The sequence below is a fragment of the Musca autumnalis genome, unplaced genomic scaffold, assembly GCF_047663935.1.
Source record: "Musca autumnalis isolate F117 unplaced genomic scaffold, ASM4766393v1 scaffold_3, whole genome shotgun sequence".
Taxonomy (NCBI): Eukaryota; Metazoa; Arthropoda; class Insecta; order Diptera; family Muscidae; genus Musca; species Musca autumnalis.
The window spans coordinates 27,885,832-27,950,993 of NW_027411866.1; the positions used below are offsets into that span (position 1 = coordinate 27,885,832).

General features: G+C 39.6%; 2 protein-coding genes across 3 annotated transcripts in view; one reads left to right on the top strand and one right to left on the bottom strand.

The window, feature by feature from the left end:
* The window catches only part of LOC141396378 (uncharacterized), a 17,517-nt gene extending 16,114 nt beyond the window's left edge, over positions 1 to 1,403 (top strand). Inside the window, exon 3 of the mRNA XM_073971784.1 lies at positions 1,020 to 1,403. Within this exon, the coding sequence (XP_073827885.1) occupies positions 1,020 to 1,194 (175 nt within the window). The 3' untranslated portion in view covers positions 1,195 to 1,403. The remainder of the gene's footprint in view (positions 1 to 1,019) is intronic.
* A 14,335-nt stretch (positions 1,404 to 15,738) lies between these two features.
* LOC141397802 (uncharacterized protein CG1552) lies at positions 15,739 to 38,159 on the bottom strand. Of its 2 annotated transcripts, none has more exons than XM_073974538.1 (3): positions 37,883 to 38,159; positions 37,680 to 37,794; positions 15,739 to 16,282 (listed from the first exon to the last, which is right to left on the bottom strand). In XM_073974538.1, the coding sequence occupies exons 1-3, from the start codon at positions 38,004 to 38,006 to the stop codon at positions 16,060 to 16,062; spliced, it is 462 nt and encodes a 153-aa protein (XP_073830639.1). In that variant the 5' UTR covers positions 38,007 to 38,159; the 3' UTR covers positions 15,739 to 16,059. The 2 variants fall into 2 exon arrangements, with proteins under 2 accessions (XP_073830639.1, XP_073830638.1); XM_073974537.1 differs by having other exon boundaries at positions 37,641 to 37,794.
* Between the last annotated feature and the right edge of the window lie 27,003 nt (positions 38,160 to 65,162).

Sequence of the window (65,162 nt, forward strand, 5' to 3'; positions counted from 1 at the left end):
CGATATAGTCCATATTCTAACCTGATACATTACTGGATAAAATAACACGATGTGCAAAGTCTGTACCAATCTGAAGCTCCCTGCGAGAATTACCTTGCGGATTTGCCATTTTGGTTGGTGCCGTCAGGGTTTCATGGAGCTTTTAGGCTAATATCTCAGCAAGTATGGACTTGCGCAAGAAGAAAATTGTACCGTAGTAAGGGGATCCTACTGAACAACTTTTCAAACCCGTCCGAGAGGAGCTCTTAAAATTCACTTTATCCGAATTTGGTGCGGTAGGTACTCGAAGAAGTGGACCGATATAGTTCATATTCGAGTCCGATATATATCTGTAAGGGATAATACGATGTGCAAAGTTTGGACCAAATCAAATGCTCCCTTCGAGAGTTATCGTTCACATCATTTTATAGAAAAATGTTCAACTTATGTGAGGGAGGTACCGGAAGGAGGAGTCCGATATGGCCCATCTTCAAACTTAAACTAAATTTGTACAAAATATACCGATACTCAAAATTTGATTCGAATCGGTTGATCCGTTCGAGGGTTATGGTTCAGGCGCACCGTGACATATACGTGTGTTTTCCTTTATAGTGTTGGTTTGCTTATAAAGAAGTACGTTTATCTTCCATGCCACAAAATTTTGCAACAATAATAGAAAGGTATTCCACTTTTTTTAATAGATATAATATACGATGCTGTACGGGGGGTCACCAAAATCTATTTCTAAATAAGTTTGGTATTTTTTACTTTGTTAATACAAATTGCAAAGTGGTCCATCTGTCCATTACGAAATAATGAAAATAGCATATAACGGGTCGCAGTATAGTAGTATATCCCACAACATTCCCGAAGAAACAAGGGAGACTTGGCAATCATATAAATAAAGTTCGCAGACAACTAGTAGTACCCAGGGGAAGTGGTGGCCCCATCCTACTACAGCTTTCTTTTACTTATTCCTTTTTTTCTATCCAAATTTGTTGTTATACTCTTCTAATCTTATTTATTTTTCTTCCTTTTAGTTGCGGTAAACTTTGGATACAAAACTGTAATCGTGGTGAACGTATCAATGCCGACAAACCCTATCCCGAGTGTTGTAAATTGGTGTATAAATGCAAAAATCCCGATGGTTCATCGTATTACATTGAAAAGGATGCCCTGGAGAATAACAGCGTGAAGAGTGAAAATTCAACATAGTTTGAGTAATCGCATTTACTTACATATTACATACGTATACTCACATAGTAGAAACTCCATTAGTTTGTAATTAATGTATTTAAAAAAAACTGTTTATGCTTTGTTATTTATTATAAAATAATTGTATATTTTCAAAATAAATTTTCAATGTAATTTAAGGGGATATAAATTAAATAACAATAATAATAATATTGTTAAAATAGTACGATGAATAATTTAGTTAATTGTGGGGTAAAAGTTATGTCAATATGTATACGTTACCTTGCCTAGAGGTACTACGGTGGCATATACAAAGTTTCAGAAATTATACGACAAATGGAATTTAGCGAACATAGAAAATAATTCTTAAGGGCTTCAAATGCCGAACTTTTTATACCCTCCGCCATAAAATATTCTTAATCAAAACGGAATAATTTTTCATGGAGAACTTTCATGACCTCTTAAATGTAAAACTACAGTTCGTTCGGATAATAATTGTAGCTAAAACCATTAAAATATCGACAATTGGGAGGTACCGTTATATGGGGACTATACCTAAATATGGGCCTATGTTGACAGCTTTTGGTGGAATAGTTCTGTGACCCCTAAGAACCCTATATGTCAAGTTACAGCTAGCTTTGGTTAACAATTGTCACAAAAAAATCTCAAAATACCGACAATGAGGGAGGTACTGTTATATGGGGCTATACCTAAACATGGACCTATGTTGACAGTTTTTGCTGGAGTAGTGTTGTGGCCGCTAATAAATATCAAATTACAGCTAGTTCGGTTAAATCTAAGTGATAAAACCCTCATAATACCGAAAATCGGGAGGTACCGTTATATGAGGGCTATACCTAAACATGGATCTATGTTGACAGTTTTTGGTGGAGTAGTGTGGCGTTCCCACAACAACAACATCTAATATGCCTGATGATGTTAGCCTAACCAGCTAACGAAACAATCGTCGCATAGTGGTTGATGTGTGTGTGTAGGACTTCGTTAGATATCAATTTGTCAATGTAATCTCCTTAGGGCATAAAAAGCTCGATTAATTAAATTAATTAAAACTCACAAATAATGGCCTTCGCCCCTAAAAAGGCAAAATCTTAAAAATAAAACATTCAGCTGAGCCCGGCTGGGATTCGAACCTGGGTCGTCGCCAACTAACAGACAATGTTGCTGACGTCTTAGCGTTCTAAACCACAATCCACTTAAAAAATCTTTCGATGTGAAAGACATATATACAGTCTACGATGGAAAAAAGCCATCGACTGTAATATGAATGCAACATTGAAAAAAATTGATTTCTGGAATAGAAGGGGGACAAATGAGTCGTCTTTGGAAATAAAAAGCTTCAATTTGAACTTCACAAATGCAAAATTGCAATCTTGGATGTATAAATAGGAGCTCCAAATGGCGAAAATTGTCTAGCAACAACAACAATATCTAATATGCCTGATGATGTTAGCCTAACCAGCTAACGAAACGATCGTCGCATAGTGGTTGATGTGTGTAGGTAGGACTTCGCTAGATATCAATTTTTCAATGTAATGTCCTTAGGTCATAAGAAGCTCGATTAATTAAAGTCCCCTGAGAAATTTTAATGTCAAATTACAGCTTGTTCGGTTAAAAAGTGTAGCTAAAACTCTCATAATTCCGGAATTCGGGAGGTACCATTATATGGGAGTTGTACCAAAACATTGGCCGATATTGCATATCTTCGAACTATACCTACATATAGAAAAAGGGTCCTCGGGCCCAAAAATCGAGCGTTCTAGCTCATTTTTTGCGGACGCTTGAATGATTAAAACAGACGGACATGGCTAGATCGACTCAGAATTTGGTGGTGGAGGGTAAAATAATACTAATACTTGACTACGAGCGTGTTAGAGTCCCAATAGTTGATGCAGGAGTCTATAGATGTTCGAATTGCTGATGGGGCTCTCTTAAGGTCCGAGTAACTATTGAAACACTTTACTGAGGTCTGGATAGTTCATGAGAAGTTCTATGAATGTAAGCAAAATTCTTCAGAGGATTCTCACAGGTTTGGAAAATTAACGAGAAGCTCTACATAGTGTGAATAATTGTTTAAATAAACGGAGAACAATGAAGAGCACATATAAGTTCCTATAACTGATGACGAGGCCTTTACTTACTTACTTACTTAGTGGGCCGTTACAGAACATTTGTTCCATAGACCGAACTAAGAAAAGATCTCCATTCCTCTGTGTTTCGCTTGACTTTTTGGCGCCTTTTCATTTCTTCATCCACTTGTATGTTCCATCTAAGCTTAGGCCTGCCGATTCTGCGTGCACCGCTATGTGGCATGTATCCATACGAATTTTTAGCGGGTTCATCATCTCTCATTCTCATGATATGGTCTAGCCAACGCAATCGTTGCATCTCGATACGTTTAACTATATTCATGGCTTTGTATAGCTGATATAGCTCGTGATTCATACGACGTCGACATTCACCGTCAACGCAAATCGGCCCGTAGATCTTTAGAAGAATTTTTCTCTCATACACACCAAGCACTGCCTTATCTGCTTGCGCTAGTACCCATGCTTCGGAGCCATACATTAGCACGGGTAGTATCAGCCTTTTGTATAGTGTTATTTTTGTTTGACGAGATGTGGCTTTGTTTTTAAATTGCTTACTTAAATCATAGTAGCATCTGTTGGCCAATACAATTCTTCTTCTTATTTCACAACTGATGTTGTTTGTTGTGTTTATGGCAGTGCCGAGTTAGACGAAGTCTTTAACTACCTCAAAATTGTAGGTACCAACTTCCACAGTTGGTCCGAGCTCTATGGACGGTTTGCGCGTCGACACCATCAATTTGGTATTTTCGCCGTTTACCGCCAGATCGCAGATTCTGCTTCGACCTTCCTAAATGTATCAGTTACTTCCTTTACTGATCGTCCCATGATGTCTGTGTCATCAGCATAGGCAAGTAACATGTGGCTATTGGTGTAAATTGTGCCATTTCTTTTGACATTTGCATCTCGTATTATCTTTTCCAGCAAAATGTTGAATAGGTCACACGAAAGGCTGTCTGCTTGTCTGAAACCTCTTTTGGTACAAAATTCTTCGGAGAGGTTCTATCCAATTTTAACTGAGGACCTATTATCAGTTAAATATAAATATCTGGTCAATGATGAAATTGCCAGGTCTAAAGCCGCATTGGTATGGTCCAATTATCTCGTTGACCATAGGCTTTAGTCGTTCGCACAATATCCCTGACACTATCTTTTAGGCAATAGGGAGAAGACTTATGCCCCTATACTCGTAGTTGGAGCATACAGTCTTATCTCCTTTCTTGTGGACGGGACATAGGATGCTCAGGTTCCAATCGTCGGGTACGCGTTCTTCCTGCCAGATTGTGCTAACTAGCTGATGCATACACCATATCAGCGCATCGCCTCCGGTTTTAAGCCATCGGCTTCTGCTGCTTTATTATTCTTCAGCCGGTTGATTGCTGTTTTTACCTCATCTTGGCGGGGCGGTATACATTCTATACCATCTTCTGGGATTGGATCTGTGGCATCATCGTCTTCGCTACTATTGGATACCAGCAGATTGGAGAAATGTTCCTTCCATATCCTGAGCACGCTATCTATATCTGTTACCAGATTACCTTGCTGGTCTCTACAGGAGGATGTGCCTGTACCAAACCAAAGCCTTCGGACTTCATTCCGGCTCCTGTACATCTCGATTTTTTCACACTCCCGCTTTTCCATTTCTCTCTTTTTCTTGCGGAAAAGACGTTTCTCTTCTCTCTTTTTCTCCCGATATCTCTTTCGTGCGCTACGCGTTGCTATTGATTGTAAAGTAGCTCTATATCGCGCATTTTTCTCTTCGGTAGCAGCACGACACTCCCGGTCATACCATGAATTCCTTTGTGGAGGTCTTTGGAATCCAAGTATGGATTTTGCGGCTGTTTGCATGGAATGGGCAATATTTTGCCATTGTGTTGTTATGTTATCGGGACAAGGAGTCCTCGCGTTAAGCAATTGGGCTAGTTGAGTGGAATATGCTGTGGCTATCTGTTGTGTTTGCAGCCTATCGATGTCCAACTTCCGCGTTGTGTCTGTTCGTGCTTTATTTGCAACGTTTAGACGGGTACGTACCTTTGCTGCAACAAGGTAGTGGTCCGAATCAATGTTTGCGCCTCGGAACGATCGTACATCCAACACGCTTGATGAATGTCTTCCATCTATCACAACATGCCCTTATGAATATCGAGATGATTAAATCTGGTACTGCTAACTACCATGTTTTTTGCCATTTCGGAGTAATATTGAGGCCACAACCTTCAAAATACCGAAAATCAAGAGGTACCGTTCTATTGGGGCTATATGAAAGCGTGGACCTATACCGACAAAATTCTGCTATGCTAATTTCAGCTATTTCGGTTTGATAATAAAGCTAAAACCTTCAAAATATCCAAAATCATGTGGTACCGTTCTATCAAAACGTAGACCGAGATAGCCCATTTGCAATACCAAACATCCTAGGAGTAATAGAGACTTCTATACCAAATTACAAAGCTCTATATTAAAAATTGCGAGCTCTATCTTGATTTCAACTGACGGACGAACGACAGACGGACATGGTTATATCGACTTAGAATTTTACTTTGATCAAGAATATATATATATATATATATATATATATATATATATATATATATATATATATATATATATATATATATATATACTTTATAGGGTCTCCGATGAATATTACGAGGTGTTACAAACGGAATGACGAATTTAATTATACCCTTCAGATTATGGTGGAGGGTGTAGTAAGTGACTAGAATAATATGACTAGAATAGGGAACTCTCTACAGGTCCGAATAAGGTAGACTTAGAATTAGCATAACCTTCCGAAATAAATCCAAAACAAATTGTAAGAAGATCAGGAATGCCTTTGTAATAAGGCCAAACGTAAAAAAGCAGCTGTATTCTGGAACAACTACCAGGCGCAATTAAAGGAATACAACAAAATAACATGAAACGCCAAACGAAACTCCTGGAAGCTATTTTGCGAACAGACGTAAATGACGTTTCGAAAATTAAAAAGTTTCTATCTAAAACCCATACACAGCCCGAGCAAATGGTCGATGGAAATGGAAAAATGATGGAAACGACAGAAGAAAGTCTAGGTCTTCTGATGAAAACGCACTTCCCGCCGAATACCATGGCTAACACTGAGGCATCGATGGAATGTGTTTACTCAAAATTTACAGTTTAATGGTCAAACGAGCCATCTTCCTTAGACGAGTTTCAGGTAGACAGGGCCCTAAGGAACTGGATAAACCACATGCTAAGGAGCAGATGGATAAGCTGCGGGCTATATGACGTTAAAATAAGAGACAAAGTTGGGCAGGGAACGCCACAGGGAGGGATCTTATCACCTCTGTTGTGGGTTACTACCATAAATAGTCTCTTAAGGACCCTAACCGAAGAAGGATTTGACCCAGTCTGCTACGCCGACGACGTTATAATACTTCTAAGGGGAAAGAATCCAAATCTACTTTGTCGAAGAGCAGAAACGGCTCTAAAAATCGCTTTTAACTGGGCCAGACCGAGAGGCCGAGATGTCTATTCACTAGGAAAACGAAAGTGGGAAACTTCGAGGAACCAGTTCTCCTATTTAAGACAATAAATATTTCTCGTACAGTTAAATATCTAGGAGTAATCCTGGATAGGAAACTTAAATGGAAAGACCACATTCAAAAAGGGCCAACAAGGCCCAAATATGTTGGTCAACTTGCAGAAGGGCGATAGGTTCAAAATGGTGTATCAAGATGATACACTGGCTATACAGAAGCGTAATTAGACCGACTCTAACGTATGCGTCTGTGATATGGTAGACAGCTATGGACAATAAATGCAATGTGAAAATATTGCATTATCGGAACAATGAGGACCACACCAACTAGGGCTTTAGAAACAATTTTGTTTGTACACCCAATAGAGATTCAGGTAAGGTATGAGGCAGCCATCTCAGCTATAAGGCTGAAGTCGATGAGCGAGTGAATTGAAAAGAACCACCAAACATACCACCAAAACATATTAAAGGTCACAACGGGTGAATCTATAAATCATAAAGAGTCGGACCGTATACCTGAAACTAGTGAAGTAGCATTGTGTGAAGTATCAATACCTGACAGAGACATGTGGATCGGTGGATCTCTGGCACAGATTCCCCCTGGAAGCTGCGGGTTTACGGATGGGGCAGTGCTAGGGGGAGAACGGGACTGGGTTTTTATATAATGGAACCGGAAACCATTATATGGGTACCAGGACATACCGGGATTAGGGGTAATGAAATAGCAAACTCCTTGGCAAAACAAGCAGAGAGCAACCTATAGTAAATCTAGAAAGCGCCAGGCCTTTTAAAGCTACGCGCCTGGAGCTAAAGTCATGGGCAAAAAATTCACATATATCCCTCTGGAGTAGTGAAGAGACGGGGAAAACACGAAAATCCTATGGGAAAACCCAGACGAGGACAAAACAAAAGAACTACTTTCACTAATTAAAAAATACATCAGTAGACTGACAGTCATCCTTACAGGTCACCTGGGACTACAAGCGCACCTGCATAAAATAGGTTGTGCAGAAAACAGTGAATTAAGAGCGTGCGGAGAGAACCCAGTTACTAGGGGACGACATTATACAAGGACTCGACCAAATTAGGACAATCGAGTACAAAAAGATAAGAGACTATGTAAATAGGACAGAGATCCTAGACTAGGTCAAAACCAAATCAGGAACTTAACTAATAATTTCAAATACCTTAAGAAAACCTTTTCCATAAACCAAATTAGAGCGCACAACAGGCCTACTTAAGGCATAAGTGTATGTCCACTCGGACATGTGGTGATCTTGAATCATCCCTCTTTTCAACCTAACCTAAACTAGAATAAGCCTTAGATTTAATAGAAAAGGGGCCTAATTCCTTTAGAGTTGCCTTGCTATTCACGTACACTGTGACTACCCTACCTGCAAATTTTGTCAATCTCACTAGTGGAGCTCAAGGGGTTTCAGTACTGTAAAGTCTTCTTCCTGAAAAAAACATCAATTGCCCTTAAACATTACACAAGCCCCTGATGTTAAGTTCTTCAAAATACACACGAGCCCCCATGCCTTTATTCATCTTCGACCCATCAGTGAAAGGAATAAACTATCAGAAAATCCTGAGCTTACTCATTCTTTATTCCTGGGATTATTACATATGTCAGCTATCCAAAGTTGGCGAAATGGATACCTATATGTTGTAGAACGTTGGCATGTAAAAGTCGTGATCAAGGTCTATGTTAGGCTCCCTGAACATTAAAGCTCGTTTGGATGCTCGATACTGAACTAGAATATTCAAGGGTTGGACATTCGGTATACTAAAAATGCAACTCGTTGCACACAACAAATTCGAAGTATTACTTGGGCATGCCACTTTCTACTATTAACCAATGATCTCCACTGAAACGGTCATTAGGATAAGACTTATCAATTATTGCTACCAGAAGGTCATCTGGGGCGATTTACCGTGCTGGATTAGATGGCTCATGTGTCCTTTCACTAGGTGGTGGTGGGAGCTTTTGACCTTGGCTGCCTTAGCCGGCCGTTCAAAGCTGGGTCCGCTTCGCGTATGAATCCGAGTGATTGCACGACTGACATTCCTTCATCCTCGTTGCATCTGGCTGTGCATGCGCATGCCTGCCGCGAAGATATCTTCGGTTTTTCACTAGTCTTTCTTATGGTTGATGGTCCTTCAGTCGCTGGATTATTCTCTGTGTGGCTGGTTCGTATGCGCCTGACCCTTCAGCTTCTCTAAAATCGAGAAGGGGGACCTTGGGATGTGTCTGCCGTAACTTTGTCTTCGGCTTAGATGGAGTCAGGTTGCCCGACCAAGCCGCATGCGCCTCTGCTGTCCGCAATGGACTCGAGCAGCCTAGCATCATCGGATTTCTATTGCATTTACATGAAACCTGAATAGTCATCGCAGCTGTTGGGCTGGAGTTGGATCGGAGTTTCAAGCCGATCATCTAGAATTCCACTTGGGTGATATCGCTCGGTTTCTTGCCAACAAACTTGCTGTCTTACCTTACTGCTCTTAGTGGTTGGGGATGGGGGACCATTCTCTCCTCCACAGCTTCATTCATCATGGTGAGAAGGGTAGGCCATCGGTTGCAGCCGACGTCTTATCCCCGACTAGTTAAACTCTCGTCGCCTTGGTTTGTGCACCCATGGACAGCTGAGGAAGCCAGCTCTATGGACGATTAATATGACATAATTTTAGTATCCATCTCATCATCTGACTGAGGGATGTCCTCAATCCCTAAATTGTCTCCTACCATTCACTTGAACTACTTTTCCACCTCCTTTTGCGTGATGGCAATAAGTATAAGCCTGATTACATCTAACTTGCGTATAAATAACGTCAAAGTATACGCTTTACCATTCATCCCCTTAATTATATTTGGATCATAATAAAAGCACTTGATGTTATTATTTTTCACCCCGTGCTCGCCCATTAAGCTTGTTTGTAATCATGCTTAAGAGAAGCAAAATTGAAGTTAATATCCTTTTATACTATACGAATATTTAAATCGATTATTATATCCTGTCCCACCAACAACACAACAGAACAGAACAACGTAAAACCGACAGATGACAGTTTTACCTTTTCACCTCTTAAAACTATTTTGTTTCCATTTAGTTGCCGTGGTAACTGTACGAAAGTGCTGCGAACACAACTTGCATTCCACTTAAATAACAATCAAAAGATGAGTGTGTAAATGTTATTATCCTGCATTACAAAGTTGTTGTTGTTGTTGTTGATATTATTAATATGTCATAAAAATGAGCGTGTCATTTGGAGGGGGAAGTAATAACGGTTCTGGAAATTATCTTCCACCAATAAAGCACCAAAAATATCTACAAATAAGTGGCCCTTCAGGTAGACATTTTGTCTCTAGAAGATTTCACAAATCTTCAGCAAAATGTTCGTTGCCAAAGAATGAATTCAATGCTCGGTATGGAATGACACTTCCATTAGTTCCCTGGAAAGACAAGAACAGGTAGCTGGATATGCGATCGTAAATGTGCTAAGTAGTGGTACTTTGGTAAGATCTTAGGAAGCTGACAACTGGTTAAGATAGGGGATCGAACAAAGATCATGTTTCTACTCGGCTAGGGTGGCTCCAGATGTGTCAGGATTAACGTGGATACCAACCTTCGGGCTAACAACGCGGTGCTATCAACACCGAACGGAAACAATGCGTCCATCAGCGCCCCCAAGACCGAAGTGTGAGCACCAATTTTTTACTGCGCATTTGGTGGTATTCAACCCTTGGTTTTAGGCGGTGCCTATCTAACACTCCTGCCTCTCTGTGGGTCAGGCACCCGATTGATAACGCAACTCCACATTCGAGCCGAAACTCTACGATGCTCAAACTAGATCTAACGAGAATAGGGGATCCTGACACCCTGACACCCCCCGGTATAGCCTCCGGTCAGGCTTCGTAGTATAAAAACTACTACTCTAAAAAGTTCGGGACTGGTAACCCAAAGGTGGCTCCAGTCGGTTTTGTAGTTCTCGGCTGCCTTCTGCGTACTCGACTATTAATAATAATTGTTCCACAAACATCCCAGAAGGAACAAGGGGACTTCTTTAATATCAATGAGTGCACCCCGATTCATAATAGCTCAATCATATGGGACCTTCTGTCCGAGTCCGAACTGCGTGTCTTAAGACACTCAGGAAATGTCACCAACATTACTGAGGGGTATTTTGCCACCGTTGAAAAGTTTTGATGTTACCTGGCCGGGGGATCAAACCCACGACCTTAAGCGTGCAAGGCGGGTGTGTATACCATTGCACTACGGCTATTATCAATGCTAATAGCTAGGAGCAACATGTTGCCTATAATTGGGTGGATGAGAAGAGCGAGTTTAAAGTCAGCAGATAATTTGGAGTGTTATAATAGGTGAGAGCGCGTTAGACTATGTTGAACCGCAGGGACCTTCTTTAGAACAGAAACAGATGATGGAGATCGTATAAAGGACAGAGGAAACTGACTTAAGGCTACTCTACAAAATGCAGAAAGGCCTTAGAGGGTCTTCTATGAGACAGAAGGCTTCCTTGAAGTAGGGTACCTCCGTAGGGATCTCCTGTGGTATAGAAGACATTCATATAGGTCTTCTAACGACACCGGAAGGGTTTTTTATGCACTATAATCCATGCTTCGCTATTTTCTAGGGAATCAAAAGCCTCCGTCCGGGTATTTTGTGGAATAGAATCCCTTCTATGGTGGATCTATATTTTCTGTGGAAACGAAGGTCTCCGTGGGGTCTCGTCTGGAAAAGAAGACATCCATAGGGACTTTCTACAGAATAGTAGGCCTCCGTACCTGTCATTTGTGAAATAAAATGCCTCTGAGAGGATGTTCTGTGAAATATAATGCATCGGTACGGGTATCTTGCAGAATAGAAGGCCTAAGTAGGGCTCTTATATGGGATTTAAGGCCTCCGTAAGAGACCTCTACGGGTATTTTGTGGAATAGAATGCCTTCTATGGTGGATCTATGCAATAAAAGGGGTCCGTAGGCATATTCTGTGAAAATGAAGGCCTCCGTTGGGTTCTCCGGTGGAAAAGAGAACATCAATATAGACTTTGTAAATAATAGAAAGCTTCCGTACCTGTCATTTGTGAAATAAAATGCCTCTGTGAAATAGAAATCCTCGGTACGGGTCGCATGTGGAATAGAAGACCTAAGTAGAGCTCTTCTATGGAATACAATGCTACCGTAGAACTCTCATATGGAATTGAAGGCCTCCGTAAGAGACCTCTATGGAGTAGAAGTCCTCCGCAAGTGTCTCCTGTGAATTGGAAGTCCTGGAATAGAATATGTCCTTAGGACTCATCTAAAAGAAGGCCTGCGTAGGGGTCTCCTGCGGAATAGAAGGCCTGCATAGGGGTCTTCTATGGGATAGAGGCTTTCAATTCGTAGTTGTCTTTTGTTGAAAAATGGCCTCCGACGTTATCTTCTATGAAATAGAAAGGTTCCACAGTCCTTGTATTCTCTGTGCAATACAAACCTTCTTTAGGGCTTTCCAATGGAAAAGAAGGCCTCTGTAAGCGATATTTATGGTGTAGAAGACCTCCGAAGGAGGCTTTTTGGGAATATAAGGACTACCTAGGTGTATTCTATGGAATAATATTCTTCCGTTGAACTTTTAAATGGAATATAAGTTCTACGTAAGATACTTCTATGGAGTGGAAGGGCTTCTTAGGGGTATCCTTTGGAATAGAAGACCTACGTTGGGGTATCCTATGGAATAGAATATTTCCGTAGGACTATTCTATGGAAAAGAAGGCCTCCGCATTAGATCAGTATGGAATAAAAAGCCTCCGTAAGTGTCTCCTACTCCATGGAGGTATTTAGTGGAGGCCTTCTATTCCATTGAAGAGTCCTAAGGAAGCATTCAATTCCATAGAACATACATACCTACGTATACCGTAAGAGACCTGTTTGGGGTAGAAGGGCTCCGTAAGGGTTCCCCTGGGGAATATAAAGCCTACGTAGTTATATATGTATATAACCTCCCATAGCACTCTTCTCTAGAATGGTCAGAGGTCAGGTCTATGGAGTCAGAGGTCTACGTTGGGTTCTTCTATGAGAGAGAATGCTTCCCTAAGTGCCTTTTGTAGAATAAAAAACCTTAGAAGATGTCTTCTATGGAATAGAAGAGCACCACAGGTGACCCCTGTGAAATACTAGCCTTCTTTTGCGTTTTCCAGAGCGATAGAAAGTACCGATAATAGATTTGTATGGAGTTGAAGGACTCCGTAAAGGTCTCTTGTGGAATATAAGGCCTACGTAGGTATATTATATGGAATATAATGCTCCCATAGGGGGTATCCAGTAGAATATAAGGTTTTCACTCTTCTATAGAATATAAACCCTCCGTAGTAGACCTGTTGGAGTAGAAGGCCTCGGTAGTGGTCTCCTGTAAAATAGGTGGACTAAATGACGGTCTTCTATGGCATAAAATGCCTCCGTAAGTGCCTTTTGTTGAATTAAAAGTTCCCGAAGTTGTCCTCTATGGACTTCACAGTTCTTATATTTGCTGTGGAATATAAGCCTCCTGTAGGGCTTTTCAATGGAAAAGAGGGTCTCTGTAAAATACCTCTCCGTAAGGATCTGCTGTGGAATAAAAGCCTTCGTAGCTATATTCCATGGAATAAAGTGCTTCCGTAAGACTCTTCGATGGAATAGAAGGTCTCCGTAAGTCGCCACTATGTAGTAGAAGGCCTACGTAGGGGTCTCCTGTAGAGTAGAAAGCTTACGTTGTTGTTGTAACAGTGTTTATTATTGTGTATTTGTGTGTTCGTCCTTCTGTTCAATCTGCTTCTGGATCTATCTCCAGTTCCAAAAAAGTTGCTGCTTCGATGGGATGTAACCACAGCTCCACTGGAGTTAGATGAGTAGGTTTGGCAGGGCAGTCGAAAAGGTGCAGAGTGTCGTGCGGGCCCATGCCGCCTGCAGGGCAGATGTTTGGAACAGAAGGACTCTTCTACGGAATAGAAGGCCTCCGTATGATATGAAGTTGTCTTTTATGGAATAGGAGGACCCCACAGGAGACCCCTGTGGAATACAAGCCTTCTGTAGCGTTTTTCTATGGAGTAGAAGGTCTCCGTAAGACACCTCTATGGAGTAGAAGGACTCTCTGTGGGTATCCTGTGGAATATAAGGCCTAAGTAAGTTTATTTTATGGATTATAATGTTTCCATAGGACTCTTCTCTAGAATATAAACCCTCCGTAGTAGACATCTATGGGGTAGAAACCCTCCGTAGTGGTCTCCTGTAGAATAGCAGGACTGTGAAGCGGCCTTCTATCGTGTAGAAGGCCTCTTTAAGTACCTTTTTTGAATAAAAAGCCTCCGACGTTGTCTTTTATTGAATAGAAGGACTCCGCAGATATATTTTAAGGTACAGAAGGACTCCGTAGGAGTTTCCTGTAGAATAGAAGGTCTTAATAGTGGTATTCTATATATCATAATGAAAAGCCTCCGAAGTTGTCTCCTATGAAATAGTAGGTCTACATAAGTGTATGCTATAGAATAGAGGACCTTAACCTCTATTAAAGATAATTTGAGCTAGAACGCCTTCGCAAATGACTTCTATGGAATACAACGCCTCTGTTGGTGTCTTCTGCGGAATATAATTCTCCCGTAAGACTCTTTCATGGAATATAAAGCCTTCGTATGGGTCTTCTATAAAATAGAATGCTTCCGTAATGGTTTTCTGTGGAATATAAAGCCTCCGTAGGGGTCATCGGTGGAACAGAAAGCCTTCATTAGTGTATTCTATAGAATAGAAGGCTTCCGAAGTTGTCGTTTATAGAATAGGAGGCATCTATAGAGAGTTTTCGTAGGAGTCTTGTGTGGAATAGAAGTTTTTATTTTGACAAGAATACTTCCGTAAGTGTCCTCTGTGGAAGAGAAGACCTTGATGGGGGTTTTCAATACAATAGAATGCCCCAGTAAGTGAAGGAATTCTGTGAGTGTCTTCTATGGAAGGCGTCGAAGGCGTCTTCTATAGAATTCAAGGCCCCATACAAAGCCTCTATGAAGAGTGGAATAAAAGTTGGCGTAGGTGTTTCCTTTTGAATGCAAGGCCTACTTATGTGCCTTATATGGAAAGGAAGACCTTCGTTGGGGTCTATTATGGATCAGAAGTCAACCATAGGAACCTTATGAAGACTAGAAGACCTATGTTTGAGTCAACTATTGCACAGGCAACCTCCGCAGAGCTGTTTTAACTGATCTGTGGAGTTGACTAAGAGCGTGTACTAGTGGTTGCCTGTAGGTTATTCAATGCTCAAAATGGCATGTTGAGATCGGATCTTTAGTGTTTGAGAGCAGTGATGGCACTTTTTAAAAGTTGGTTTAAAGCAAAGCATGGAAAAGTATAGGAAACGTTTCGGTAATGGGCTGCAGTCGGCCTTTTTGTATCAGGCGTCAGCGATCTGCGCGATGTTTTTAGAGTATGTGACTCGGTCTACTCGAAGCTAAAGGAGTTGCATTATGCTATGAAGGCTGAAGGCATCGGCTCAGTGAAGCGAGCAAAGCATACATCAAACATCTGGGGCCTTCTGTGATAGGAGACCATTTTAATGAAGCCATTTATTGGCTTCAATCTATTAAATATATTGACGACCAGTTTTTTTATTGAAAAAAGACCTCTAATTTACCAGTCCCTTTGAGTTCCTCTAAAACACAAGTTCTTCTAATCATCTGCCGTCTGAGTAAACCTTAGTATGTCTCTCCCTATTATCCTCCCCTACGACACGCCTATTGCTTGCTACCCTATAAATGTAGAAAACTTAACGATAAATGCAAAAACTCAAGTGTTTGTTTGTGTGTATGTGTGTGCAGTTATAGCTGCATGCAAAAGGATATGAGAAAAGTAAAAGAACACACATCTTACCTTTAACCCGGCACTTAATATTTTCCTCGTTTTTCCTTTTTTGAATGAAACACGCATTTAATAGCAATCAGTGTAAATACAACAAAAGCAACATGAAAAAGTTTATTTAAAGAAAACTGTTAAAGAGGAAAATATGAAAAGGATAAAAAGCAAGTAGAAGAGTTATGTAGCATTCATGTTAATCGAACGTAAATAATATAAGGATAATAAGGATGTTGCTTTGGTAAATTGTTTAAACTTAACAAAATTGTTACATTTTTTTCAGCAATCATAGTCAGAAAAAGGGCTATAAGGACCTGTAATTTTTTGACAATCAATTCAAATGATAGAACCTTATAACCCTTTTCTCCTACTTAATGGAATATAATAGTTATCTTCTATATACTATCTAAACCATATTCATTGAGCAATAGATTAGTTCCTCCAGCCGCCTGTTGACGCTGCATATCCAATAAGAGGCGATGACGATAATGCATGGTCTTCAAACGTTGCATACGCCGCTTTAAATTACAATAGACGGGACAACAATCCGGGAATGGTTTATACATCAGTTCCTCTTCATCACCCTGTTCACATTGGTCCGGTAGAATATCTAAGCAGCTGTGATGCATGTTAGGTTTTTTTTTTTTTTGTTTTTGAAAGGAGAAAAAAATTGAAAATTATTTATTATTAAAGTTATCTTTTATGAAAACTCAATATAATTTTATCGGTTTAAAACCGATCAAGAAATATTGCATACCGAAGTTGCAAATTTATTACTATAGAATATGGTGTTGTGTACGTGGTGACAATACTCATACGCACCGGAGTGTACGTTTATTATTTTAAAGGACTTCAGGACAAGTAAAAACGTGTCAGTCGGCTTTGCCGACAGAGATATACCCTCAGCCTATGTGAATTTAAACTTTCATCTACGGACAGATTGTACAAATGTATTTAGGGTTTTTTCAGAATTTTGTAGCCCTTTTTGGACATTTGAACTTGCAGACAAAAATGTGGAATAGGATTAAAGTTCAAAAGTGTTGCGGAGGAGGTAATTAAAGGAATGGACCGACTTGGTCCATTGTGGAAGTAGATCTTATTTTGGGATTCATATGTTTTCGATAGATATCGCGCCCACTAGTCACTTCAGTGGGTCATCCAACGTATAAATTTTGGAGCAGTATGCAAGGAAGCATGGAATTGTCCACAATAAATATAATATCACTTTAAACAGGACCACAACGAACAGCATGTATACATTTCCAAAGGATAGTCGAACAGACCTTAAACTGCACTCCATAAGGAGAGGACCCATATGGACCATTTTAGAAGTTAAAATAAATTTGGACATACTATTAAGAGATCTAAAGTTTGGACCAAATTGGTTGCCCCGTTCAAGAGATACCGTGCACACTATTTAAGTGAGATTTTTATACCCTCCACCATAGTATGGAGGGTATATTAAGTTTGTCATTCTGTTTGTAACACATCGAACTAATCATTTGCGACCATATAATGTATATATATTCTTGATCAGGATAAAATTCTAAGACGATCTAGCCATGTCCGTCTGTTGTAATCATTCTAGCGTCCGCAATAATTGAGATAGAGTGCTGAAATTTTGCACCCGAGGGTCTTTTTTCCATAGGCAGGTCAAGTTCGAAGATGGGCTATATCGGTCCACTTTTTGGTATAGCCCCCATATAACGGTACCTCCGGATTTAAGGTATTTTGACGTTCTTCGCCACATTTGCGGACCGAATTAGCTATAATTTGGCACTTAGGGTTCCTAGTGATCAACAAACTTATATCTCAAAGGATATGGGCGTAGGTCAATGTTTTGGTATAGTCCCCATATAACGGTACCTCCCGATTTTCGCTATTTTGAGAATTTTAGCCACAATTTTTAACCAAACTATCTGCAATTTGACATTTGAGGTTCTCAGTGGTCATGAAACATCTCCACAAAACATCGTCAACATAGGTCCATGTTTTGTTATAGCCCCCATATAACGGTTCCTCCCGATTTTCGGTATTTGGAGAATTTTAGCTACAATTTTTAACCGAAATATCTGCAATTTGACATTTGAGATTCTCAGTGGTCATGAAACATCTCCACCAAACATCGTCAACATAGGTCCATGTTTTGGTATAGCCCCCATATAACGGTACGTCCCGATTTTCGGTATTTTGAGAATTTTAGCCACAATTTGTAACCGAACTAGCTGTAATTTGCCATTTGAGGTTCTCAGTGGTCATGAAACATCTCCACCAAACATCGTCAACATAGGTCCATGTTTTGGTATAGCCCCCATATAACGGTACCTCCCAATTTCCGTATTTTGAGAATTTTAGCTACAGTTTTTAACCGAAATAGCTGTAATTTGACATTTGAAGTTCTCAGTGGTCATAAAACATCTCCAACGAAACATCGTCAACATAGGTCCATGTTTTGGTATAGCCCCCATATAACGGTAACTCCCGATTTTCGGTATTTGGAGAATTTTAGCTACAATTTTTAACCGAAATATCTGCAATTTGACATTTGAGATTCTCAGTGGTCATGAAACATCTCCACCAAACATCGTCAACATAGGTCCATGTTTTGGTATATCCCCCCATATAACTGTACCTCCCGATTTTCGGGAATTTTCATTGGTCACGAAATTTCTTCACTAAAATTCGTCAACATGGGTCCATTTTTGAGGGTCTACATTGTTTTGATGAAACTACCCTCAATTTGACTCTTGAAGTTCCCTGCAGCTATGAAACTTTTCCGCCAAAAAATTTAAAGATAGGTTGACTCTTTGATATAGCCCCGTAGGTGGTACCTTTCACCTAGCTGAACACATTTTTTTAGATTAGATCAGATAACACTGTGCAACAAAATGGAGGTGAAAGTCTGGGGCACGGAAAATTCCTCTTGGGGAAGAAAGGCCTTGGTGCCGTGAGTGAGTCGAACTTCCGCGTTATGGCGTGATGAAATTTTTGTTAGAGACCCTGTGGGCCATCAGGAATTAGCGTTATATCTTTGTTCACTGTTGCTTAAGTGCTCTACAAAAACAACAAACAAAGATATAATGCTAATTCATTATGGCTTACAGGGTCTCTTGCAAAAATTTCCTCACGCCATAACGCGGAAGTTCGATTCACGGCGCATCTGTCCTTCGGGGTTTTTAATATACACACACCAAGGGCTTTCATCTCCAAAAGGAATTATCTCTGTCTCAACATTTGTGTTCACAAAGTAATTTAAGCAATAGTGGGAGGCAGTAGGAGTCTAACCATTGTCGAAAAGTTGTTCCACCTAAAATTGTAAAAGGACCCTAATTATTCCATTTTAATTAAGACTATTTTATGGTGGAGGGTATAAAAAGTTCGGCCCGACCGAACTTTACGACTTTTTACTTGTTTTTTCTAATAGTGGGAGGAAGTAGCCCATCTTCGACAAAGTACAGGTCCAATGACTTTAAACTGTAACTTTCGGCTGTGTAGTAGATCTTCTCTAGGTGGAAGCACACAAAACTCATTCTGATATTTTAGGGATGTAAGATATTTTCCAGAATCATCAATAATTAATAATCTCAATTTAATTGAGAACTTCCGAAAAGAAGCCCAATTAAGGCCTTCAACAGACTGAAGACATTTCGATTTTCTGTAGACAGGAGAACATTTGAAGTAATTTATGGTCAGAATAAAAATTTATAATATCTCATATCTATTTGTTAAGGTTATTCTATCTATATTTTGTAATTTTCTGGTTAGAAGATTTTTGAGTTCTGTTATTGACAGACGGGTTCTTAAAATCGTATCACTCAATATTGCTAAAACAAAATGAGAAATAAATCACTTCTCGATCACGGTGTCGTATAAATGGTGACCACAGTCATACTCATTAATAGCACTGTGCGACAACAAAAAAAAAATGACAAGGAAAATCGAGTTGATTATGAAAGTAGAGCTATGAAAATACGAGACACGTGTATCGGCGTTTTTAAAGTTTACGTCGGAAAGTAACCAAAATAGGAGGGGCAAGTTCCGCCCATTTTTAAATTTATCGAAATATTCGAGTTTTGATATCTTGGAATTCTTGCATTTCAGGTATATAGTGTCTTTGGCATCTTTACTAAGGAAGGTTTGGGAAATATTTTTGTTAAAAATTTTAAACCTCATGCGGTTCATCAAAGGGGTCTTTTTTGTGCTTTTTTGGAAAATCTTTCGAAAACTCATTAAAAATGTGATGGTATCAAATCCGAATATTCTACAAAATTATTCGCCATAAAATTTTACTATTGGTCTCAGAATGAACCAAATCTGTAACTCTTGTCTAATCGCCAGGATTCTCTAAAACTTAAAAACACGTTTTAGGGTTAAAGCGGACTTCATCTGAGTTTATTCAAAATTGTCCCACAAAACATAATTTTAGAGAGATGATGTCAGAGACAAAAATATTCTTCGTCAAATTTCACTATAGGTTACCAAAGAAATGAAATGTCTATTTACATTCTATAGCATGAAAATATCAGTATCAATGTTGCTGAAAAAACATGAAAATATTTCCCAATTTTTTTGATGAAAATTTTTTCCTTCTTTTTTCTAGTTGATACATGGAAGTAATATAAAACTTGGTTATAGGTGAAAAGTGCCAAAGGATGAAAAATTCTACACAAAATTCCACTATAAGTTTCAAAATAAACCATAAATCTAAGTGCACTATTTCGTTTAAAAAAATTAGATTACAAATTTATATACATTAGGATGAAATTATATGTTTTAATTTTGGACTGTTCATTTTACATAATTCCATACTGGATCAAAATCTAGCAAAATCCTTTACTTTTTGGGAATATTGTTAAAGAAAGAAATGTTCCAAATGAAATTTCATTATGAGTCTCTGAATAAAAGAAATCTGTAACCAAAACATATAACATTTTTAGCAGCACTTGTTTTTGATATATAGGTTTTAAGGCCATATTTTCCAATTTTCATACAGATTGTCGTTGTGATTGAAAAATATAAATATCTTATTGGTGGTTTTTCGTTATAAATTCATACAGAAGATATTGTGCGTTCAATTTAAACAGCTATAAAAACATTTGTGGTGAAAATATATTTGAAAAATATAAAAAACCCAGATCGGACCTGCCAAAATTGCGTATTTTTAATACTTTCAACTTAAATTCCGTAGTTAGGATAAGCCATTGGTTACTTATATTGCATGCGAAAATACATTAGAGGTCTACGGCTATGGTCCAATGAAAATATAGGTGACATATGGGCTCTCACAATTTGGTGTGGTCCAAAAAACTACAATGCTGGGACTCACTACTACTTTGGTGGCATTTACTGAATTAACCTTAGCAATTGACATAAATAGCTGTATCATGAATGGCCATAACGAACCCAGTTAGGATATAGTCATTTGTGTTTTGAATAAACTCAGATGAAGTCCGACTTTAACCCTAAAACGTGTTTTTCAGTTTTAGAGAATCCTGGCGATTAGACAAGAGTTATAGATTTGGTGTATTCTGAGACCTATAGTAAAATTTTGTTGTTTTTTCTAGGGGAGGGTTACTAACCCGACGCCCGAACCCAAGTTTTTAACGTTCTTATAAGAGAACGCGCGGCACATGTTAGCCCACTACCTTTAACAGGTGTTAAAGGCAGTTCCCCAGGTGACACCACGTGGAGGTCAGTGTCCACTTGAGATGAAAGGGGGAACAAGATAAATCCTGGGCTTTGCCATGTTAAAGCCGGTCAAGACCGTTGCTTGGTATCATTCATCCCCTACGTCACCCGAAAGAAAAGAAAAACAAACCCCTCTAAAGTTGACGAACCCCGAAAACGTTTTAAGGACCGTGATCTGCGAATCTGCACCTGGAATGTTCGCACTCTTTATAGAGAAGGTGCAGTCTTCGCATTGGCAGACGTACTTGAAAAGTAAAAGGCCGATATTACTGCCATACAGGAAATACGATGGATTGGGAAAGGCGTCACAACAACACCTAAAGGTGACGCACTGTATTATAGCTGCCATGACGTAAAGCATGAGTTTGGTTGCGGATTCGTAGTTAGTCGGAGACTAAAACATCTGGCATCCAGCTTCACGCCAGTGAATGTAAGACTTGCTGCAATTCGAATAAAATCTAAATTCTTCAACATCAGCTTTATTTGTGCTCATGCTCCCACTGAAGAAAAGGACGAACAGACCAAAGATATATTTTACGAGCGCTTAGAAGAAACATATGACCGTTGCCCTGCCCATGATATTAAAATCATTCTAGACGATTTTAATGCCAAAATATCTTTGGCCCAACAGTCGGGAAATTCAGTCTCCACAGTGAAACATCTGACAATGGTATGAGGCTGATAGACTTTGCAGCTGCAAAAAACATGGTAGTTAGCAGTACCAGATTTAATCATCTCGATATTCATAAGGGCACCTGGCTGTCTCCAGATCAAAGAACAAGTAATCAAATTGATCATGTTGTAATAGATGGAAGACATTCATCCAGCGTGTTGGATGTACAATCGTTCCGAGGCGCAAACATTGATTCGGACCACTACCTTGTTGCAGCAAAGGTACGTACCCGTCTAAACGTTGCAAATAAAGCACGAACAGACTCAACGCGGAAGTTGGACATCGATAGGCTGCAAACACAACAGATAGCCACAGCATATTCCACTTAACTAGCCCAATTGCTTAACGCGAACACTCCTTGTCCCGATAATATAACAACACAATGGCAACATATTGCCCACTCCATGCAAACAGCCGCAAAATCCATACTTGGATTCCAGAGACCTCCGCAAAGGAATACATGGTATGATGAGGAGTGTCGTGCTGCTACCGAAGAGAAAAATGCGGCATATAGAGCTACTTTGCAATCAGTAGCAACGCGTAGCGCGCGAGAGAGATATCGGGAGAAAAGGAGAGAAGAGAAACGAATGAAGTCCGAAAATTCTACCAAAGAGTGAAACATCAAACAGATGGCTTTGGTACAGGCACATCCTCCTGTAGAGACCAGCAAGGTAATCTGGTAACAGATACAGATAGCGTGCTCAGGATATGGAAGGAACATTTCTCCAATCTGCTGGTATCCAATAGTAGCGAAGACGATGATACCACAAATCCAATCCCAGAAGATGTTATAGAATGTATACCGCCCGGCCAAGATGAAGTAAAAACAGCAATCAACCGGCTGAAGAATAATAAAGCAGCAGGAGCCGATGGCTTACCAGCCGAGCTGTTTAAAACCGGAGGCGACGCGCTGATAAGGTGTATGCATCAGCTAGTTAGCACCATCTGGCAGGAAGAACGCGTACCCGACGATTGGAACCTGAGCATCCTATGTCCCGTCCACAAGAAAGGAGATAAGACTGTATGCTCAAACTATAGGGGCATAAGTCTTCTCCCTATTGCCTATAAGATAGTGTCAGGGATATTGTGCGAACGACTAAAGCCAATGGTCAACGAAATAATTGGACCATACCAATGTGGCTTTAGACCCGGCAAGTCCACCATTGACCAGATATTTACCCTGCGGCAAATCCTAGAGAAGACCCAAGAGATGCAGATCGACATATTTCACCTTTTTGTCGATTATAAAGCAGCATTCGACAGTCCCCTCCGATCAAAGGTATTCCACGCAATGTCTGAATTTGGTATCCCCGCAAAGCTCATCCGGCTTTGTAAGATGACTTTAACTGATACTAGGTCCTCAGTTAAAATTGGAAAGAACCTCTCCGAAGAATTTTGTACCAAAAGAGGTTTCAGACAAGGAGACAGCCTTTTGTGTGACCTATTCAACATTTTGCTGGAAAAGGTAATACGAGATGCAAATGTCAAAAGAAATTACACAATTTACACCAATAGCCACATGTTACTTGCCTATGCTCATGACATAGACATCATGGGACGATCAGTAAAGGCAGTAACTGATACCTTTAGGAAGGTCGAAACAGAATCAGCGAAAGTGGGTCTGGCGGTAAACGGCGAAAAGACCAAATTGATGGTGTCGACGCGCAAAGCGTCCATAGAGCTCGGACCAACTGTGGAAGTTGGTACCTACAATTTTGAGGTAGTTAAAGACATCGTCTACCTCGGCACTGCCATAAACACAACAAACAACATCAGTTGTGAAATAAGAAGAAGAATTGTATTGGCCAACAGATGCTACTATGGTCTAAGTAAGCAATTTAAAAACAAAGCCACATCTCGTCAAACAAAAATAACACTATACAAAACGCTGATACTACCCGTGCTAATGAATGGCTCCGAAGCATGGGTACTTGCGCAAGCAGATAAGGCAGTGCTTGGTGTGTTTGAGAGGAAAATTCTTCGAAAGATCTACGGGCCGATTTGCGTTGACGGTGAATATCGACGTCGTATGAACCACGATCTATATAAGCTATACAAAGACATGAATATAGTTAAACGTATCGAGATGCAACGATTGCGTTGGCTAGGCCATATTATGAGAATGAGCGATGATGAACCCGCTAAAAAGGCGTATGAATACATGCCACATGGCGGTGCACGCAGAATCGGCAGGCCTAAGCTTCGATGGAGCAAACAAGTGGATGAAGAAATGGAAAGGCGCGGTATTCCAAAAAGTCAAGCGAAAAAATGTTCTGTAATGGCCCAACTAAGTAAGTAAGTAAGACGTCTACGAGTAGAAGAGTTTTCTGAATTTCTCTATAGATAGAAGATCTTCTCTACTCAGAAGGTTTCTTTAAAGCTTTTAGAAATGCACATTTTTTTCAGGTCTTGTACAGATGACACAGTAACATAAACTTAGATCTCCTATATTCAGAGGCCTTTCTCAAATCATTTATAAACAGAAGCTCTTTCTGTAGTCTTCTATAACCGGAAGATGTTATAAAGGTTTTCTGTAAATAGATGATCTTTCTTAGCTCTGAATCTTCTTCAAATGGAAGACCATTCTGAAGTCTGCTCTAGATTAATATCATCAACGTATAGAAAATCTTTCTGAGGTCTGCTGTGAATAGAAGAGCACAATACTATGGATGGAGAAATTTATGTATTTTTGTGGTCTTCTAGATATACATAGAAGTCTGGATTATCTCTATGCAGTCTTCTTTAAATATCAGATTATTCTAAAGACTTTTTGAAGTCTTCTTAGGTCTGTTATAGGTAGAGGACCAATCTGGAGTTGACAACCATACTTAGGTCTTCCTAATGTTTAAGGCCTTCCAGAGCTCTTCTTCAGACGGAAGAAATGTTTGAAGTATTCTACACATAAGAGGTTTCATAGATAGAAGGTCTAGCAGGTCTGAGGTCTTCCCAAGGAGGAAGAAGAATATCTTCTTAAAATCTTCTATACACAGAATTTCATTCTACGGTCTTCCTTAAATGGGAAACCATATTGAGATCCTCTCCAGTTTCTAAATCTTAATGATCATTTCCATTACCTATGGATGTTTCAACCCAATAACTTGCCGATCATTTTATGCGAATGTCTTAAAAAATATTCTCTAAAATGACCATTTGTAGCTGCCTGTAAGTCTCTGTGCATATCCAACAGTTACTGGTGAAAATATCTCGAACAAATTCTAATAAGGATTTAGTTTACATTTCTCGAAATATGTGATCCGAAGGGCGTATGAATGCTGACGTTTTGTATACGGCTCATACAAGTTATTCTTATTTCCTAGGCAATTCGTTTTTAACCAACATCGGTTAAGTTTTCGAGCTTAGTCCACGGGATGCACTCCTTTCTAAAACGAATAGGGAAGGGATCAAAGTTGGGTGGGGCCGTCTATATGATACCCTACATTACCACAATTTTAATATAAATTGACCAAATTTTTCTAGACCGAATTTGGTCACATTTTCCATATTTCATCAAAATGTCTGTCCAATTTTGTGTTTGGTGGGTGAAAAAAATATAATTCGGCGAATTTATTTCTAGAGCAAATACCGTCACATATTCAAAATTTCATTGAAATAGGACATACATAGGGAGATTGCTGCAAAAATATCTAAAATCGAGCGAAATATATATGGGAGCTATATCCAATTCTGAACCGATTCTTAACAAAATAAATAGCGTTCCTTCTTTGGCCGAAAAAAGATATTTCCCAATTTTTTATTTGAATCCGTTTTATTTGAATACGTGAAGATCGTCAAAAGGAACCGTGTTTCGTTTGCTTTTGTATGTTACATCGCACAGTCTGGTGTAGGGCATAAATACAAATCTGCAAAGGTATTCGCAATAATTACACTTTTTTTTTTCAAAATGATGGGAAAGTTTTTAAAGTTTACGTCGGAAAGTAACCAAAGGAGGTATTTTCTTTTTTTATACCCTCCACCATAGTATGGAGGGTATATTAAGTTTGTCATTCTGTTTGTAACACATCGAACTAATCATTTGCGACCCTATAAAGTATATATTCTTGATCAGGATAAAATTCTAAGACGATCTAGCCATGTCCGTCTGTCCGTCTGTCTGTCCGTCTGTCCGTCTGTCCGTCTGTTGTAATCACTCTAGCGTCCGCAATAATTGAGATAGAGTGCTGAAATTTTGCACCCGAGGGTCTTTTTTCCATAGGCAGGTTCGAAGATGGGCTATATCGGTCCACTTTTTGGTATAGCCCCCATATAACGGTACCTCCGGATTTAAGGTATTTTGACGTTCTTCGCCACATTTGCAGACCGAATTAGCTAGCACTTAGGGTTCCTAGTGACCAACAAACTTATATCCCAAAGGATATGGGCATAGGTCAATATTTTGGTATAGCCCCCATATAACGGTACCTCCCGATTTTCGGTATTTTGAGAATTTTAGCCACAATTTGTAACCGAAATATCTGCAATTTGACATTTTAGGTTCTCAGTGGTCATGAAACTTCTCCACCATACATCGTCAACATAGGTCCATGTTTGGCTATAGCCCCAATATAACGGTACCTCCCAATTTCCGTATTTTGAGAATTTTTGCTACAATTTTTAACCGAACTAGCTGTAATTTGCCATTTGAGGTTCTCAGTGGTCATGAAATATCTCCACCAAGCATCGTCAACATAGGTCCATGTTTTGGTATAGCCCCCATATAACGGTACCTCCCGATTTTCGGTATTTTGAGAATTTTAGCCACAATTTGTAACCGAAATATCTGCAATTTGACATTTTAGGTTCTCAGTGGTCATGAAACATCTCCACCAAACATCGTCAACATAGGTCCATGTTTTGGTATAGCCCCCATATAACGGTACCTCCCAATTTCCGTATTTTGAAAATTTTAGCTACAATTTTTAACCGAACTAGCTGTAATTTGCCATTTAAAGTTCTTAGTGGTCATAAAACATCTCCAACGAAGCATCGTCAATATAGGTCCATGTTTTGATATAGCCCCCATATAACGGTATCTTCCGATTTACGGTATTTTGAGAATTTTAGCTGCAATTTTTAACCGAACTAGCTGTAATGATCGGTATTTTGAGAATTTTAGCTACAATATTGTATATTCAAAAATAATCGTCAATATAGGTCCATGTTTTGGTATATCCCCCCATATAACTGTACCTCCCTATTTTCGGGAATTTTCAGTGGTCACGAAATTTCCTCACTAAAATTCGTCAACATGGGTCCATTTTTGAGGGTCTACATTGTTTTGATGAAACTACCCTCAATTTAACTCTTCCCTGCAGCTATAAAACTTTTCCGCCAAAAGATTTAAAGATAGGTTGACTCTTTGATATAGCCCATTTTCCCATTTTTTTTAGATTAGATTAGATAACACTGTGCAACAAAATGGAGGTGAAAATCTGGGGCACGGAAAATTTCTCTTGGAGAAGAAAGGCCTTGGTGAGTATATTATGAACCCTGAAGGGCAGATCCGCCGTGAGTTGAACTTCCGCGTTAAGGCGTGATGAAATTTTTGTTAGAGACCCTGTGGGCCATCAGGAATTAGCGTTATATCTTTGTTCACTGTTGCTTAAGTGCTCTACAAAAACAACAAACAAAAATATAATGCTAATTCATGATGACTTACAGGGTCTCTGGCAAAAACTTCATCACGCCATAACGCGGAAGTTCGACTCACGGCGCATCTGTCCTTCGGGGTTTTTAATATACACACACCAACGGCTTTCACCTCCAAAAGGAATTGTCTCTGCACCAACATTTGTGTTCACAGTGTAATATAAGCAATAGTGGGAGGCAGTAGGAGTCTATCCATTGTCGAAAAGTTGTTCCACCTAAAATTGTGAAAGGACCCTAATTATTCCATTTTAATTAAGACTTTTTTATGGTGGAGGGTATAAAAAGTTCGGCCCGGCCGAACTTTACGACTTTTTACTTGTTAGCTCTACTTTCATCATCTACTCAGTTGTCCTTGTAATTTTTTGATTGTCGCACAGTATTATTGGTGTTATCATGGGGCTATAATAGCCCCATATCGTATCGAATTAAATAAAGTGTCTGAGAGAAGAAGAGAAGACAGTGATTCTCGATTATCATTCAACATCGACAAATCCGACTATCTGATGGTTGTCGGAGGTGTAAATCTCCACGATCATATCCATCCTATAACCTGCTGATCTATATGGTTTATGATTTATGCCAAAGCCTTCAAACAAATATTCTGTAAAATACATCTTCGTAAATATGATAAGCCATTAAAATTGTTCGTAATTTCCTTCTTTGACAAAGGGAGACACTTTTTCTATACTATACATACTTTATGTAATTCCGCAGGGGCATTACTATATTTTCAGCAATGTCGTGGGGTGTATGATTACTGAAAGTTTTGTATACGAGAGAAGTCTCCCTTGTTGTGGAACAATGTTTTATGTTGTTTTGTTGTATACGACATACAATTAAATGAAATGTCTGGGAGAAATAGAGGAGGCAGTGAGTGACCCTCGACTATTGTCAATGGTCCGATGCGGGGAAGAAACACTCTTCAAATGTTCTAATTTTGCACCACTGGAAATTGTACGTATCATGCCTACGACTGTCGCAATTTTAAAGATCCCCTAAACATTTTTGAAGCTATCAGTGGTCCTCATCTTATCCGAGATATCTATTAAATCCGTCCAAAATACTAAAAAATTAAGTTTCTAACTTTTTGAGAAAATATTCCTTACAGTAAGTCAACTTTCCTTAAGGACATTAGCCCGCTTTTGGAATGTCATAATCCTGGGGGACTTTAATGCGCATCATGAGATGTGGCATACGGCCCTCGGAAATGACCAGAGGGGTACATCGCTGGCTGAGCACATTGATAGGTCTACGTTTTGCGCCGTCAAAGAGGACGCCCCTACCAGAATTAGAGAAGGGTGTCACAGTTCGCCAGACATAACCATCGTGTCATCTGGTCTGACAAATGACATTACCTGGCAACCTGTCAATTCCCTTGGATCCGAGCATCTCCCCATAATTGTCTCCATTAGCAGACCACCCGATTTCATCACCTCTGAACGCCGCACGTTCGTCAATCATTAGCAGACCGAGTTTCAGAGATATATTGACCGAGTTTCAGAGAGTTCACCAATCACAGCTTCAGAGAACTACCCAATTCTTCTGATGTTCGGGTAGCGGAAAGGACGTTCCGAGACATCATCACTGATGCAGCCGCTCGCCATATCCCTGCTGGTCGAATAACCGAAGTAAGACCAAACTTCCCAACAGAGGCGACGGGATTAGCAAATGAGGGTGATGAGCTTCGTCGAGCCAACCCCAATGACCCCAGAGTTAGGGAGCTGACACTGGAAGTTAACAGGCTGGTCGCCGAGCATAAGTGGAACAAGTGGTTAAATCATTTGAAGAGTTGCAACATTGGAGCCGGAATAAGTGAATTGTGGGCAACGGTTAAGTCACTCTCTAACCCTGGAAGGATGGAAGATAGGACCTCAGTCACGTTTGGCGACGTTACGTTGACTGACCGGAAGAGGTGCGCAAGTTATTTCAATCGACAGTTTGTCGAGCACCCCGAGTGTGACAGGGCAAAGAGGAGAGTATTACGTCGCATCAGGTCTGTTCCTGCCGAGAATGAACCACCACAGTTTACAATGGATAATGTTGCGAATGTAATCAGGAACGCTAAATCATCCACATGGAATCTCCATGGTAATGCTGAAGCAGCTGGATGAGCCGGGAGTGGAATATATTACTAAAGTTCTCAACTTGTCGCTAGCCATCCTCATTGTTCCCGAAGACTGGAAAATGGGCAGGGTGGTCCCGCTACTGAAGCTAGACGAGGATACCAGCAAAAGTGAATCGTACAGGCCGATTTCGCTTTTGTCGCCCGTAGCAAAGACCGTTGAGGCCTTAGTCCTCCCCAGTATCAAGAATAGCTATCAAGTTGCCGATCATCAGCAGGGATTCCGTAAGCAGCACAGCATGACAACAGCGCTGCACGCCACATATGTATATTTGTCAAGGACTCAACCAGAGACCGCCGTGTGATAGAACAGTGATGGCGGCGCTTGACTTGTCAAAAGCCTTTAATACAGTCAGGCACTCCACGCTGTTTGAGGACATTGAGAAGACAACACTCCGGCCAAGCTTGAAACGTTGGATAGTCAACTATATGTGTGGACGCCAGTCGTACGTGGAATTCAGGAACAAGAAGTCGAAACCCCCTAGAGTGAAACAGGGATTTCCCCAAGGTGGGGTGATATTTCCGGAACTGTTTAACCTCTACCTGTATTCCACCCCCTCCAGACGGCATCGCGATCGCGGATGATTTCACGATCCCTGTGTCAGTTTCGTTCCCTGATGACATCTGTGAGAAACTGAGCTCCTATTTAACCGATCTTACCACCCTTTTCCACGCGAGGAATATGTAGATTTCCACCACAAAATCTAGAGCCAGTCTGTTCACAACATGGACTGCGCAGTTTGGAAGAGAATTGGATGTCGTGGTCGACGGTAGCAGAATTACGACCCCAAACTGCCCCTAAATTTTAGGTGTCACATTCGACACTTTTTTCAAGACGTGCGCGCACGAAATAGCTATCTTAGAGAAACTGAAAAGTAGGAACAAGGTCCTCAAGTCCCTAGCCGGCAGCACTTGGGGTGCAGATAAAGAAACCTTGTTGACCACATATAAAGCTGTGGCAAGCTAGGCGGCTCCAGTTTGGTCCCCGGGATTAAGTGATACGAATTGAGAAAAGATTCAAACCTGTCAGAATGCCGCACTGAGAACAACAACAGGGTGCCTTCTCATGTCTTCAGAGGACCATGAGGGGCAAAGATTCTTGCAGTAAAGCAACACAATGAGATGCTTTCGCAGTACTTTCTTGGGTGTCATTGTTAGAGCCATCCCAATCACCATCTTCTGGCTAGGTCAGACAAAATCAGGCATATCAGGAAGGATATTCATGCTCTAGAGAGGGAGGTCCAACAATATGGGAGAGAATTCCTGGATCAACAGACATATCAAGCAGGTTTAAATAGTATTCACACGTATGCAGTTGCTAAGGCCATAAGAAACATGTAAAAAAGTATCAGTCGGCTTTGCCGACAGAGATATACCCTCAGACTGTGCAAATTGAAACATTTTTTTCACAAAAAAACTTATGTACGAGTATTTAGGGGGTTTCAAAATGTTGGTCGTATGAACCGACAAAAATGTTGATTAGGATTAAAGTTCAAAAATTTTGCGAAAAGGTACTTAAAGGAATGGACCGACATAGACCTTGGGGGTGCCATAGGGGGTTTTTACACCCTTTGGGCTGTTTTCTCAGGAAGTATGGACTTGCCCCTGAAACAACTTTTACCATCGTAATTGAGGCAGCGAATGTAAGTTGCTTCAACAAAAATCAAAGTGATTCAATAGCAGGTCTTAAAGTGAACTTATCGAAAATTTTGTGTGGGAGGTACGGGATGGAGTGGACAAATATAGTCCATATTCGAACCTGATCTATATCTGCTAGATATTAAGAGAATGTGTAAAGTATGGACCAGATCGGTCACTCCCATCAAGAGTTATCGTGCGGACGCTTTTCCCGAATATTTTTGAACTTTTGTGGGGTAGGTACCTGAAGGAGTGGACCGATATGGCTTATCTACGAACTTAAAGTAAGTTTGGAAACAATATTACGAAGGCCAAATTTTGGCCGGAATCGGCATTTCCGTTCGAGAATTATCTTGCGCTTCCAACCATAAACATGGTGTCATAGGGTTTGTTTTTCAATTTTCAGGCTATTTTTTCAGGAAGTATGGACTTGCCCCTGAGGAAACTTGTACCTTCGTATAGAGAATACAAGATGTTACAAAAAAACCAAGGCGATTCGAGAGCAGCTCCTAAACTGAACTTTTCCGAAGTATTGTGTGGGAGGTACTCGAAGGAGTTTACCGATTGAGTCCATATTGGAACCTCATCTAAGTCTGGTAGAAATTTCATGTGCAAAGTATGGACCAAATCGGTTATTCCCTTCAAGAGTTATCGTACGCACAAATTTTCCGAACATTTTCGAACTTTTGTGGGGGAGGTACCGGAAGGAGTGGACCGATATAATCCATCTTCGAACTTGAACTAAGTTTGGACAAAATATAACGAAAGCCAAAATTTGGACCGAATCGGCAGATCCGTTCGAGAGTTATCTTGCGCTCCAACCACTACACACGGTGTCATTGGGTTTTTTGTAACTTTCAGGTTATTTTCTCAGGAAGTATGGACTTGCCCCTAATGAAACTTACAGCGTCGTATAGAGGACAGCGAATACAACTTGCGTAAACAAAAACCAAGGCGATTCGAGAGCAGCTTCTAAACTGAACTTTTCCGAAATTTTGTGTGGGAGGTACCCGAAGGAGTGGACCGATTGAGTCGATATTGAAACCTCATCTAAGTCTGGTAGAAATTACACGATGTGCAAAGTATGGACCAAATCGGTTATTCCCTACAAGAGTTATCGTGCGCACAAGTTTTGCGACAATTTTTGAACATTTGTGGGGGAGGTACCTGAAGGAGTGGACCCATAAGGCCCATCTTCGAACTTAAATCGAATCTGGACAAAATATTTCGATACCCAAAATTTGAACCGAATCGATTGATCCGTTGGAGAGTTATCGTGCACACCAGCCAGCCAGACAGACGGACGGACATTGCTAGATCTACTCAAAATTGTCTGAAACGGATATCGTACAAACATACTTGGGGTCTAAAACCATTATTTCGATGAGGCACATTTTTGGTCGTATCAAATTGTAAATACCCTCTTTAGTCTAAAGGCTGAGGGTATAAATATAGTGTGAATAAAGTCCTCGGAGTACATCCCCCATCTATCGCAGCTGAGGAACGTCAGCTGCCACGACAAACCAGATAAGTTTTGGCTCAACTCCCTCGGGATATTGCAGTCGCATAATTTATTATTGGGCGGAAATCGACCGCGCCGTGCAAGCATCTGCCCAGTATGCGGCATGGGCCCGCAAGACACAAAACACCTTTTCAAATGCCCCGCCAGACTTACTCATCTAACTCTAGTGGATCTGTAGTTACATCCCATCGAAGCAGCCACTTTCATGGAACTGGAGATAGACCCAGAGCCAGATTGAACAGAATAACGAACATACAAACATAATAATAAACACTGTTACAACAACAACAATAACAACGACATAAGGAAAGTTTGAACAGGTATTTAAATTTTGCTATAATTATTGTTGTTAAATTCATTATGCGTACTGTTGCTGACATGTATACGAAACATAATTTTTTCTTTATCTGCAGCCAATTTATTTTAAGTAAATTTCAGTAATATACAACTTGTCGCTCCATATCTTCGATATACGCGAATGCATAAATCCCGTATTTGTTTGTATGCCAATTTTATGGAAGTTATTTCTGTGAAAATATTTTCTAGATGACTAATTTAAGGGTGATTCATTTCCACAAGGTAATGACAATTGGATTGCGAACTTTCGTGGTTGTATGTAGGGTTATAAGCTGTCTTTTCTCTTTTATCCCATATATTATTGTGTATGGGGTTTTCAACCTCTGTCCAACAGTTGTTCAGGGTTTTACAGGCGATTTTTTTTAAGTCCTAAGCAAAGAAAAAGCTAAAAATACTCTGATACTACAGGACACAACAACGTCGCTTCCTATACAAAGGTCTTTAAACACTGCTGAAATTGGGTTCGAACCCTGCGCCTTAAGTATACAAGGCAATTTGATTTTTACTGCCACACACTGCTTAAAATTTCATGTGTATGCGTCAACTCATTACAATGCATTTTATATACTACATATGGGGAATTCCAAGTGAAATCGGACAGTTCGCAGAAAAGTAATTTTTGATTTCAATTGTTTTTGGTTCAATTTATGCTCCTAGCCAACAGAACATTTTAGTATATTTTAAAATTATTTTTTGACCAACGGTACAGAGATATCGCTTATTGAAATTATCGCATTTTTAAAGAACTATGTTCAAATAAATACTCATAACTTCTTTAATATTGGTCCAAATGGGACCATCTTTTTATACCCTCCACCATAGTGTACAAATAAATTGTACATATTTTTGGGTCAGTTTTGGGCACTGGGAAAAATCACAGAATTAAAAATAAATATTCCAAATATAAGTTTCCCAGTGCCATAAAAAACCAAATTGCGCGCTAGCACAGACGATAAGTGTTTAATGCATTTGTAATGTATGGAAAATTATGAGCGGTCGTAAAATCAATTTGTGTGTGCACTAATAATAAATAATAAGATAAGGTCCACACACGGAGAGATCGATACACTCAGTAGGCAAGATGCACATTTAAGTGTAGGGACAAACAACCCTCCATGTGCTCTGTTAAACTGAGTGGCTAAGATTACGCTAGGTTAGATTAGTTTATGTAGCTCTTAAGTAAAATATTTTAAAATAAATTTAGAATCGAAATAGCATTCGAACCGTTAGGTTGGTGTCTTTTCTTTTCTCATATTCACATAGTATGGAGGGTATATTAAGTTTGTCATTCTGTTTGTAACACATCGAACTAATCATTTGCGACCCTATAAAGTATATATATTCTTGATCAGGATAAAATTCTAAGACGATCTAGCCATGTCCGTCTGTTGTAATCACTCTAGCGTCCGCAATAATTGAGATAGAGTGCTGAAATTTTGCACCCGAGGGTATTTTTTCCATAGGCAGGTCAACTTCGAAGATGGGCTATATCGGTCCACTTTTTGGTATAGCCCCCATATAACGGTACCTCCGGATTTGAGGTATTTTGACGTTCTTCGCCACATTTGCAGACCGAATTAGCTATAATTTCGCACTTAGGGTTCCTAGTGATCAACAAACTTATATCCCAAAGGATATGAGCATAGGTCCATGTTTTGGTATAGTCCCCATATAACGGTACCTCCCGATTTTCGGTATTTTGACAATTTTAGCCACAGTTTTTAACCGAACTATCTGAAATTTGACATTTGAGGTTCTCAGTGGTCATGAAACATCTCCACGAAACATCGTCAACATAGGTCCATGTTTTGGTATAGCCCCCATATAACGGTACCTCCCGATTTTCTGTATTTTGAGAATTTTAGCTACAATTTTTAACCGAACTAGCTGTAATTTGCCATTTGAGGTTCTCAGTGGCCATAAAATATCTCCACCAAGCATCGTCAACATAGGTCCATGTTTTGGTATAGCCCCCATATAACGGTACCTCCCTATTTTCGGTATTTCAGAATTTTAGCCACAATTTGTAACCGAACTATCTGCAATTTGGCATTTGAGGTTCTCAGTGGTCATGAAACATCTCCATCAAATATCGTCAACATAGGTCCATGTTTTGGTATAGCCCCCATATAATGGTACCTCCTGATTGTCGGTATTTTGAGCATTTTAGTTACAATTTTTAACCGAACTAGCTGTAATTTGCCATTTGAGGTTCTCAGTGGTCATGAAACATTCCCACCAAACATCGTCAACATAGGTCCATGTTTTGGTATAGCCCCCATATAACGGTACCTCCTAATTTTCGGTATTTTGAGAATTTTGTAATTTGACATTTGAAGTTCTCAGTGGTCATAAAACATCTCCAACGAAACATCGTCAAGATAGGTCCATGTTTTGGTATAGCCCCTATATAACGATATCTCCCGATTTTCGGTATTTTGAGAATTTTAGCTGCAATTTTTAACCGAAGTAGCTGTAATGATCAGTATTTTGAGAATTTTAGCTACAATTTTGTCTATTCAAAAATAATCGTCAATATAGGTCCATGTTTTGGTATATCCCCCCATATAACTTTACCTCCAGATTTTCGGGAATTTTAAGTGGTCACGAAATTTCTTTACTAAAATTCGTCAACATGGTTCCATTTTTGAGGGTCTACATTGTTTTGATGAAACTACCCTCAATGTGACTCTTGAAATTTTTGTTAGAGACCCTGTGGGTCATCAGGAATTAGCGTTATATCTTTGTTCACTGTTGCTTAAGAATTCTACAAAAACAACAAACAAAGATATAATGCTAATTCATGATGGCTTACAGGGTCTCTTGCAAAAACTTCATCACGCCATAACGCGGAAGTTCGAATCACGGCGCATCTGTCCTTCGGGATTTTTAATATACACACACCAAGGGCTTTCATCTCCAAAAGGAATTATTTCTGCCCCAACATTTGTGTTCACAGTGTAATTTAAGCAATATTGGGAGGTAGTAGGAATTTATCCATTGTCGAAAAGTTGTTCCACCTAAAATTGTAAAAGGACCCTAATTATTCCATTTTAATTAAGACTATTTTATGGTGGAGGGTATAAAAAGTTCGGCCCGGTCGAACTTAACGACTTTTTACTTGTTTTTGATTTGTTTGTTTTTTTATCAGCTATCGAAAAAAATATTTAAGTGAAAAATGCACAGTGGGATTCAATGCAATTTTCGGGATTTAATATTTAAAATAAATTTTTAAACATGATTGCACCCTTCGATTTTTTCAAAAAAATTTTATGTTAAACTACGTTCAATTACAAAATTTTTAAGCCCTATGTGGTAATGGGATTCGGACGATTACTATTTTTTCTGAATTTTTTACAATTTGTCAATACAATGTTTCCTTAATACCTTTGTCCAAAATTTGTATTTCCTGTATTTTTGAAGCTAAGAGTACATATTTATCGTTATATATTATATATTTATCATAAAAAATAGAACAAAATCCACAGTGGACTTTAATGGAATTTTCGCTGATGCATTTTCAAAATCGAAAAATGACGCAGTTTTTAATATGTTTGAGATAAATTCATAAATATAAAATCAAAACAAATATTTATAAATGAAACTTTTATTTTTTTAATAAAATAATAAATTTTGGACAAAGGTATAAAGGAAAACTTGTATTGACAAATTTTAAAAAATTCAGAAAAAATAGTAATCGTCCGAATCCCATTACCACATAGGGCTTAAAAATTTTGTAATTGAACGTAGTTTAACATAATTTTTTTTTGAAAAAATCGAAGTGTGCAATCATGTTTAAAAATTGAATTTAAATATTAAATCCCGAAAATTGCATTGGAGCCCACTGTGTGCATTTTTCTTTTAAATATTTCTATCGATAGCTGAAACAAAATCAAACAAATCAAAAAAAGATGGTTCCATTTGAACCAATATTAAAGAAGTTATGAGTATTTTTTTGCATGTAGTTTTTACAGAATTTGACTTTTTCAAGTCGCGATATCTCTGGAACCGTTAGTCAAAAAAATTTTTAAAATATACTAAAATGTTTTGTTAATCAGCAGCATCGCCACAGTAAAAAATAAAGGAAATCAAAAACCTCATCTTGAAAAATTTTCCGATTTCACTCAGAAATCCCCATATACATTTTTTTGACAATTCTCCTGTTATTTTTTTTTTAGGAGAAACTTGCTCATCCAAATCGCATTGTCACATATTTTGTATCACTAACTCTTTCCCTAAACTTCGGTATGTAATATTATTTTGCGAAACATGCATAACTACTTAATTTGTTGTTTGTTTTGTTTTGTAAAAAATTGGAAACTATATCTACTCGTTGGGTCTAGTCATTTTTTCCACTACAAACAGAGACCTGGAACGGGCAACAACATGATTATTTTCACAGAATAAATTTTGACACAAACTCAGCAACACCAAACGGCGTGGTAGTGATTTGGACTGTTCCCATAGGCAGCGACGATAGGTTCCTAAAATGAAAATTTTACTTCAAAGATCTCCAAGTCCAATTTCAATCAATAGAGTCACTTGTTTTGTGCGGAACACACTTTTTCTTACTTAAAACACTATTTGTTGCTTCTTCATCGGAATCCACGGGAGGTGTATATTTTTTCATGTGAAATTGACCGAAACCATAACAATAGGCTATGATAACGCTTAAGATGAATAGATGTTTCAACATTGTAATGTTTTGTTAGGGGTTTCTTTAGTTTTTTTTTTTTTATTTTCTGAAAACTTAAATTCCGCGCTTAGTTCAAAAATTAAAACAATAGTCAGATATTCCGTGTATACGTTTGGGCGAAGTGTTTATGAGACCACTCACTAACTGATATTCAAGTGTTGTTTTTTTTGGTGATGCTGCCACTGCCGTCGTTGAGTGTCACATCGTATTGTGTGTTTGTGTGATACTCATCCACACAAATTACAATGTGACAGATTTAAACTCGAAGAAAAATGTTATTAAATTTCAGTGATTTGTTTTGCAAAAACACGCACACAAAACCACAATTTTACCTCAACTTTTGATATATATACAAAATACCAGGAGCGTATACACGTTGACAATAATTATACGCACCACCTTTTACCTCTAAGACCTGTACTATTTTAATGGAATGCCGGTGAAACAGGCATAAATATAAATTCAAATCATTTAAAAATACAAATTTGATAGGAACTTCCTTTTGCCTCATGCAATTGTTTTTTTGGCTATACCTAAATTGGCTTCAAAGTCCATTCTATATAATTGTTCCACAAAAATTCCAAAAGGAATAAGTTAGATTTATTTCATCCCAACAAGACCATATATGGTATGCAATAGGAAAAGTTCAGTTGATAACCCTACCCACAACCTTGAATGGTCTCAATCACATTCTCATTACCTTGTGGAAATAAATCATCATTAAATTTGGCATCCAGAAAATCCAGTCACACAAAAACAAATTCCAAGAAATTCTCATACACACATACCTATACGGAATTTGTTCACCTTCATGAGTACTCGTATCTGTTAGAAATACATCTCAGACAGAGTGTTGGAATGATTAAGAATGTTCGAATGATTTAATAGGATGGAACGGAAAATTGAATTAAATTTCAAATAAATCTGGTGCAGAATAACAAGAAATCGAAAGCTGTCAGCAATTATACACACCACCATAGACTAATGAAGACATAGACGCCGGAATGCTCTCACCGAGTATGTTCGAATTGAGGGTGGTAAAAAAGAAACTCAATATAAAATGCCAAAAAAATACAAGTTAAAAAATATTTTGTTGTGGCAAAAGATTACATGGGGATAGTTTTTGATGGGAACTATATCCTCATATAAAAATATTGTCATTTCCCAAAAAATCATCTTCGAACTTTTTTGAGTTTTCGGGTTTGAGTTACTTGAGCGCGGAAAAATTGAGTAATCCGTCGTTTGTATGTTCATTAGTCTATGACACCTGCAAGAATCTATAAATTTTTACTACGATAAAATTTTTCCTTTATGATATCGAAAAAATAGTAAAAATTTAGTAGATTAGTGCAGGCTTGCTACAGACCAATAGTAAAAAATACTGGTTCATGCGCACAAGAAAGAAGTAGAATTTTTTGTGAGGAATATTTTATCAAATAGCTACAAACCGGTATTTGAGAATATTATTGAAGGATTTTTAAGGGATGTCGGTTGTGTAGGCTTTATTGATCGTCCTCAAACATTAAAGTGCTCTGGGAATCTTCGGAATTATGCAACCATAGATGATGGACAAGAATATCATACATACAATATCCAAAATCGCGAAACTAGAGAAATTGAAGAGTGAATCTTCATCACAGTATGCCATCGACAATAGCTGAAGTAGAAGTCTATATTTATTGGATGGGAGTAGTCGTAAAATTATTAATAGAAAACTTAACTAAAGTTGGCTGGGGAAGAATTTGGAAGTGAAAATAAATTTTATTTTATACAACCCATCAGATTGCTAAGCTGCCTCTGACTTACATCGAGGATAGTAGATTTGTAGCTCAAAAATGTTCCTAAAGTTTATCAGAGTCAAACACCCGGAATTATGCTACCATAGCTTATGTACAATGATGCGACATGAGCTAGAGCATCAAACAAACACAAATTATATGAGCTGTATACATACCGTCAATAATCATACGCCGCATGATAACATTATGATACTGCCTGTCCTCTTATTAGGCTTTTCTAGTTATTTTTCGAAATTAATCAGAGCTTTAAACGGGGTAATTGTAGAATATTTTTGAATGTTTTTAAGTGCGGCTCATATACATACCGTCAGTAATCATACGTTCCATGATAATGCTAGACATTATAGAAAATGCATCTGCAGACTTACTTAATTACAACTGCTAGCAGCTGAATGAAGAAAATATTTATATTTGTGACCAGATGGTTCAGTAATACACTATGCAACACTGAAAATGCAAACAACTTCTAGTATGCATTTTTTGAAAGTACATATTGAGACTACAAAAGCCCTAGTAGGGTTTTGTTCTGTCAGATCTAGTTTTAGTCTCATCTAAACCGGAGCTAAAACTTCAGTTTTTTGCATTTATCCGACCTTTATCTCAGATACGATTGTAGCCCTAAACTAGTAGAACTTATCTTTTGAACAGACCACAAAAGAAAAACTCCACCTAGGGCATCAAAACCGATAAAATATAGAATATTTTACATAATTGCGGAATTTCTGGTCAGTATCAGCTAAACTATTGGGCGTTGAAACAAGTAACCTTTTGAAAAAATCTTCCAAATAAAATTCTCAGCAATTCTTCAGAACATTCTGAAACTCTAAAATGCTTACTTCTTGTTTCAGCGGTATTTTGCATTGTATCTTTTACAAGACGTATTTTAAACACAGTTCACACCAACAGTTTCGGATTTCACCACATTACTGACATATCGTCGGTGTCATGCTTAAGAGTTCCATACGCCATTTTTGACATTTTGAGATAAAGGTACCTTACAAGGTTTTGACCCATGCTCTTTCAGATTTTTTGGTCGGTTTTTCTCTATCTCTTATAGTTTCTGAGATATTCAGATGACAGAATGTTCAATATCCGCTTTGTGACCCAAAATATCTTGTCGTTTTGTTCCATATCCATAAAGCCTGGCGTATGGAATAAAACAACTTTGAACTTTTTAGTTCCATATCCATGTCGTTTGGCGTATGGAACAAAAAGAGACAAAAACGAATTGTTCCGCCCAAAAATGATGGCGTTTGGAACAAAAAATTGCCCATTTTTGCCAAGTTACGGAAAAGTGTGGCGTATGGAACAAATTGTTTTAAAGGACTCGGTTTAAAAACTGAAGAATAATAGTTTCTAAATCCAAATATTTTTGAATATTGTATTGTTATATGAAAACGAAAATTTATCAATCGTTTAAACAAAAAATCCCTAGTTTAAAGACAAAATTTTGATGTAAGTCCACAAAAATATACGCAAAAACGTTCATTCGACTTGAAGCTAGTGTGGACACCGACTAAAAAAATGGTATTATAAGAAAAACGCGTTTAAATTTTTAATGTTACCTTAGAAATGCAAAATATCAATCCGTTTTGTCCGATTTTACCACAAAGAAATGGTGATAAGTGGAGGCAATCCCTTAAATAAATGTTAAGGAAACCTATAATAATGGTCCTTATTGTATTTATATGAGAAAAATAAATGTTTCATTTAAGGTTCTGATTTTCCAACTCCACAGTAGCACTTCATATAAGGCAGGTGGAACACGATTGATAAAAAGTGTTTTGGTTGAAATGTAACAAAACGTGTTCCATGTGACACAAACTGCCAAAAACATGAAAAAAAAGATTCCATGGAACAATTCAGCACTTTTTTGCAATTATAAAAATTGCCCATAACTTCTAGACTATCATAGATATCTGACTAAAACATATTACTGATATTTTCCATGAGTTTAGTTAAGTAGAACTGAGCTCTAAAAATATTGGATTATTGCACCATTTTTATCCTGTATGGCCTTAAACATTAACTTGAGTTTTTCTCGAATCAGGCAAATGGCGTATGGAACACTTAAGCATGACACCGGCGATATTTATTAAATTGTCGAAGAAAAATATACTGAAAACAGCATGATATAGGCATTTTACAACAATGGCATATTCTGAAGTGTTGTGTAATACAGTCCAGCAAATATTTTTCTGGAGATATGGTGCGAAATGTATAAAAATTATGGAATTTTTCGATATTTTTTAAAAGCAGTAAATGTAGTTTTTCGAGTTCATTATTTTTTCAAATATTTTATTCTTGCCCTTATCTACAAATTTGTTTCTGAGGTCAGATGAAAATTCAATTAGGTTTCAGAGATATAGCCCAGAATTGCTTTAAAAAGTCAATATTTAACCATGTTTAGATGGGGCCATAATATCCAAGCTGGATCTGACACAACAGAACCCAACTAGGGGTTTTTGTCGTTTGGGTCTGTACTTTCAAAAAATCCTCAGCTCAAATTGTTTGCACAAGATTACCTTAAAAATGTTGCACAGTGATAGTATACAGGACATCTTTGCCAAAAAATTATAGGAATATCTGTTAAAATATAAAACTTATAGAGAATTTTTTAAAAACAGTATTTTTGTCGAGTTGTTCCATATCCACACTTATGATAAAAATGCAAAATATTTTAAATCACATGGAACAAAATGACAAAAACATCTTCCCATCTTTACCTCAATAAATTCAAACCTTCTAAATCGAAATTAAAGTTCTGCTTTTTGGAATGTATTTTTAAAATTGCAAGTTATTAAAATATTAATGTCATACCTGGAAAGAACTTAAGCTTTCGGCCCAAAACGTGAATATCTGGGAAACTAAAGCAGAAAGGAAAAAAACTGACGAAAAATTCAGAAAGAGCATACGCTAAAACCCTAGAAACCACCTATAACTCAAAAAGTCAAAAATTGTGTATGGAACACTTAAGCATGATACCGAAGATATGTCTGCAGACTTACATTTGATTTCTTATTAACAATATTTTAATGGTTTATGAGAGCTTTAAATATGTATTAAGAAGGAAAATAATTCGATGGGTTATTGGGATGAATCAACTTTAGGAGACTGACATGATTATGATAATATAGGCGCCATAAGCTAGTTGTTGTTGTAACAGTGTTTTTTATTATGTTTGTATGTTCGTTCCTCTGTTCAATCTGGCTCTGGGCCTATCTCCAGTTCCAGAAAAATGTATGCTTCGATGGGATGTAGCCACAGATCCACTGGAGTTAGATCTGTACGATTGGCGGGGCAGTTAAAAAGGTGTTCTGTGTCGTACGGACCCATGCCGCATACTGGGCAGATGTCTTGCACGGCGCGATCGATTTCCGCCCAATAAGAATTTAGGCGACTGCAATATCCCGAACGTAGTTGAGCCAAAACTACTCTGGTTTGTCGGGGCAGCTAACGCTCCTCAGCTGCGATAGATGGGGGATGTACTCCGAGTACTTTATTCACACTATAATTGCTTAAGGCATTGGCAAATGCATCCGTGTGAATGCTATTCAACCTGCTTGATATGCTTGTTGATCTAGGGGTTCTCTCCTGTATCGTTGGACCTCTCCCTCTAGAGCATGGATATCCTTTCTGGCTCACATTGTAAAATCCAAGCAGGTACTGCAACGAAAGCATCTCATTGTGTTGCTTTACTGGAAGAAGCTTTGCCTACTCATATAGATGGTCCACTGAAGATTTGAGGAGGCACCCTGTTGCTGTTCTCAGGGCGGCATTCTGGCAAGTTTGAATCTTTTTCCAATTCGTATCACAAAATCTCGGACTGGAGCCGCATAGCTTACCACTGACCGACCTATCGCGTTACATGTGGTAAACAAGGTTTTTTTATCTGCACCCCAAGTGCTGCCGGCTAAGGACTTGAGGACCTTGTTCCTACTTTTCAGCTTGTCGCAGATAGCTGTGGCGTGTGCGCACGACTTGAATGTAGTGTCGAATGTGACCTCTAAAATTTTAGGGCAGTTTGTGGTCGGAATTCTGCTACCGTCAACCACGACATTCAACTCACGTCCAAATTTCCTCGAATGGACAAAAGGTGGTAAGTTCGGTTAAATAGTTGTTCAGTCTCTCACAGATTTCATTAGGATAGGTACCCGACGCCAGGATCGTGCAATCATGCGCATACGTTACGATCTTGATGCCGTCTGGAGGGGGCGGAATACAGGAGAGGTAGAGGTTAAACAGTTCCGGAGATATCACCCCACCTTGGGGGACTCGCTGTTTCACTCTACGGGGTTGGGCTTCTTATTCCTGAATTCCACGTACGACTGGCGTCCACACATATGTATAGTTGACTATCAAACGTTTCAAGCTTGGTCGGAGGGTTGTCTGCTCAATGTCTGCAAACAGCGTGGAGTGCCTGACTGTATCAAAGGCTTTTGAAAAGTCAAGCGCCACCATCACTGTTCTATCGCACGGTCGTCTCTGGTTGAGTCCTTGACAGATATATGTGGTAATTTCGTGCAGCGCTGCTGTCGTGCTGTGCTCCTTACGGAATCCATGCTGATGATCGGCAACTTGATAGCTATTCCTGATACTGGGGAGGAGTAAGGCCTCAAGTGTCTTTGCTATGGGCGACAAAAGCGAAATCGGCCTGTACGATTCACTTTTGCTGGCATCCTTGCCTGGCTTCCGTAGTGGGACCGCCCTGCCCATTTTCCAGACATCGGGAACAACGAGGGTGGCTAGCGACAAGTTGAGAACTTTAGTGAGATACTCCAATCCCGGATCATCCAGCTGCTTCAGGATTACTCTTTGCCCACTCACTCTCGGGGTGCTCGACAAACTCTCGATTGAAATTACTTGCGCACCTCTTCGGGTCAGTCAACGTAACGTCGCCAAACTTGACTGAGGTCCTATCTTCCTTTGTTACAGGGTTCGAGAGTGACTTAACCGTTTCACACAATTCACCTATACCGGCTCCAATGTTGCAGATGATTTAACCATTTGTTCCGCTTATGCTCGCCGACCTGCCTGTTAACTTCCAGTGTCAGCTCCCTGACTCTGGGGTCATTGGGGTTGGCACGACGGCTCATCACTCTCATTTGCTAATCCCGTCGCCTCTGCTGGAAAGTTTGGTCTTACTTCGGGTATTCGACGAGCAGGGATATGGCGATCGGCTGCAGCAGTGATGATGTCTCGGAACGTCCTTACCGCTACCCGAACATCAGAAGGATTGGGCAATTCTCTGAAGCGGTGATTTGTGAACTCTCTGAAACTCGGCCAATCAGCTTTCTTATGATTGACGAATGTGCGGAGTTCAGAGGTGACGAAGTCGGGTGGTCTGCTAATGGAGACAATTATGGGGAGATGGCCTGATCCAAGGGAAATGACGGGTTGCCAGGTAACGTCATTTGTCAGACAAGGTGACACGTTCAAAACGTAGAGCTTTCAATATGCTCAGCCATCGCTGTACCTCTCTGCTCGTTTCCGACGGCCGAATGCCACATCTCATGATGCGCATTACAGTCACCCAGGACCAGACGATTATGACCTTCCAAGAGCGGGCTAATGTCAGGCCTATAATCTGAGATACAGCTATTTCTCGGCGGGATGTATACGTTCAGCAACTCTATCTCGGCAGTTCCACACCTGACTGCTACCCCCATGCATTCCATGTATGGGTCATTAGAGACAGGCTCAAGCGAGATAGGTCTGTATTGGACAGACTGGTGCAATAGGAAAACTAATCCCCCACCCCCACTTCTGGTGCGATCTTTCCTTGGCACATTGTAACCATCACAATGCTCTAAGCTGTGGTTGTCGTTCAGCTTGGTTTCTTGCACCACCGCGATCTTACCTAGAAGTCCATTGCAATTAAATTGCAAAAAGGATGCATTCTCTGAGATTGGGACAACAACAGCTGGTGTTAAAGGCTGTGTGTGCGGTTGTTGTCGAGAGGACTGCGGGGGGGGGAGGGGTTTCGTAGTCAGACGACGAGGGAGTTTCGTAATCCGACGACGACTCACTGGGGACTGTGTTCACGCAGCATGCAGCAATATAGTCCCTGTCGTAGTCCCTCACTTGGACAAGTCCAGAGCAACCCCTTAGATGCACCCACTCCTGACATCTATTGCATCTCACCGAAGGTTGGATGTGGGTGAAGATGCGGATGTTACAAACTGAGCACAAATATATTGGTCCTGGGTTTTCCTCCGTCCCGGCACGGACCAAAAAAAATTCGGATCAGGCATTCCGGGATATTCTGCTCCCAACACAGAAAAACGAAAAAAAATACAAACATATGTACACTGAGGTGGCAGCCGCTGGCCGGAACGATGATTTTGTGTTGTTCCGGGTCAATCCGGTACGAAAGAACCTGCTGCCGTGGGATTGTCATAAGCTAGTTGCATCAACCTCCGATATCCTACATATCTGTGTAACTGGAAAGGTTGAGTGATAGTCGAGAAGAACTGTCTTCTCTTCTTCACCTAGAATGTGCCGTAAAATAATGCTTAAACTAAAACTTAATGGATGTTCGGTTGAAACGAATTTTCTATAAAATGAAGAGAAATTGTATGCGTGCTATATATAACATCAGCAATTATACGACCCATGACATCTCAAAAATAACTTTTCGTATTGCCTTTGAAGACTTACATCGAGATTTATCCGAGCTATAAACGGGGACTTTAGAAATTATTTCTTAAATACTCGTACTTCTAAAGGCTGTTAGGAACCAAACGTATCTGCCAACCACAACAGGTGGAAACTTTGGTTGTAGTTTGGTTGTAATATCGGTTTAATCGTCTTTTGCGAAATCTGTCAAACAGCTTGTCGCAATGACTACACTTACATATGTCAAAATCACAGGAACCTGGAAATGGGGTTCAGTGACATAAGTCACAATTTAAATATTTAAGTTTTAAAACAAGTAAGATAAGGCTATAGTCGGACGGGGCTGACACGTTATCTGTTATTTTCTTTATTTTATAATTGACGGAGACGGAACGTTATCTTCAAAATATTTGAATTTGTATTGGGAAAATAAAAAATTACAAAAGGCATAATAAGCCCCTAAACTAACTTTAAATGAAAAGGTGCTTACACCTGGAAAGTTTTTGAGGATTTTGAAACCACAATGTTCATAGCTGAGAAAAATCAAAAACCAACAAAAAAATGCCGGAGCTCTCTTTCACAATTTTGCTTAGAAACCGTAAGTCCTACGGAAATGGGGCTAAAGAAAATGTTTTAGCAGTGAAAATGCTCTACTAGATTAACGTTTATGATATTTTCGTATATTTTAGCTTTTTGAGATATAGAAGTTCAAATTGGGGCAATGTACTGACTGTATCGCCTTAATTTTTTTTTTTTTTTTTGTAATCGAACTAATCATTTGTGACCATATATATATTCTTGATCAGGATAAAATTCTAAGACGATATAGCCATGTCGTCTGTCCGTCTTTTGTAATCACTCTAGCGTTCGCATTATATTGAGCTAGAGAGCTATATTTTTGCACCCGAGTGTCTTTTTTCCATAGGCAGATTAAGTTCGAAGATGGTCTACATCGGACCACTTTTTGGCATAGCCCCCATATAACGGTACCTCCCGATTTTCGCTATTTTGGGCTATTTTCTGACCGAATAACTTGTAATTTCACGTTTGGGGTTCAAGTGGTCACAAAATATCTCCACTGAAAACCGTCAGCATAGGTCCATGTTTCGGTATAGCCTCCATATAACGGTACCTCCCGATTTTCGGTATTTTGAAGACTTTAGCTAAAATTTTTTACCTAATTACCCGTAATTTGACAGTTGAGGTTCCTAGTAATCACAAAACATCTCCACCAAAAACTGTTAACATATGTCCATGTTTTGGTAGCCCCAATATAACGGTATCTCCCGATTTTCGGTTTTTGTGGATTTTAACTACATTTTTTGACCAAACTACATTTGAGGTTCCCAGTGGTCACAAAACATCTCCACCAAAAACCGTCAACATAGGTCCATGTTTTGGTATAGCCCCCATATAACGGTACCTCCCGATTTTCGGTATTTTAGCTGCAATCTTTGACCGAATTAACTGTAATTTGATAGTTGAGGTTCCTAGTAATCACAAAACATCTCCACCAAAAACCGTCAACATTGGTGCATGTTTTGGTATAGCCCCCATATAACGGTACCTCCCGATTTTCGGTATTTTAGCTAACATTTTTGACCGAATTAACTGTAATTTGATAGTTGAGGTTCCCAGTAGTCAAAAAATGTCTCAACCAAAAACCGTCAACGTAGGCCCATGTTTTTGGTATAGCCCCCATATAACGGTACCTCCCAATGTTCGGTATTTTGAGGATTTTAGCTAGAGTTATTGACCGAACTACCTGTATTTCGATACTTGATGTTCCCAGTAGTCTCAAGACATCTCCACCAAAAAATGTCAACATAGATCCATGTTTTGGTATAGCCTAAAATTTTTGACCGAACTAGCTGTTATTTGACAGTTGAGGTTCCTAGTGATCACAAAGCATCTCCACTAAAAACTGCCAACATAGGTCCATGTTTTGGTATAGCCCTCATATAGCGGTACCTCCCGATTTTCGGTAATTTGAGGATTTTAGCTACAATTTTTAACCGAATTACCTGTAATTTAACATTTGAGGTTCCCAGCAGTCACAAAATATCTCCTCCAAAAACTGTAAACATAGGACAACGTTTTGGAACAGCCTCTATGTAACGGTACCTCAAGATATTCGGTATTTTGGAGATTGTAGCTAAATTTTGCGCCCGAACTACCTGTAATTTGACGTTGGAGGTTCCCAATGGTCGCAAAATATCTCCACCAAAAACTGTCAATATAGGCCTATGTTTTGGTATAGCCCCCTATAACGGTACCTCCCGATTTTCGGTATTTTAAAGATTTTAGCTACAATTTTTGACCCAAGTATCTGCAATTCGACATTTGAAATTTCAAGTGGTCACAAAACTTCTTCACCAAAAACATAGCTCCACACTTTGATATAGCCCGACCGATTGAATATATTTTTTATGCTTTTTTACCTTATAAAGGTATCAGTGGTCACAATTGTGGACAGGAAAGAAAATAATTATTCCGTTTTAGTTTAGAATGTTTTATGGTGGAGGGTATAAAAAGTTCGGGCCGGCCGAACATAGCGCTGTTTACTTGTTTTAAATATGGCAAAGGGAATTACCCCGCCCCTGCGAAATACAAGAAAATATGCATGCCAGCGGAGGCCAGCCCTCTACATTCCCTGAAAATTTCGGGAAAATCGGTTCAGTAGTTTTGTAGATATAACATATTTTAAAAAGTTTGCGTTGTCAAGTCTTTTGCTCCTAAAAAAGTAGATAAGGTCGGAGACACTACCACAATTGTCTCGCAAATTAATTTCAAACCCGATACATTCGTAATTTTTTTAAATATAGCATTTTTAAAAAATAGTGTATAGGAGAAATACCCCGCCCCCTCCGAAACTAAATCTGTAGACTATTTTCACTGGGGGTCATCCCTGTACATTCTATGACAATTTCAGGAAAATCTGTTCAGTAGTTTTTGTAGAAAAGATTAAAATTTAAAAAGTGGGCGTAAAAGTGGGCATGGTCAAATTTGCATAAAAATGAATTTGATACCCGATACATTCGTAATTATTTTAAATATAGCATTTTTAAAAAATAGTGTATAGGAGAAGTACCCCGCCCCCTCCGAAACTAAATCTGTAGCCTATTTTCACCGGGGGCCATCCCTGTACATTCCATGACAATTTCAGGAAAATCTGTTCAGTAGTTTTTGTAGAAAAGATTAAAATTTAAAAAAGTGGGCGTAAAAGTGGGCATGGTCAAATTTGCATAAAAATCTAAGTTGGGTTATGATGAACATTTAAAGAAAAGAATTATCCAAATTGATCCTGTCGATCTCGACTGATGCCATTACCAACGAACGACATTTGATTTTTATTTATATAGATATAGCATTATTAAACAAATAGGGTATGGGGAAAGTACTCCGCCCTCTCCGAAGTTCAACAAAATTTGCAGCCCATTTTAACCGGGGCCATCCCTGTACATTCCCTTACAATTTCAGGAAAATCAGTTCAGTAGTTTTTGTAGAAAAGATTAAAATTGAAAAAAGTGGGCGTAGTCAAATTTTCTTTGCATAAATCGGGTTATGGCGAACATTTCACAAAAAGAATTATCCAAATCGGTCCAGCCGTTCTCAACTGATGCCATTACCAACGAACAACATTTGATTTTTATTTATGACGATTGGTTCAGACTTACATGATGGTAGGAAAATTCTTGTTAGGAATATTTTCTTAAAGATCTCAAAGACGGAGAATTTTAAATTTGTAATGTCGAATGATAAGTACATCATCGATCGTCCTTTGCCTTAAAAGTACTGAGAGGGTTTTTGGAATTGTGCACATCAGAGAGGACATCCTATGGACAACCTCCAGAGGCTCTAAACCAGAGAAAGAGGGATAGTTGACTTCTTATTAACATTTTGTTAATTTTTCAGTACTATAAGCGGTAATTTTAGAGAATATTTTTGAAGATGTACAAGGGCTGCTAGACTGAATAAACTGCACCTAGGCAATAAACAAATTCTGTGGTTTCTATAGATTTCGTATACAAATATTAAGAAAATTTTTTCATGATCTAATAGCGTGTACATTAGAGAATCTTTATGCATGTTGTTAAAGGCGGTTGTCCTAAAACAGGAAACTTCTCGATAGGCCTTTGCTATGATATGAACACAATTATGATATAAGAGCCATTAACCTTCACAAAGGCGGAACTGGAGAGCTTGAAGGATATAAGCTTTATATTGTTGGGCCAGACACTTTATCTATGAGTCGATTTAATGCCCCTGCAGACTTATTTTGAAGAAGGTACACTTCTTATTAATATTTCTTTAAGAATTTAAATGACTGTAGGACTAACAAAACTGCCAAAAACTTACCTGATTTTCACTAAAATCGTTATTCCTCGAGAATCAAAAGAAATTGTTTGAGTCGTATACACATTGGCAACAATTATACGTCCCACGCTATTTCCAATAATATTTGGTTAAACCTCTGAAACCTGACATCCAGGATAGTATGATTCATTTAAAGTTATTTTTTGAAGACTCGTCAGTACCAATAAGGTCATTGGGTCATTACTAAATCCTATAAATTAATTAAAAAATAGAAGATGACGAAGAACGCATGCCTTAAGGGGTGACCCCAACTTGTAAGTTTAAAAAAATCTAAAAAAATTGGTATATTTTAAAGAATAAGTACCATATAATATGTGGTAAAACTTTCAATCGGAACAAAAATGACTGAGATATGAGTACTGGAAGGGAAAAATTCATTGTGATTTGTATTTAGCATATGGTAAATTTCAAATTTCCTTTACAATTACATAGAAAAAAAATTAAAAACTTTTTTGGCGAGCACATCCGCCATTTTTGATACATGGGTTACGAAAAAAATCGTGGTTTCAAATCTGTTCGCGTTCACAAAATTGGATGCTGCACTCAAAAGTTATATGCGGTTTTACTCTCATGTAAAGAAAAAATATTTAAAAATTCCTATTGTGTTGTAATAAGAACATGTATATATGAATCGTTAGCAGAATTTGATATCTATCCGTAGATGCTAAAATAGTTGCTAAATTTATTTTTATTTTCGCGGAAAATCAAAAAATATTGAAGAAATCTTGAAATAAATTTTATTGATTCTAAATCGGAGTCCAAAAAATCTCTAAAAAAATACGTACAGAATCTAGACAACGCGTAGAAAAATGTGACACCAAAATTATAAAGATCGCGTTTATAACTGGCATATTACAGCAACAACAAAGAACGGAAACTTATTGTTGGAAATTATTTCAAAAATATATTTTTGGTTAAATACGAAAAATTTGAAAAATAAATGTTGGGAGTTATTCTATTATTTTGCTAAATTTCGATCCAAATCTTGAAGTATTTCGCTTAAACTTCTACGAAAAAAGTAATTAGTCATCGTGAAAGTATATTTGCTTTCTGTGATAAGCAATAGAAATAAGAAGTAGAGAGTAATATTGAAATTACAATCAAAGAAAAAACATAGAAGTTAAAAACCGTATAATTCGCGTATTGGTTTAAATCGGTTGAGGTGCATGTGCTTTTCGGATACAGGGAGTCCATGTCTATCAATATGCATGGATTTTCCCATGTTTCTTTCAGCGGCCAAAGTGTGCCATCAGTTGCATCTTACTATTCAAAAAACCTTCAAGTGGGCAAAAATTACGCGATGTGCATATGATTATAAGGTGCATCCGATTTCAATGGCCCCATATTAAAAATACGTCAATATAAATTATTTTAGACAGATTCGTCAAGAACTGCGGATGTGCCACCGCATTCTATTTTGGGATAAATAGGGATATTACTCCTGAATCTTTGTTATTTGAGACAAATATTATAATCGCGTATAAAGGATCACATTTATGCAAAAATAATCAAAGAAAATCGCGGTTCAATTTCCGGAATTGTCAAAATATATTTTTGCAGATTTTCCTACTTTCAAGGTATCTATATCCGGCGTTTTAGTGGATGGATTCGACCGCGGAAGAGCTCATTAGATGCGGCACGTAAAAAAACTAAAATCACGCGGAGTTCAGGGGTACCTGTACGACAGTTGTAAATTTTAAAGCCAAAAAATAGGTTTTTTCAGAAAATTTACGCACCAAATTTTCGCCTTTGGACTCCTATTACTAGGAAGCTGTACGGAGCACACTCATGAGATATACATCGAACGACGTGGAATCGCGAGTTCTACAATCCTATAAACTAGCTTGGGTTATTATCTAGTTGCACTCTCTAATTATAAGAAAAATTCGAAAAACACTGAAATCAAAACTTCAAAATTTCAGCATCGATTTTAGGGGGATGCAGTGTATATATCCAAAAGTCATACACTAGAACCATGTTGCCCAAGAGGTATTGTTTAGTTCTTTCTTTGAGCACAGGTTCGAATTGTGCGTCGTTTGGCCAGAAATCAAAAAAGAACGCAAAAAAAACATGATTACTTCAACACATTTTTCCCATTTTTTATACCCTCAGCCTTTAGGCTAAAGAGGGTATTTACACTTTGATACGACCACAAATGTGCCTCATCGAAATAATGGTTTTAGACCCCAAGTATGTTTGTACGATATCCGTTTCAGACAATTTCGAGTAGATCTAGCAATGTCCGTCCGTCTGTCTGTCTGTCTGTCTGTCGGTCTGGCTGGCTGGTGCGCACGATAACTCTCCAACGGATCAATCGGTTCGGTTCAAATTTTGGGTATCGAAATATTTTGTCCAGATTCGATTTAAGTTCGAAGATGGGCCATATAGGTCCACTCCTTCAGGTACCTCCCCCACAAATGTTCAAAAATTGTCGCAAAATTTGTGCGCACGATAACTCTTGTAGGGAATACTCGATTTGGTCCATACTTTGCACATCGTGTAATTTCTACCAAACTTAGATTAGGTTCCAATATGGACTCAATGGGTCCACTCCTTCGAGTACCTCCCACACAACATTTCGGAAAAGTTCAGTTTAGGACCTGGTCTCGAATCGCTTTGATTTTTGTTTACGCAAGTTGTATTCGCTGTCCTCTATACGACGCTGTAAGATTCATTAGGGACAATTCCATACTTCCTGAGAAAATAGCCTGAAAGTTACAAAAAACCCTATGACACCGTGTGTAGTGGTTGGAGCGCAAGATAACTCTCGAACGGATCTGCCGATTCGGTCCAAAATTTGGCTTTCGTAATATTTTGTCCAAACTTAGTTCAAGTTCAAAGATGGATTATATCGGTCCACTCCTTCCGGTACCTCCCCCACAGAAGTTCGAAAATGTTCGGAAAATTTGTGCGTACGATAACTCTTGAAGGGAGTAACCGATTTGGTCCATACTTTGCACATTATGAAATTTCTACCAGACTTAAATGAGGTTCCAATATGGACTCAATCGGTAAACTCCTTCGAGTACCTCCCACACAAAATTTCGGAAAAGTTCAGTTTAGGACCTGCTCTCGAATCGCCTTGGTTTTTGTTGTACCATCTTGTATTGACTGTCCCCTATACGAAGGTACAAGTTTCCTCAGGGGCAAGTCCATACTTCCTGAAAAAATAGCCTGAAAGTTGAAAAACAAACCCTATGACACCATGTTTATGGGTGGAAGCGCAAGATAATTCTCGAACGGAAATGCCGGTTCCGGCCAAAATTTGGCCTTCAATATTGTTTCCAAACTTAGTTTAAGTTCGTAGATAAGCCATATCGGTACACTCCATCAGGTACCTACCCCACAAAAGTTCAAAAATATTCGGAAAAATTGTGGGCACGATAACTCTTTATGGAATTACCGATTTGGTACATACTTTACACATTCTCATAATATCTACCAGCTATAGATCAGGTTCGAATATGGACTATATTTGTCCACTCCATCCCGTACCTCCCACACAAAATTTTGGATAAGTTCACTTTAAGACCTGCTATTGAATCACTTTGATTTTTGTTGAAGCAACTTACATTCGCTGCCTCAATTACGATGGTAAAAGTTGTTTCAGGGGCAAGTCCATACTTCTTGAGAAAACAGCCCGAAGGGTGTAAAAACCGCCTATGGCACCCCCATGGTCTATGTCGGTCCATTCCTTTAAGTACCTTTTCAGCAACATTTTTGAACTTTAATCCTAATCAACATTTTTGTCGGTTCATACGAGACCAACATTTTGAAACCCCCTAAATACATAAGTTTTTTTGGGGAAAAAAGTGTTTGAATTTGCACAGGCTGAGGGTATATCTCTGTCGGCAAAGCCGACTGATACTTTTTTACTTGTTGAAAATTTAAAATAGCTGAAGCCAAAGTTTACCCTTTTATAACCCACGAATTGTGATTTTATATTGTACAAATTAAATGCTTTTGGATAAATTGAAATGAAAATGAAAAATGATGTGCAAAAAATATTGGCTTCAAAAATTAATTTGCGTAGACTCTATTGCTATTTTTATACCCTACACCACTATGTGGGGAGGGTATTATAAGTTGGTTTTGGCCAAAAAGTTTGTAACGCATGGAAATAATGGTCGTAGACCCATACTTATATATACCAAAATGAATGTCTCGACGAGCTAAGTCGATCTGGCTATGTCCGTCAGTCCGTCCGTCCGTATGTCCGTCTGTCCATCGAAAGCTTGTAATCACGCTACAGGTCGCAATTTTGATCGGATCGTCACGATTTTGGATGGGGATCCCGGAGGGGAACAAGCCTATTGATTTTGGTGATGGTCGGATAATATTTAGTGGTCGGAATGCGCAAAAAACGTATGTGGATAAAAAGACAACGTTTTTTCCAAAACGAATATCTCAGCTTCTATATGGGGTATACCAAAAGCAATGAAAGTAGAAAATATCACCTTTCTAATGATGTAAAGCAGGTTCTCGTAGGTGATCAAACAACGAAGATATCACAATAGTAGCAAATAAAACCCGGATAATCACGAAATTTTTCTCACAGAGATAGAAGCCTATTGATGTTGGTAGTCAAATATAAAGTTAAAAATATAAATTATTTTGGTTCAGTTTGCCTTAAGTCATTTGGTATAAAAGCCAGATAGGCGAAAACTTTCGTATCTCCCTAAAAGAAATGTTTTCGAGTGAAAAGATTATGCACAGAGGTAGTGGTGTAGGGTATCACATAGTCGGTCCCGTACCAACTATAGCCTTTTCTCACTTGTTATGTTATAAAATTGATAAAAATGGGTTGAAGCGAACGTGTCTGCACTTATCTTGAACTTATGTGAGGAAGGTATCCGAAGAATAAAATAAATAATAAATAAATAAATAAAAATATTTTGCTGCATTTTCCAAAGTGGATGCAAAGTGGTTTTTTGGACTTGGTAGAAAACCTCCACGTGTAAGATTATCAACCTTTATCATAACATTATCATAAACTTCAATACAGTCCGTGGTTGAGAGTATAAAAAGTTCGGCCCGGCCGATATTAACGCTGTTTTTATTTTGTTTTTAATCCTCAGATCAGACATTAAATTTTAGATTTTCAAATATATGTTCACTCTATACTAATATTCCCAAGACCTTTGGGTGCAAAGTGAGTACAGCCACCACCACAGTAGTACCGATGTTTTATTAGAAATGTACTCAGCGACAAAATACGCTGTGCTATACTTTCCGTTTGCTTTGTCTACAATTTATGTGTGTGAGTTTTAGATGCTTTGTAATTTACCTTAATCAAAGTTGAGAACAAAGCAAAAAAGCAGCCACAAAACAATAGTGTAATTGTTTGGTAAACAAAATTGTAATACACTCAAGGAAAATGATTAGTTATAACTACTTCCCATAAAAATCAATGATTCTATTATTTTATGGCATTAAATGTACAAAGCACCCACTTTCACCAACACTTCTACCGACCACTATGAATGGATGAGGATGATGATGATGATATGCAATTACCATGTAAATAATAGCCTCCAGCCTCTGGACTCCAAAATATTTCATTACATGCTGTATTTAGTGCTTATTTTGGTTGCTGTTTTTGTATTTGTTCCTGCAGTGGCTGGTTTAACTATTTTGTAATAGATATTGAAATCGATTTTATGTTGATTAAAATTTGGCCATGAATGTTCATTCGTTCTTTGCCAAGGGCTACATGCAAATACGTATTCGCACAAATGTGTATGTGTGGAAATTAATTGGTATGCAAGTGTGTGTGTGTTTAGATGTATATAGTTGTGATAGTTTAGAAACACCGTAGTAAATGTTTATGAGATTTGCCATAAAAAATCCATAATAACTCTTTTTCCCCCCCAAAAAATAACAAATCATCAACAAAAAAACTATTTTAGGGCATTGTTTTGTTTAATATGGGGGAACAATGAGGGTACAATGAAATTGGTCCAAAAGGGAAAGCTATTAAAATCACATGTATGTTATAAAGAGAGTTGTAATGCCATTGTGCATTGTGCAAGGATTGGATATGGGAAATTTATTGCTGCTTTAAAAAAGGGTTTTAATTTGGGCGCAGCAAATCATATGGCACATTTTTGTATAAAAACGACGAATTGGGAGACTTCTCAAAAATTAACAAGCCAAAAAGAAACAGTCAACAGCTGAATACCCTCAGCCTAAGACTGTAAAAAATAAAATAAGACTGTAAAAAATAAACTACAAACGGACAATAAAAAATAAATTACATTTTCGTAGGTGGCAAAAGAAATTTTGGAAATTTCCAACGCATACTATTAGACAAGATTTTACTTTACACGATTTTATGAAAAGTGTGAAAAAATTTCTTTCCCATACGAATTTATTCCGGGCCGAACTTTTATACCCTCCACCACGAACTGTATTGAAGTGAATAGAAACAATTAGTATAAGTTCGTTTATGAAAGTACTAAGCTTTTCCTCTTATTCCTTGCAGGAGTAGAATATCATAAGGGACACGGGAGACTTCTCTCATAACAACGAGTGCACCCCGATTCACATTAGCTCAATGATATGGGACCTACAGTTTAATGCCGAGTCCGAACGGCGTGTCTAAGACACCACGCTATACAAAGACGTGGAGCTACATATGTTGACCCGTTTCTGGTTGTTGTTGTTGTTGTAACAGTGTTTATTATTATGTTTGTATGTTCGTTCTTCTGTTCAATCTGGCTCTGGGTCTATCTTCGATGGGATGTAAACACAGATCCACTGGAGTTAGATGAGTAGGTCTGGCGGGGCAGTTGAAAAGGTGTTTTGTGTCGTGCGGGCACATGCCGCATACTGGGCAGATGTCTTGTACGGTGCAGTCGATTTCCGCCCAATAAGTATTTAGGCGTACGTAGGGGATGGAAGATACCAAGGAACGGTCCTGACCGGTTTTAGCATGGCAAAGCCCAGGATTTATCTTGGTCCCTCTTTCATCTCAAGTGGACACTGACCTCCCCATGTTGTCACCTGGGGAACTGCCTTTAACACCCATTAAAGGTAGTGAGCTAACATGTGCCGCGCGATCGCCCATAAGAACGTTAAAAACTTGGGTTTGGGCGCCGGGTTAGTAACCCTCCCCTAGAAAAAACAGCCTACTATGAAAAAAACGAAAGAAAACAAAAACAAATCCCTCTAAAGTTGACGAACCCCGCAAACGTTTTAAGGACCATGAATCTGCGAATCTGCACCTGGAATGTTTGCACTCTTTATAGAGAAGGTGCAGTTTACGCATTGGCAGATGTACGTGAAAAGTACAAGGCCGACATTACTGCCATACAGGAAATACGATGGATTGGGAAAGGCGTCACAACAGCAGCTAAAGGTGATGCACTGTATTATAGCTGCCATGACACAAAGCATGAGTTTGGTTGCGGATTCGTAGTTAGTCGGAGGCTAAAACATCAGGTATCAAGCTTCACCCCAGTGAATGAAAGACTTGCTGCAATTCGAATAAAAGCTAAATTCTTCAACATCAGCTTTACTTGCGCTCATGCTCCCACTGAAGAAAAGGACAAACAGACCAAACATATATTTTACGAGCGCTTAGGGGAAATATATGACCGTTGCCCTGCACATGACATTAAAATCATTCAAGGCGATTTTAATGCCAAAATTGGAAAGGAGAATATCTTTAGTCCAACAGTCGGGAAACTCAGTCTCCACAGTGAAACATCTGACAATGGTATGAGGCTGATAGACTTTGCAGCTGCAAAAACATGTTAGTTAGCAGTACCAGATTTAATCATCTCGATATTCATAAGGGCACCTGGCGGTCTCCACATCAAAGAACAAGTAATCAAATTGATCATGTTGTGATAGATGGAAGACATTCATCGAGCGTGTTGGATGTACGATCGTTCCGAGGCGCAAACATTGATTCGGACCACTACCTTGTTGCAGCAAAGGTACGTACCCGTCTAAACGTTGCAAATAACGCACGAACAGACACAACACGAAAGTTAGACATCGGTAAGCTGCAATCACAACAGATAGCCACAGCATATTCCACTCAACTAGCTCAATTGCTTAATCAAAACACTCCTCATCCCGATAACATATCAGCGCACTGGCAAAGCATTGCCCACTCCATGCAAACAGCCGCAAAATCCATACTTGGATACCAGAGACATCCACCAAGGGATCCATGGTATCATCAGGTGTGTCGTGCTGCCACCGAAGAGAAAAATGCGGCATATACGGCTACTTTACAATCCGTAGCAACGCGTAGCGCACGAGAGAGAAAAGGAGAGAGGAGAAACGTCTTTTCCGCAGGAAAAAGAGAGAGATGGAAAAGCGGGAGTTTGAAAAAATCGAGATGTACAGGAGCCAGAATGATGTCCGAAAATTCTACCAAAGAGTCAAGCATCAAACTGATGGCTTTGGTACAGGCACATCCTCCTGTAGAGACCAGCAAGGTAATTTGGTAACTGATACAGATAGTGTAGTCAGGATATGGAAAGAACATTTTTCAAAACTGATAGTATCCAATAGCAGCGAAGACGACGAAGATACCACAGTCCCAATCCCAGAAGATGGTATTGAATGTATACCGGCCAGCCAAGATGAGGTAAAGACAGCAATAAATCGGCTGAAGAATAATAAGGCAGCAGGAGCCGATGGCTTGCCAGCCGAGCTGTTCAAAATCGGAGGCGACACGCTGATTAGGTGTATTCATCAGCTAGTTAGCACCATCTGGCAGGAAGAACGAGTACCCGACGATTGGAACCGTCCACAAGAAGGGAGATAAGACTGTATGCTCTAACTATAGTGGCATAAGTCTACTCCCTATTGCCTACAAGATCATGCCAGGGATATTGTGCGAACGACTAAAGCCTATGGTCAACGAGATAATTGGACCATACCAATGCGGCTTTACACCTGGCAAGTCCACCATTGACCAGATATTTACCCTGCGGCAAATCCTGGAGAAGGCCCAAGAGATGCAGATCGACACCTACCACCTTTTTGTCGATTATAAAGCAGCCTTCGACAGCCCGCTGCGTTCAAAGGTATTCCAAGCCATGTCTGAATTTGGTATCCCCGCAAAGCTCATCCGGCTTTGTAAAATGACTTTAACTGAAACTAAAATGGGAAATAACCTCTCCGAAGAGTTTGGTACCAAAAGAGTTTTCAGACAAGGAGACAGCCTTTCGTGTGATCTCTTTAACATCCTGCTGGAAAAGGTTATACGAGAGGCAAACGTCAAAAGAAGTGGCACAATCTACACCAACAGTCACATGTTACTTGCTTATGCTGATGATATAGACATCATAGGCCGATCAGTAAAAGAAGTAACTGATACCTTTATGAAGGTCGAAGGAGAATCTGCTAAAGTGGGTCTGGCGGTAAACGGTGAGAAGACCAAGTTGATGGTGTCGACGCGCAATGCGTCCATTGAGCTCGGACCGACTGTGGAAATTGGTTTCTATAATATTGAGGTAGTAAAAGACTTCGTCTACCTTGGCACCTCCGTAAACACAACAAACGACATCAGTTGTGAAATAAAAAGAAGAATTGTATTGCCCAACAGATGCTACTTTGGTTTAAGTAAGCGGTTTAAAAGCAAAGCCACATCTCGTCAAACAAAAATAACGCTCTACAAAACACTGATACTACCCGTGCTGATGTATGGCTCCGAAGCCTGGGTACTTGCGCAAGCAGACATAGCAGTGCTTGGTGTATTTGAGAGAAAAATTCTTCGAAAGATCTACGGACCAATCTGCGTTGACGGTGAATATCGACGTCGCATGAACCACGAGCTGTATCTGCTATACAACGACATCAATATTGTTAAACGTGTCGAGATGCAGCGATTGAGTTGGCAAGGTCATATCATAAGAATGAGCGATGATAAACCAGCTAAAAAGGCGTATAAATACGGACCGCTTGGCGGTGCACGCAGAATTGGCAGGCCAAGGAATAGATGGCGCAAACAAGTGGATGATGAGATGAAAAGGCGCGGTATTCCTTAGTGCGAAGCAACAAATAGAGAGAAATGGAGATCTTTTCTTAGTTCGGTCTATGGAACAAATATTCTGTAATGGGCCAGCTAAGTAAGTAAGTATGTAAGTAAGAATTTGGCGACTGCAATATCCCGAGCGTAGTTGAGCCAAAACTACTTTGGTTTGTCGTGACAGCTGACGCTTCTCAGCTGCGATAGATGGGGGATGTACTCCGTGGACTTCATTCACACTATATTTGTATATGGCCTTAGCAACTGCATCGGTGTGAATACTTTATATGCCTGTTGATCCTGGGGTTCTCTCCTATATTGTTGGACCTCCCTCTCTAGAGCATGAATATCCTTCCTGATATGTCTGAATGTGTCGGGCCTAGCCAGCAGATGGTGATTGGGATGGCTCTTACGGTAACACCCAAGCAAGTACGTCAACGAAAGTATTTTAGTGATAATATTCGACACTACTTTCAAGTAGAGCACGTACGCCACAGCTATCTGCGATAAACTGAAATGTAGGAACAAGGTCCTCAAGTCCCTAGCCGGCAGCACTTGATGTGCAGATAAAGAAACCTTGTTGACCACGTATAAAGCGATAGGTCGGTCTGTGGTAAGCCAGTTTGGTCCCCGAATTTATGTGACACGCAGTGGGATAAGATTCAAATTTGTCAGAACGCCGCACTGAGAACAGCAACAGGGTGCCTCCTCAAATCTACAGTGGACTATCTACATGAGGAGGCAAAGATTCTTCCAGTACGACAACATAATGAGATGCTATCGTTGCAGTACTTGCTCGGGTGTTACCGTGAGAGCCATCCCAATCACCATCTGCTGGCCACCGATACACCCAGGCATATCAAGAAGGATATTCATGCTCTAGAGACGATGGTCCAACAATATAGGAGAGAACCTCTAGATCAACAGGCATATCAGGCAGGTTTGAAAAGCATTGACACGGACACAGTTGCTAAGCCCATAAGCAATTATTGTGTGAATGCAGTCATCGGAGCACATCCCCAATCTATCGCAGCTGAAGAGCGTCAGCTGCCACGACAAACCAGAATAGTTTTGGCTCAATTACACTCAGGATATTGCAGTCGCCTAAATTCCTATTGGGCGGGAATCGATCGCGCCGAGCAAGACATCTGCCCAATATGCGGCATGGGCCCGCACGATATTAAGCACCTATTTAACTGCCCTGCCAAGCTTACTCATCTGACTCCAGTGGATCTGTGGTTACATCCCATCGAAGAAGCCAACTTCCTGGAACTGAATATAGACCCATAGCCAGATTGAACAGGAGAACGAACATACAAACATAATAATAAAACACTGTTACAACAACAACAACGACAACGAAAGCATCTCATTGTGTTGTTTTACTGGAAGAATCTTTGCCTCCTCATGTAGATGGTCCACTGAAGACTTGAGGAGGCAGGGCGTCATTCTGACAGGTTTGAATCTTTTTCCAATTCGTATCACATAATCCCGGGGACCAAACTGGAGCCGCATAGCTTACCACAGACCGACCTATCGCGTTATATGTGGTCAACAAGGTTTCTTTATCTGCACCCCATGTGCTGCAGGCTAGAGATTTGAGGACCTTGTTCTTACTTTTCAGTTTGTCGCAGATAGCTGTGGCGTACGTGCACGACTTGAAAGTAGTGTCGAATGTCACCACTAAAATTTTGGGGCAGTTTGTGGCCGGAATTCTGCTAGCGTCGAACACGACATTCAAGTCTCTTCCAAATTGTTCTGCCCATGTGGTGAACAGAGTGGCTGTAGATTTTGTGGCGGAAATCTGTATATTCCTGACGTGGAAGAAGGTGGTAAGATCGGTTAAATAGGAGTTCAGTCTCTCACAGATATCATCAGGGAAGGTACCTGACGCCAGGATCGTGCAATCATCCGCATACGTTACGATCTCGATGCCGTCTGGAGGGGGTGGAAGACAGGAGAGATAGGGGTTAAACAGTTCCGGAGATATCACCCCACCTTGGGGAACTCACTGTTTCACTCTACCGGGTTTGGACTTCTTGTTCCTGAATTCCACGTACGTCCACACATATAATTGTCCTCAAACAGCGTGGAGTGCCTGACAGTATCAAAGGCTTTTGATATGTCAAGCGTCACCATCACTGTTCTATCACACGGCGGTCTCTGGTTGAGTCCTTGACAAATATATGTGGAGATGGCGTGCCGCGGTGTTGTCGTGCTTTGCTGCGTACGAAATCCATGTTGATGATCGGCAACTTGATAGCTATTCCTAATGCTGGGGAGTACTAAGGCCTCAACGGTCTTTGCTACGGGTGACAAAAGCGAAATCGGCCTGTACGATTTGCTGGCATCCTTGCCTGGCTTCCGTAGCGCGACCACACTGCCCATTTTCCAGACTTCGGGAACAATGAGGGTGGCTAGCGACAAGTTGAGAACTTTAGTGATATACTCCACTCCCGGCTCATCCTGCTGCTTCAGCATTGCCATGGAGATTCCATCAGGGCCCAACGCTTTGGATGATTTAGCGTTCCTGAAAGCATTCGCAACATCATCCATTGTAAACTGTGGTGGTTCATCCTCGACAGGAAGAGATCTGATGCGACGTAATACTCTCCTCTACGCCCTGTCACTCTCGGGGTGCTCGACAAACTGTCGATTGAAATAACTTGCGCACCTCTTCGGGTCAGTCAACGCAACGTCGCCAAACGTGACTGCGGTCCCATCTTCCATCCTTGCAGGGTTCGAGAGTGACTTAACCGTTGCCCACAATTCACTTATTCCGGCTCCAATGTTGCAACTCTTCAGATGATTTAACCACTTGTTCCGCTTTTGCTCGCTCCCTGGCTATGGGGTCATTCCAGTTGGCTCGACGAAGCTCATCACGCTCATTTGCTAATCCCGTCGCCTCTGCTGGAAAGTTTGGTTTTACTTCGGGTATTCGACCAGCAGGGATATGGCGAGCGGCTGCAGCAGTGATAATGTCTCGGAACGTCCTTTCCGCTACCCGAGCATCAGAAGGATTGGGCAGTTCTCTGAAGCGGTGATTGATGAACTCTCTGAAACTCGGCCAATCAGCTTTCCTATGAATGACGAACATGCGGCGTTCAGAGGTGATGAAATCGGGTGGTCTGCTAATGGAGACCTTTAAGGAGAAATGGTCTGATCCAAGGGAAATGACGGGTTGCCAGGTGACACGATGGTTATGTCTGGCGAACTGTGACACTCTCCTCTAATTCTGTTAGGGTTGTCCTCATTGACCGTGCAAAACGTAGAGCTATCAATCTGCTCAGCCAGCGCTATACCCATCTGGTCGTTTTCGAGGGCCGAATGCCACATCTCATGATGCGCATTAAAGTCCCCCAAGACCAGACGATTATGATCTTCTAAAAGCAGGCTAATGTCAGGCTCGTAATCTGAGATACAGCTATTTCTCGGCGGGACGTATACGTTCAGCGACTTTATCTCGGCAGTTCCACACCTGACTGCTTTAGAGACAGGCTCTAGCGAGTTAGGTCTGTATTGGCCAGACTGGTGCAATAGAAAAGCTAATCCCACACCTCCACTTCTGGTGCGATCCTTCCCTAACGCGTTGTAACCATCACAACGTTGTAAGCAACAGTTGTTGTTGAGCTTGCTGTTCTTCCGACTCATGAAATCAACTATTTCCTCGATCTTACTTCGGAGTCCATTGCAATTAAATTGCAAAAGGATGCATTTTCTGGGATTGGGACAACAACGGTTGGTGTTAAATGCTGCGTGTGCTGTTGCTGTCGATGGGACTGCAGGGAGTTTCGTAATCTGACGACGACGACTCACTGGGGACTGTATTCACGCAGCATACAGCAACATAGTCCCTGTGGTAGTCCCTCACATGGACAAGTCCAGAGCAACCCCTTAGATGCACCCACTCCTAACATTTATTGCATCTCACCGAAGGTTGGATATGGGTGAAGATGTGGATGTGACAAACTGAGCACAAATAAATTGGTCCTGGATTTTCTTCCGTCCCGGTACGGACAAAAAGAATTCGGAGCAGACATTCCGGGATATGCTGCTCCCAACACAGAAAACGAAACAAATACAAACACATGTACACTGAGGTGGCAGCCGCTGGCCCGAACGCGTGGACTTAATTTCAAATGGAAATTTGTATACTCCCAACGAAGACCAAATACAAACTTTTAGGCTTTTTGGTGGGCCATTGAGGCCTCCACCTTAAAAATACCGAAAATCATGGGGGCCTATGAAGTCGTGGACCTATGTATATCGAAAAATTTCAGGTGACAAGGTTTATGCCCCCAACGACAATTAAATACCAAATTTCAGTCATTTCGGTGGATGTTCCGTTCTATGTGGACTATATTAAAACAT

What these genes read in the sequence shown, in the direction of transcription:
- LOC141397802 (XM_073974537.1), bottom strand. Translation starts at nt 38,006, where the DNA reads ATGTTGAAACATCTATTCATCTTAAGCGTTATCATAGCCTATTGTTAT. An exon ending in AGCAACAAATAGTGTTTTAA is followed by an intron (nt 37,795 to 37,882) that starts GTAAGAAAAAGT and finishes TTTTCATTTTAG; the next exon opens with GAACCTATCGTCGCTGCCTA. An exon ending in AAAATGACTAGACCCAACGA is followed by an intron (nt 16,283 to 37,640) that starts GTAGATATAGTT and finishes CATGCATCACAG; the next exon opens with CTGCTTAGATATTCTACCGG.